Source organism: Pan troglodytes, chromosome 8 (genome assembly GCF_028858775.2).
Source record: "Pan troglodytes isolate AG18354 chromosome 8, NHGRI_mPanTro3-v2.0_pri, whole genome shotgun sequence".
In the NCBI taxonomy this organism is placed as follows: Eukaryota; Metazoa; Chordata; class Mammalia; order Primates; family Hominidae; genus Pan; species Pan troglodytes.
Window position 1 is genome coordinate 51,440,818 of NC_072406.2, and position 71,003 is coordinate 51,511,820.

General features: G+C 44.3%; 2 protein-coding genes, 1 non-coding gene and 2 pseudogenes across 7 annotated transcripts; 4 read left to right on the plus strand and 1 right to left on the minus strand.

Annotated features, from left to right (window-relative positions):
- The first annotated feature begins 6,817 nt into the window (after positions 1-6,817).
- LOC134807038 (uncharacterized) lies at positions 6,818-30,166 on the plus strand. Its single transcript, XM_063780500.1, has 10 exons — positions 6,818-7,149; positions 7,318-7,582; positions 11,947-12,056; positions 13,125-13,256; positions 16,555-16,770; positions 17,648-17,713; positions 19,880-19,938; positions 21,002-21,521; positions 27,056-27,291; positions 30,102-30,166. Exons 1-5 carry the CDS (start codon positions 6,818-6,820, stop codon positions 16,760-16,762), a joined length of 1,047 nt encoding a protein of 348 aa, XP_063636570.1. The 3' UTR covers positions 16,763-16,770; positions 17,648-17,713; positions 19,880-19,938; positions 21,002-21,521; positions 27,056-27,291; positions 30,102-30,166.
- On the plus strand, positions 27,918-28,021 carry LOC129136282 (U6 spliceosomal RNA). Its single transcript, XR_008537786.1, has one exon. It is a non-coding gene; the product is annotated as a U6 spliceosomal RNA (small nuclear RNA).
- A 2,286-nt stretch (positions 30,167-32,452) lies between the features above and the next one.
- Positions 32,453-55,043, plus strand: LOC129136280 (putative uncharacterized protein FLJ44672). Of its 5 annotated transcripts, none has more exons than XM_063781694.1 (8): positions 32,453-32,582; positions 39,601-39,684; positions 41,391-41,507; positions 41,845-42,052; positions 42,899-42,963; positions 49,469-49,659; positions 51,714-51,771; positions 51,865-55,043. In XM_063781694.1, exons 7-8 carry the CDS (start codon positions 51,769-51,771, stop codon positions 52,804-52,806), a joined length of 945 nt encoding a protein of 314 aa, XP_063637764.1. In that variant the 5' UTR covers positions 32,453-32,582; positions 39,601-39,684; positions 41,391-41,507; positions 41,845-42,052; positions 42,899-42,963; positions 49,469-49,659; positions 51,714-51,768; the 3' UTR covers positions 52,807-55,043. The 5 variants fall into 5 exon arrangements, 4 of the variants coding, with proteins under 4 accessions (XP_063637764.1, XP_063637765.1, XP_063637767.1 ...); XM_063781695.1 differs by having other exon boundaries at positions 41,845-42,041; positions 49,469-49,663; XR_010146859.1 differs by lacking the exons at positions 49,469-49,659; positions 51,714-51,771; positions 51,865-55,043 and adding an exon at positions 48,596-48,676.
- On the plus strand, positions 54,012-55,043 carry LOC129136279 (putative uncharacterized protein FLJ44672; annotated as a pseudogene).
- A 1,768-nt stretch (positions 55,044-56,811) lies between these two features.
- On the minus strand, positions 56,812-59,300 carry LOC112207720 (protein capicua homolog; annotated as a pseudogene).
- Positions 59,301-71,003: the final 11,703 nt, after the last annotated feature.

A 71,003-nucleotide genomic window follows, 5' to 3' on the forward strand; every position in this document is an offset into this window, starting at 1 on the left:
TCATGGGATCCATGGAAAACAAATTAGTTCAAGTCCAAGAATTTCAAACTTTTCTTAACAAATCTATTCCAAATGGCCACTTTCCCATGCACTTTCCTTAAGCAGGCCACATCAACATCTTTTATGGCATCACTCAGGGTTCTCTAAGATTAGCTGCATAATTTAATACCAAAAAAATGAATCAAGAACATTTTCAAGTGTTTTTCCCTGAAAAATAAATAAAACTAAAACTATCGTCTATGAATCATCTATGTATAATTCATCTATTGAGACCTCTTTTGGCATCCGAGATTCCAGAAATCAAAGGTACTCATTTTCTAATACTGAGTGTATACAGTATACAAGAGTATTAGTATACTGAGTTTTCAGTTTTACAATCTGAGGAAAAAAAGTCAAACAATGTTGATTATACAGCTTCATATACACTAACCTTTTCTAACTTAATGTTTACACGCCATTTATTAAGGTAAATTAAGAAGTTATTTAATTAAGCATATAACATTTTGAAGAGAGGGTTAAAATTTTCTGTCAAGAGCTTACCTCTACCTACACTTGCTCAAGAGGTAGCATTACAGCCAAAACTCTGAAGACATTGGAATGGCCTGAGATACTCCACTTAGCTCAAACACAAAAACGATCTATTTCCCTTATTTATTGGCTCAAAAGACAAATATCATCTTAAATGTTTCATTGTGTTCCACAAGAAAATGAAAGAGGAAGTAACCAATAGTAGAACAGTTATGCCTGAAGAATACTTCCTTCTCATGAAGACCCAGGACTACTTTACTAAGAAGAAAGTTGATCCCAAAACTCTAATTTGGCTTTCTATTCTGAACCTCTCCACTCCTCATATCCCTGTCTCCTTATTGAGACCTCAAATCCCTTGCCCCTCTCATTTTCTATTGGCAACCCCCTTCCCAAAACCTTTATTTCTTTCCCTTTCCAACTCAATTCCCATTCTGGATTAACCCATCTTTCTATTCCTATACCATAAAATTCATGACCTTCAACCTCAAAAAGAATTTCTCTGCTAATATTCCTTTTATGTGCTCCTTAGTCTCATGCCTCTCCCATTTCCTAATAGGCTCTTCCCAAGCCCGTGCCTGTCACAATGCTCAGTGAAGTACCTCACATCACCACTTAAAAATGAGACCATTCCCAGTCTGTCTGAATCAGCACTGTACCTTCCATGGTACAGTGTGTGTGAAATTTATCTTTTTCCTAAAGCTAATTTCTCAATCTATTCTAGGGAACTGATTAATTTCCATTTTAGATTCATCTTGACAACCGTTTACACTATTTCCCCTATATCTTCAAGACTACCGGGCTTGGTAAGGAGCCAGCCAACTATTAAAAAGATTACATTCTCATTTTCTAACTATATTCAGGCTTCTTGAATGACTCTGACCCTGTCCGTAATATGGCATGTTCTTTCCTAACTGGGCACAAGAGTTTAGATTATCTTCAGCTAGTTTTCAGTATATAAAGGAATACACTTTCCAATCAGGAAAGAGGACTTCTACAGGATTCTACTAAGGATCAATCTGGTTCTCAAATGTTACAGGTCTTCTTTTTGGCACAGAAAAGATATTTAACAGTGGTGCACAGGCCTGTCTTAAAAATCCTACTAGAGATATTCTCACCTCCATTACCCCTTTGTTTTCAAGATAAAGAGAGTTTCCGGGAAGATATTCACAACAGAAGAGGATATTTTTGAAGTGTTACTTTAAAGGAAGGTAAAATGGGTTTAGGCAACTTATTTTGAAGCTAAGCCAATGTAAGAATTCTAAAATAAATTGAGGGCATGTCACATCTTTAACAGATGCTCACCTGGGGAGAAAATGTCTGCAATATCTAAAATGTAGGGGATTATTAGATTTTTCAAACTCTTATAAATCAGCAAGAAAATGACAGAAAATATTAAGATTACCAAAAGACTTTAATGAAATCTGAACAGTTATTGAGTACAAAAGACATGTTCAACCTCACTAGAAATCAAATAAAATAAACTCAAATACCTTTATATCTTTATGTACACACAACAGCAATGAGTGCCTAAGTCTACTAAGACATGCACAAGAATGTTCCCGTTAGTAAAAAACTGAAAACCCAAAGGCTTATCTACAATAAATAATAAAGGATATACTGATACATTCACACAATGGAGTATTATACGACGACGAAAAAAACAACTACACCCAACATGAGTAAATAATACAGACAGAATCTTCACTGAAAGAAAACAGATACAAAAAAGTATACGTATATAACGTTCAAGAACAGGCAAATTTATGGAGAAGGCAGTCAGTAAGGTGTTTATCTTTGGGGGTTGTAATACTGAATGCGAGTGAGCACATGGAAGAAACTAGGGTTCTGGAAATGAACTGTGTATTAATTTGGATAGTGCTTAGTTTTACCTTTCGTATCTAAATTCATAAATACTTAAGTGAAGGTATTCATAATAGATACCCAAATTAAGAAAGTTCAAAGTTCATTTTCTTGCTTAGGTTTAAAATTTCCAATATTTATCACAAAATAAATAAGCAGGTAGGATCAAGTTTTTAGAGTAGAATTTTGCAGGTAATTTTAAATCTCAAGCCCTATGAAGGTTACTAAAAAAAAAAAATTCCTAAAATAGAAACATTAAAAAGGAGAAATAAGATATTTACTTCACAAAATTACTCCTTTGGGGTCTTGCAGTATGATATATATGAGTTACTGCTCAGAATATATAGACTGTCCTCCTATCCTGTGCACTGGGATGATCACTACCACTTCTTCAAATCCAGCTAAAAGCATCACGGCCTCAATGAAGCCTACTCCAGCCAGAACTGTTCATGTGCCTCCTCTCTGCTCATGTCCTATATATTACCTAAGCAGAGCTCACCAACAATATTTTTCATCAACAGCTTAGAGCAGCGCTGCCAAATAAAAATACCATGTTGGTCATGTAAGTAATTTAAAATTTTCTTAGTAGCCACTTTTAAAATAGGAAAAAGGTGAAATCAGTCAATTTTATTTAACCCGATACATCCAAAATATTATCACTGCAGTATACAATCAATATAAAAAATTACAGAGATTTTCTTTTCCATGCTCAGTCTTAGAAATCTGTGGCATATTTTATATTTGCAGAACATCACAATTCAGACTACCCACATTTCAAAGATTAATAGCCACATGTGGCTACAGGCTGCTGTACTATTTAATAAAAAGTGCAAATCTGGAGTCTAGCCCCTTGCTTTATAAAGTGTGATCTACCATCCAGCAGCATCAGCATCACCTGGGATCTTGTTAGAAATGTAGAAATGCAGCCCATCTCAGAACTACTAGAAGAAATAAATTTAACAGGATACCCAGGATTGGAATGCATAGCAAAGACTAAGAAGCAGTAAATTAAATCACATATAGCTTGGGAGTCTTACCGAATTGCTATTGCCATTCAACTATGATATGGTATTATCCCACTCACTAATATAGAACACTGTATTTAAATAACAATAGTTTTTCTATGAATCATGTTTTCTCTACACTGTCCAATGCAATTTTCTACAATGATGAAAATCTTCATATATGTGCTGCACAAAATGGCAGCCACTTGCCACATGTGGCTGTTGAGCACTTGAAATGTATCTGGAGCAAATGAGAAATTGCATTTTAATTTAATTAATTTTAATTGATTTAAACATGTGGCAAATGACTATCATACTACATAGCACAACTCCAGGGGAATTGGTTACTATGTCACAGTGTCATCTCTAGGAGAATCCTTAGGACAAATTTGGAAAGTTCTAGTCAAGATAATTCTTTCGATTAACTGTACTTCTTCTGTTTTTTTAATTTTATGAAGTCATATTTACCATCTTACACTGGCTAAGGGCAAATTTGCATCTTACCTCTAAGGAAGCATAATAAAAGTTACAACACGTGCTTTGTGTGTATTAATATTATTCCAGCTTATCATCAATTAAAAATACCAATATCTAGACCTGTACAGGCTTTTTAATTCTCTGAGAAGGACCTGGATACTCTGGAGAATACAAATCTGTGAGGAATAATGAGTTGATTAATGTCAACTTTCCCAATCCAGATTCGCCTAAAAGAAATAAGGGAAAATATCTGTTAAACTCACCCACTTTACCCAACCTTAAATATTCAACAGATGCTGTAATTGAACTTGCTTTATGCAAGTATTTCTTGGTGAGACAATGAAATGACATTAGAAAATATGCTACAAAGAATAAGTATCTTGTCCTCAGTTTCTTAGCTATCAAATTAAACTCACGTTTCCAAGGATTCTTTTCAGCCTTCTAATTATACCACTTATATTCATTAAAAGTAATGTATCTAATAATTACATTTTTAACAGTAATGTATTCCCAAAGAAAAAAGTCAGTCATTATTTAAAAATCCAAGTTGGATTATATATCACTGCTTCAGTGAAATAAAGTTTTTCTTTATTAATAGACAATAATGAATGAATAATAAACAAGAAATCATGCAGCTATAAAAAGCAAAAATCTGCTAATACAAAGAATAATTAATCACAATGAACATCTCTGTATAAAATTCGAAATCACAAAAAATACTTTCTAATTTTGCCGCCCATCAGCCTAAATATAAGGGTGATTCTCCACAAACCAGAATCCAAAAAAATCTTAGGTAATTACTTTTTCTACCACTTCTACTCAAGGTAGGAGGTAGACACGAAGGAAGCTAGGGCATGATTTCTACTCTGACCACATACTCTTTTTTGACTCTCCGTGTTTAGTCCAATATACATAGTCCAGTGTATAGTAATTATTACAAGTATACCAAAATATAAATGGCTTCAAGGTATATATAACCTAAGATTAAAACAAATTATAAATCAGATTATGATAACATGGCACAGAGTTAAAGTATTTATTGTTAATAACTCACTTAGCATAATAGGCATGTTTAGCCTAAGTAACTGGTGTCACAATATTTTTATGCCTAGGAGGAATTCTTTTTATATAGCTCTCAAAAGAGATAAGATTCTCTCCACGTGGTTTGGGCTTACCCCTTTGACTGAGAGCATGCCACTTTTTACTAGAGGTTGATGTATGACTCAACTTAGAGTTGAGGATGAAAAGTGGGGATCATAGCACCTGCCTATACCCTGGTACAGATCATATGATGTTGATTTATTTATTTGTGGAGTCAGGGTCTCGCTGTGTTGCCCAGGCTGGAGTGCAGTGGTACGATCATGGCTCACTGCAGCCTTGAACTCCTGGGTGTGGTGGTGCGCACCTGTAGTCCCAGCAACTCTGGCAGGCTGAGGCAGGAGAATCACTTGAACTCAGGAGGTGGAGGTTGCAGTGAGCCGAGATTATGCCACTACACTCCAGCCTGGAGACAAAGTAAGACTCCATCTCAGGAAAAAAAAATTTTAATTTAAAAAGTTCTAGTATCTAAAATAAGCAAAATCGCCAGGCGCGGTGGGTCACACTTGTAATCCCAGCACTTTGGGGTGCAGAAGTGGGTGGACCATCCGAAGTCAGAGGTTGAGACCAGCCTGCAGTGAGCCGAGATTGCACCACTGCACTCCAGCCTGGGAGACAGAGTGAGACTCCATTTCAAAAAAAGAATTAGCCAAGCGTGGTAGCATGCACCTGTAGTCCTAGCTACCAGGGAGGCTGACGGGGAAGGATTCCTTGAGCCCGAAGGTCAAGGCTGCAGTGAGCCTTGTTTGCACCACCTCACTCCAACCTGGGCAAGACCCCATCTCAAAAAAGAAAAAAAAAACCACAAAAACAAAAAACAAAACAGAACAGAACAGCATCACTTCCTTATCATTAGTTTGAAGGAAGTGAATTGCCTGTAAAATTTTCCATTTTCAAAAAAAGTATTAAAATATAGTGTAAAGCCAGGCACGATGGCTGTAATCTCAGCACTTTGGGAGGCTGAAATGGATTGCCCCTGGAGGTCGAGGCTGCAGCTGAGCGATCCTCCCGCCTAAGCCCGGCAAGTAGCGGAGACTACAAGTGCGTGCCACCATGCCCAGCTAATTTTTTGTATTTTTGTAGAGACAGGGTTCCACCATGTTGCCCAAACTAGTCTGGAATTCCTGAGCTCAAGCGATCCACCTGCTTCCGCCACCGCCTCTGCCTCCCAAAATGCTGGGATTACGGGCGTGAGCCACCGGGCCTGGCCCAATTACTTTCTTCAGTCTGAGCATGAGTGCTGGAAGAAAAGCTCTCACTTACATATAATTTTTTAAAGACAGAGTCTCCCTCTGTTACACGGGCTGGAGTGCAATGGCGCAATCTCAGCTCACTGTAACCTCAACCTCCAGTGCTTGATCGCTTATATAATCTCAGCTCACTGTAATCTCAACCTCCTGGGCTCGATCGCATATATATACACACATATATTTGTTTGTTTAGACGGAGTCTTGGTCTGTTGCCCAGGCTGGAGTGCAGTGGCGCGATCTCCGCTCACTGCAACCTCCGCATCCCGGGTTCAAACAATTCTCTGCCTCAGCCTCCCGAGTAGCTGGGATTACAGGCACCTGCCACCACGCCCGACTAATTTTTGTATTTTTAGTAGAGACGGGGTTTCAGTGAAACCATGCTGGCCAGGCTGGTCTTGAACTCCTGTCCTCGCGATCCCGCCTCGACCTCCCAAAGTGCTGGGATTACAGGCGTGGGCCACCTCGCCCAGCCGACCGCTTATATTTTTAAAAAGATGTTTTCTTCGTTTCCTAGCCCCTTCTACCCCGCTACAAAGTTTCAAAGACTTAATGCTATTACAAAGGGCCGTCAGAGGTCAAGCTCAGGGGTGGAGCTCCCTCATGCCGGGCAGCCTCAGAGGGGCCGACCCTACCCAGGATGAGCGGCGCCAGATAGCCGGGGACGCTCCCGGGGATCCCCGGGCCCTGGCTGGGAGAGGCGTTGTGGGGCGCACGTACACAGGCTCAGGTGAGGCGAGTGGGCGGCTGGGGCTGCAGCTGGTGCTGGCCACTGAGGAGCTTCTGCGCGACAGTGCGATCGGTTGCACCTTCTGCGACAGGTGCCAGCCGGTTGGCGCGCAGCGCCTGCTAGCGCAGAGTCTGGCCCTTGCTGCTCCTGGCCCCGAAGACCGGGAAGTCGTAAAGCTCCTCATCGCAGCTTATGTGCGGCGGCGGCCGGGCCGAAGCCTAGCGACACAGAACTGCTAGCTCAGCAGCCGGTTACATCCCGCCCGGCAACCCGTAGGCAGCGTCCGCTCATGCGCGCTCCTGGAAGACCCAGCAGCCCCGCCGTGAGTTCCGATTGGCTCCGCGTGAGTGGCGGTCCCCTGTGACGTCACAAGGGCGCGACGTCACAAGGGCGCGTCTTCCGCGACGTCACAAGGGCGCGTCTTCCGCGACGTCACAAGGGCGCGTCTTCCGCGACGTCACAAGGGCGCGTCTTCCGCGACGTCACAAGGGCGCGTCTTCCGCGACGTCACAAGGGCGCGTCTTCGCCGACACCATAGAGGTGGGCCTTTGGCGAGTCAGAGGCGCGGGTGTTCGGCCACGTCACTGGGGCGCTATGGTTCCTGGAGCTGGGCAGTCTTCTCGTCAGAGTGGGGACTGGTAAGAGCGACCTCCCCGCCAGGTCCTGTGTGTTGCCGGCTGAAGAAGGGTAGCTGAAAAATTCAGACCCAGCACAGTGTTTATGTTGGTTAAAAATAGAAAACTATGTCTGGCGCGGCCGAGGCAGGAGGACCCTTCAGGCCAAGAGCAGCCTAGCAACATGGCGCAACCCCATCTCTGTAGTCCTACCTCAGCCCCCCAGCTACTTGAACCCAAGGGTTCAAGGCTCCAGTGAGCTATGATCCCACCACAGCATTCCAGCCTGCGAGATTGAGGTAAGCCGTGTGTAAAAAAATTAAAAAAACTATCCAAGTGTGCAACAGGGAGGGACTGCTAAATAAAACATGAGGCTGGCTGGGCCCTACTGTAATCCCAGCACTTTGGGAGGCCAAGGCGGGAGGATGGATGGCTTGGGCTCAGGAGTTCGAGACCAGCCTGGGCAACATGACGAAACCCTGTCTCTACAAAAGATACAAAAATTAGCTGGGCGCTGTGTGCACCTGGCCTAATTTTTGTATTTTTTTCTAGAGATGGGGTGGGCGGGGGGTCTCGCTATGTTGCCTGGGCCAGTTTTGAACTCCTGAGTTGAAGCGATCTTCTCAGCTTGGCCATCAGAGTTGTCGGGATTACAGGCGTGAGGGACAGCGCCCCACCTGGGTTAGGCTACTTAATAATATAAGAAAGTGCTCCGCCAGGCTCAGTGGCTGACACCTGTAATCCCAACACTTTGGGAGGCCAAGGCGGGTGGATCACCTGAGGTCAGGAGTTGGAGACCAGCCTGGCCATGGTGAAACCCAGTCTCTACAAAAAATACAAAAGTTAGCCGGCCGTGGTGGTGCATGCCTGTAGTCCCAGCTACTTGGGAGGCTGATAAAGGAGAATTACTTGAACCCGGGAGGCGGAGGTTGCATTGGGCCGAGATCGCACTACTGCACCCCAGCCTGGGCGACACAGCGAGACTCCAAAGTTTGACACCAGCCTGGGCAATGTAGTGACACCCTGTCTCTACAAAACAAACAAAAACCCAGGCATAACTGTGTCCACCTGTGGCCCTAGCTAGTTAGGAGGCTGAGGCAGGAGGATCACTTGAAGCCAGGAGCTCAAGGCTGCAGTGAGCTATGATAATCCCACTGCTTCCCATCCTGAGCAATAGAATGAAAGCATGTCTCTAGATAGCTAGCTAGCTAGCTAGATAATTGATATGTAGTTTTGTATCAAATTTTTTCCCTAGATTTGAGCATGTTTTTCTAAAGTAGCATTCAACACATCAGCATTTTACAGTGTTATTATTTGTTAATATGATTATGTTTTTCTGAAATACAGTGTCCTTTACAAAAGCAGTTTTGTCTTTCAAAGCACATAGATAAGGCCCTCAAGTGAATTTGTCTGATGTTGGCGACCTTGGTACCATTTTGTCCACTTGATTGGAAAAGCCAGTCAATAATTTCAGGTCACTGTTGGTCTTAGAAGAAGAGCCCAAAGGCAACAAGCAAAGGCGCTGGTGTCCAGTCGCCTTCTAGAAGCATTTTCACTTTCCCTTAAGGTTTCCCTTGATGAACATAGAAGTACTGTATGTAGAATTGACCCAGTGCTGCCCTGGCAACTTTGTATATTAGGCCAAATTTACATTTCTTACCTTTATGAGAGGCACCCTGGTAGGCTAGTGGAGTTACCCACAAAGTCTGATCTCAGCTGCACTGTCCAGAGATGCAACACAGTCCAATCAAATAACATGCTCTGAGCCCGTTTCTTTAGCTGTGAAAGAAGAATAACATACCCATCTAAAAAAGCAGCTTATTGTGTTTGATTGGTCTTTTATTTTCTATGAAACTGTGTTTAACACAGTAATTATTTTCATTTGTGTACTACATTTGTGTTGTGTTTTTGGTTTTAGTTTTGTTTTTGAAATGGAGTCTTTTTTTTAGTGGTTTTTTGTTTTGTTTTGTTTTGTTTTTGAGATGGAGTCTTTCTATTGTCACCCAGGCTAGAGTGCAGTGGCGTGATCTCCGCTCACTGCAACCTCCACCTCCCAGGTTCAAGTGATTCTCCTGCCTCAGCCTCCTGAGAAGCTGGGATTACAGGTGCCCACCACCATGCCCAGCTAATTTTTAAAATATATTTTTAGTAGAGATGGGGTTACAACATGTTGCCCAGGCTGGTCTCAAACTACTGACGTCAAGTGATCCACCCGCCTTGGCTTCCCAAAGTGCTGGGATTATAGGCATGAGCCACCGCGCCTGGCTTGTTTTAAAATAAGGGTTTTTTGGCTAGGCATGATGGCTCACACCTGTAATCCCAGCACTTTGGGAGGCCAAGGTCAGTGGATCACCTGAGGTCAGGAGTTCGAGACCAGCCTGACCAATATGGAGAAACCCTGTCTCAACTGAAAATACAAAATTAGCCAGGCGTGGTAGTGCATGCCTGTAATCCCAGCTACTCAGGAGGCTGAGGAAGGAGAATTGCTTGAACCCAGAGGGCAGAGGTTGCAGTGAGCTGAGATCGCACCATTGCACTCCAGCCTGGTCAACGAGCAAAACTCTGTCTCAAAATAAAACAAAGATTTCTTAAAATGATATTTTCAGTATTTTATAGATGTGTAAGCAGCAATCTTAATAGGATGTTACCCGACACTTTGCGAGACTGGCAGCTGATTTCATCTAGATGTCTCTAATTCTTTTTTCTTTTTCTTTTTCTGTTTTTTTTTTTTTTTTTTTTTTTTTTTTTGACAGAGCCTTGCTCCGTCCCCCATGCTGGAGTGCAGTGGCATGATCTCGGCTCACTGCAACCTCCACCTCCCGGGTTCAAGCAATTCTCCTGCCTCAGGCTCCTGAGTAGCTGGGATTACAGGCGCGCGCCACCATGCCCAGCTAATTTTTTGTATTTTTGGTAGAGACAGTGTTTCACCATGTTGGCCAGGCTGGTCTCGAACTCCTGACCTTAGGTGATCTGCCTGCCTCGGCTTCCCAAAGTGTTAGGATTACAGGCGTCAGCCACTGTGCCTGGCCCAGATGTCTCTATTTCTAACATGAGATGTATTGCAGGATCATAGCAGAGTGAGTTGCTGATGTGTATCCAGAAGGAAATGAGCATGGAACTCTCACGACAGCTATCCTGAGAAGTGTGTGTGTGCTGTGCTTGAATATCTCACTGCTCATTTATACACAGGCTTTCTGGTGACTGAGTTAACAGTATCTGTTTCATAGATAATGTAGCCCTCTTTCTTTCTTTCTCTCTCTCTCTTTTTTTTTTTTTTTTTTTTGAGACAGGGTCTTGCTCTGCTACCCAGGCTGGAGTGCAATGGTGCAGTCTCAGCTCACCGCAACTTCAGTCTCCTGGGTTCAAGCGATTCTCCTGCCTCAGCCTCCCAAGTAGCTGGGATTACAGGCATGCGCCACCATGCCTGGCTAATTTTTTCTTTTTTTTTTTTTTTGAGACGGAGTTTTGCTGTTGTTGCCCAGGCTGGAGTGCAATGGCACAATCTCGGCTCACCACAATCTTTGCCTTTCAGGTTCAAGGGATTCTCCTGCCTCAGCCTCCCGAGTAGCTGGGATTACAGACATGTGCCACCACACCCAGCTAATGTTGTAGTTTTAGTAGAGATGGGGTTTCTCTATGTTGGTTAGGCTGGTCTCAAACTCCTGACCTCAGGTGATCTACCCGCCTCGGCCTCTCAAAGTGCTGGGATCACAGGCATGAGCCATCACTCCTGGCCTAATTTTTGTATTTTTAGTAGAGAGAGGGTTTCACTCTGTTGGCCAGGCTGGTCTCGAATTCCTGACTTCAAGTTATCTGCCTGCCTCAGCCTCCCAAACTGTTGGAATTACAGGCGTGAACCACCATGCCTGGCCAGCTCTATTTCTTTAAGCCTACATGTTTTGCACTTGTTAAAAGTATTTGAACATACAATTACTCAGCTTCCCTTGTTTACATGTGAATTTTGTATAATCTTAAATATTTTTTCCAATCTAAACTTTATTTTATCCCGTTTCTTCTATATTTGTATAACTTTAGGCGGCTATCTTCATTGAAAGTTTTTTCTCAAAAGCCTTAAGATAGAACATAGTTCTTGGCAGCAATTTGAAAGTTATTTGAGGAGAAGGGGAGACTTACAATGATGATTCAAATGAAGGAAACTAAATAATGAAGCAAGGCAGAGGAAAAAGCAGTATTCACTTGAGTACATCCCAACAGAATAACATTTCAAATGTAACTAGAAAAAAGTATGCTGAAGTTCACAATACAGAAATAATTATTAATAAGATAGCTTTAAAGCCCTGCTCAGCTTTTGAATGTTGGGAATTGACCCAGAGGTGGCTGTAACCTAAGATGGTTCCTTCAGTAATGACCATTTTTTCTTTTTCAAGATGATGATTATTCCCCACCTTCTAAGAGACAAAGACCAACGAGCCACCACAGCCACCAGTCCCAGAACCCGCCAATGCTGGGGAACGGAAAATGAGGGAGTTCAACTCTGGTAAGTTCTCAGTGAAATCCATGACCTTTTCCTTTATCTTCTGGACTCTCAGTGTGACTGATGAAAGTTACCACATGCTCTGCAGGGGGAAATGGTTTAGCATGTGTTACTACATCTTAATCACATCTTTGTAAAGCCAGGAGCATTTTACAAGTCACGTTACAGACGTTGTTTAAACATAGTCTGTATTTACCAAAGTATAGGACATTGTATCATCTCATATTAATTAGTTAGTTGGCTCAAAATTAGTGCTAATGACTTAGTAATTCATTGATTTCTGTTAGCTTTAAAACCTTTGTTTCAGAACTATTTCACCTCTTGGTTTTCATTTTTGCTGTGTGTCACTGCCTGCCGGCTGATAATTTATTAACTCCCAGTGAATCATGTGTCCTGTGAAGGGACTGAATATTAGTGGCAATTTATGTTGATGATTTGTATTTTGAATAAATAGTTTGAATACATAGAACATTAAGTTTGTATACATTTTGAAAATAGTATTTTAATATTCTACTGTGTCATAGTTACAATGATTGGATATATATTGAATTTATATGTACTTTAAGTTGTTATATGTTTATGGTCTTTAGCATTCTAACGTGCAATTGTATATCTGTTAAGTCTTTTTTTTTTTTTCAAGATTAGACTGATTTATTGAGGCATCTGTTTGATGCCACATTAAGTGGCCCAGGCTTTGTGTAGGGGTTGAGGTTAAAGCAGGAAGAAGGGTGGTGAGAGGCGGGGTACCAGGATAAGGTTGGAATACCTGGGGGTGCTCTGAGGCTCCCCAAGTTTCCCTGGTCTTGGCCGGCTGTGCTGCTGGCCTGGGCATCTGATGGGCCTGCAAGGGTGGTCCAGGGGCTAGGGCAGGGACTTTGGAGTCACGCCGTTGGCTTTGAATCCAGACTCCTACACTTGGTAGCTGTGAACTCTCCATGCCTCAGGGACCTGCAGAACTGAGCTCTGTCTGAGCCAGGTTCCATCCAGGCACTGCAGATCCATCCAGAGGGGCACTGCCTCAGGCTGCTCGCTATTCACTGCCTTCTCAAGCAGACCCTTGTCTCCTTCTAGGCCCTCACAATCCAGTGGAGGAGACGAAACTCATCTGCCTCTGTCCCTCTGGGCACGCCTCATGCCAGGTGCATCTGTGGACAGGGGCCATGCTCCTGGGCTTCCAAAGTTGGAGAAAGCTGCCAGGCTCAGGTGGGTACATCACAGCAGCTGCTGCCCTCTGAACACAGTGACAAAAGAACACTCTGGGCCTGGAGCCCTGGTCTGGGGCATTGGGCAAGGCTGTTGCACTTCTCTGATCCCATTTCCCCATCTGGAAAGTGCGCTGATTGTATCTCCCTGTGGGCACTGAGGGCTCAGTGTTAGTTTGAGAGCCAGCATCTGGGATTTGGGCTGTAATTCCCCGTCAGCCCCATAGCTGCAGGGAACCAGGGACTTTGTTGGGATTACCCTAGGCATCAGTTTAGCTTCCTGCCCCTGGCTTGGGCTCAGCACCTGAAGTAGTCTAGGGGGTAGGTGGTCCTGGTGGGGGCTGGGGCTTTTACCCAGACTGAGGTCACACCCAGAGCCAGAAGTCTTGGTGCCTGCTCTGGGCAAAGGTGCCAGCCTGTGGGACAAGAGCGAAACTCCGTCTCCAAAACAAAAACAAAAAACCTTGTATCATTTCCAGGGGCTCACACCTCCCTAAGGGCCTGGTAATTGGCTGGCTCTGGCCTCCATCTGGCCCTGAGGGTGTAGGTAACACCCCACCTTACCTGGTTTCTTCCTGCCAGGGCCAATCTTCAGACCTCAGGACTTTGCAGCCTATCCCACCTCCCCTCTGGCCAGCCTTGAGCCCTTGTGGGTCCAGCACTTTTTCCAGGCTGTCTCCTGGTTGTCCTTCTGCCTCGAGGCCTGGCTCATGCTGCTCCCCCTCCCACTCTCCAAGACCCACAAGGACCACTCCACACCCAGCTCAGCCCCATCCCCTCAGATAGTCCTTTCTCTTTCCTCAGGTGGCCAGGTGCATATCTTGGTGTGAGGACCTTCACTGTATCTGGGAATGCCTACTGGTTACCTCGGTAACAGAGAACAAGGCATTTACCTGATATGAGTGTCTTGGTTCACTGTCTATATGGCTAGGGAGGGAGTCAATAATAGGCTTTTCACTTGCTGCAAGGGCCAGTTCTCCTGGCCCCATGGCTCTAGGGATGGAGGACACTGCAGGAGATGCACCGCTCACTTCCCAGCTGAGGACTGTGGGTCATCTCAGGGCGATTTCACAGTCCCCACATGCCCCACCCCCTCAGCTCTGCAAATACCAAGCAGTGCAGCCTGCCTAGGGGATGATGGGCTCGAGAGTGCCCAGGTAGTGCCCAGAGTGCCCTTGGCAGGCCCCTCACCTAGCTGCTTCCACAGCTCTGTAGCAAGAGTTCTAACCTTTTTTGACCGTGAAGCCTGCTGAGAATAAGAGCTGTGGACTGTTTTCCCAGAAAGGCATGTGCATGCTCTCCACACAAAACCTTTCATCGTGGCCAAGCACAGTGGCTCATGTAATCCCAGAACTTTGGGAGGCGGAGCCAGTCGGATCACCTGAGGTCAGGAGTTCAAGACCAGCCTGCCCAACATGGCGAAACCCTGTCTCTACTAAAAATACAAAAAATTAGCCAGGCGTGGTGGCAGCCACCTGTAATCCCAGCTACTCTGGAGGCTGAGGCAGGAGAATCACTTGAACCTGGGAGGCGCAGGTTGTAGTGTGGTGAGATCACGCCACTGCACTCCAGCCCGGGCGACAGGAGCGAAACTCTGTCTCAAAAAACAAAACAAAACAAAACCTTGCATCCTTTCAGGGGGCTCACACCTCCCTAAGGGCCCAGTAATTAAACCCTTTGGGCCTGAGGGTGAGAAACTTTGTCTCAGTTCTTCCCCGAGTGATCAGCCCAGGGGTACGGAAGGAGAAGCCAGAAAGCAGGACCCATGAGAAGGGCCCCCTCCTGGAGTTTGAGGCCCACTCCCTCCTGCCCCTGCCTCTCCTCTGTCCAGGACTCCTCCCTGCTCTGCCCCACTCCTGGGGCCATAACCATGGGGAGCTGTGGTTTTCTACAGGCCCCTGGGCACAAAGTGGGCAGGCTCACCTGGAGGCGATCAGAGTAACGTGGCAGGAAGTGAGGGGGAACGCCGCCCTGGAACTGCGCCTCTCTGCCCCCTGACATCACTGGCGTGCACTCCTCCCTCCCCTCACTCAGGCAGTGGCATGAGTTCCATGGGAGCGCTGTCCTGCTCCCTCTGCTGCCTCTTTTTTTTCTTGGGGCTGCCATAACACTTTCCCTTCCCCAGCCCTGCCAACCTGGTGGGACATTGGGCTTCCCTATCACAGGGTCCTGGGGACAGGCCCATCCTTTATCATACCCACAGAGAGACCCTTTTTTTCTTCAGGACCTGGGGAGCAGCCAGGTTCCATGAGTTAAATGCAGATCTGAACCAAGCTGGGATTGGGGTACACACTCTCCTCTACTGAAAAGTAGCTAGGGATTCCAACTAGGTGAGAAGGAGAGTGGGGCAGAGCCAGACCAGACAAGGACTGATCACCTGGAAAAAGCCTACCATCAAAGGTCTTGGCAAATGCTGGGTGCAGTGGCTCACTCCTGTAATCCCAGCACTTTGCGGGGCTGAGACAGGTGGACTACTTGAGGCAAGGAGTTCGAGTCCAGCCTGGGCAACATGGCAAAACCCCATCTCTACTAGAAATAGAAAAATTAGCTAGGCATGCTACACTTCTGTAATCCCAGCTACCCAGGAGACTGAGGCAGGAGAATCACTTGAACTGGGGAGGCAGAGGTCGAAGTGAGCCGAGATTGTGCCCCTGCACTCCAGTCTGGGAGACACAGTGAAACTGGCCTCAAAAAAAAAAAAAAAGAATATGGCCTTGGCAAAGAGGGGCCAGCCCAGCAGTGCCTTCCCTTGGGTTTCTCCTGGGTAGGCCTCTGCCATGAGGAGGTGCTTCCTTCTGCCTGTCCATGGCCCACAGCAATGGAATGTCTGCTTCTGGGGGTTGGGTGGGAGACTGCTGGCAGAACTGGAAACCTTCAGATGGGGTTTTTTTGTTTTGTTTTGTTTTCGAGATGGAGCGTTGCTCTGTCACCCAGGCTGGAGTGCAGTGGTGGAATCTCAGTTCACTGCAACCTCCGCCCCCCTGGGTTCAAACAATTCTCCTGTCTCAGCCTCCTGAGTAGCTGAGATTACAGGCATGTGCCACCATGCCTGGCTAGTTTTTGTATCTTTTGTATAGATGGCATTTCACCATGTTGGCTGGGCTGGTCTCGAACTCCTGACCTCAAGTGATCCACCCACCTCGGCCTCCCAAAGTGCTGGGATTACAGGCATGAGCCACTGAGCCCAGCCCCTTCAGGGGGGTTTTGAGGCTTCACTACAATACTAGTTTCCTGTGGCTGCTGCAACAAATTACCACACACTTAGTGACTTAAAACAACCAAAATGTATTCCTTTACAGGTCTGAAGGCCAGAATTCTACAGTAAGTCCTACTGAGTCAAGGTGGGAGCAGGGTCAGTGGCTTCCGAGGCTCTGCGGGAGAATCCGTTTCCTGGCCGTAGAGGTGGCCTGCACTCCTCAGCTTGTGCTGCCCGTCTCGAATGACTGGAGTTTCCTGCTTCTGTCACTACACCTCCCACCCTCTCCATCACCTGCTCTGCTCTTATAAGGATCCGAGTGAGTACATCAACCCCAAAAGCCAAAGACCCTTAACTTCATTATATCTGCAAAGCCCCTTTTGCCATATAAGGTCATGTTCACCAGTTCCCGGGATTAGGATATGGGCATCTTGGGGGCATCAGCCTGCTACAGCTAGGCTGCAAAACTGTTACACCCTCCTGGTGTTTCAATGATTGGGAGAAAAAGGGTTGGCATTTTTTGCTTAGGGGTCCTTCTTAAACTTGTATCTGTAAGGTCGGGGGTCCCTCTTAACCTTGTGTTTTTGTTTTTTTGAGGTGGAGTCTTGCTCTGTCATCCAGGCTGGCAGTGGTGTGATCTTGGTTCACTGCAATGTCTGCCTCCTGGGTTCAGGTGATTCTCCTGCCTCAGCCTCCTGAGTAGCTGGGACTACAGGCGCCCGCCACCATGCCCTGCTGTTTTGTATTTTTGGTAGGGACGGGGTGGGGGTGGGGCTAGGGAGGGGGGTTTTGGCTATGTTGCCCTGAGCTCAAAGCGATCCGCCTGCCTCTGCTGCCAAAGTGCTGGGATTACAGGCCTGCACCACTGCACCCGGCTGCTGTAAAGTCTTATTTCACACAGCTGAGACATGTTTTAGGAAGTTTGCTAAAAGACCCCTGGAGACCGCCTCATTGTGACCTCCCTGTTATTGTGTTTAATTTGATTGAACTTTTCTGCCCTCCTGCTTTTCAGCTTCTCTAATAGTCTCCCATTAAACCAATTCTTAAGAACCACCAAAAAGGGGAAATTTTTTCTTGAAAGCAGTAAAATGATATGGACTGTTAGAATGTAAAATATATGAAATAAGTCATTATATGTTAGTGCTGCTCTGACATAGGGACGTATTATTGAGAAGCAACTTTTGCTTGATTTTCAGAGAAATGGAATCATCGTATCGCTGATCTGCATAAACAAATTGAAGAATTGTCTGAAAGAAAATATGGTATGTCTAAACTGGAAAAGTCCTGTAATCTTATGTTCATGGGCGTTTACACAATGGAGTTACTGTTCATCATGGGGGTACGTACTGTGGACAAGCCCAGGGCTGCCGGCGAGTCATGCTATCCTTACACGTTTCTCCTTGTAAGGTGCTTTGTAGTGTCTACACACTTTGTTTCTAGATTGCTGCAAAGCTGAGGAAAAGTTGTATTTCTTTAGTTATTAGTTAGCATTTCTTTTAAACTTTCAGTATGGAGATTGGAAATTTATTTACATATTTATTGCAAAGCCCTGGATCTTAGGGATTTCATTGAATTATTTATTTATTTTTTTTGAGACGGAGCCTCACTCTGTCGCTCAGGCTGGAGTGCAGTGGCACGATCTCGGCTCACTGCAACCTCCGCCTCCCGGGTTCAAGCAGTTCTCTGCCTCAGCCTTCCGAGCAGCTAGGATTACAGGTACCAGCCACCACGCCTGGCTGATTTTTGTATTTTTAGTAGAGACGGGGTTTCATGATCTTGGCTAGGCTGGTCTTGAACTGCTGACCTCCTGATCCACTCACCTCAGCCTCCCAAAGTGCTGGGATTACAGGTGTGAGCCGCCATGCCTGGCCAAATATTATTTTTTTTAATGAATTGTTTCTCTTAGTCTGCTTTGTTAAATTTGGAATTCATCTGGGCGCAGTGGCTCACACCTGTAATCCCAGCACTTTGGGAGGCCAAGGCAGGCAGATATCTAGGTCGGGAGTTTGAGACCAGCCTGACCAACATGGAGAAACCCCGTCTCTACTAAAAATACAAAATTAGACGGGTGTGGTGGTGCATGTCTGTAATCCCAGCTATTTGGGAGGCCAAGGCAGGAGAATTGCTTGAACCCAGGAGGCAGAGGTTGCGGTGAGCCGAGGTTGCACCATTGCACTCTAGCCTGGGCAAAAAGAGCAAAACTCCATCTCAAAATAAATAAATAAATAAAATGTTCAGTACTCACCAAGGTGCCCCTATTGTCTCTACTTTTATCTTGATGCATCACTGAATTGATGTTATATTTCAAATTTATCATTGCCCTGATACTATTCTATCCTGAAGCCACCTTCATCACTATATAGTGATGAAAGAAATTAGCGATTTGTTATTATCCTCTCTCTGTTGGTATACATCAAATGCTCACCTAAAAAGAGCAACAACCAGTGGAAAACACATGATGTTTTTATTTGGGTGACTATTTACTTGTAACCTACTAGCAAACTATAAAATTGTATGATATGCAGAATTTTAACTGAATTGCTTTAAGTGAACATTTAAACATGATAAACAATATTGATGGTATTTATGTTAATATACTTAAAATGAACATTTTTCTTCATCATGAGTAATGTAACCTACTCCTCAATGAAAACCTAGCACTAAATTTGCTAATGAATTCAATAACATTTCCATAATATCTTTAGTTACATGCTTAAGGTTCTCTTAGTGTTTCTCCCACTTTTTAATAGCTTATGCCTTTTTCGCCTTTGGTTTTTTTTGGTTCATTTTAAAGCAAAAATCTCACAACATGTGATATCTGGGAACACTGTAACCTAGTGGTAAGACCATAGGCCCTGGGGACACAGGCTGGCCACGTCTCTTCTCCTGTCTGAGCTTTAGTATCCTCTTTTGTGGTCATGAGAACTGAAGATCTGTCCCAAAGATTTGATAAGATAGTAAAGTGCTTCACATAATACCAGACATATAAATACACAGTAAATGCTTCCTCCTTATATTTTTATTTATTGATTGATTGAGACAGAATCTTGCTCCCTTGCCCAGGCTGGAATGCAGTGGCGTGATCATGGTTTCTGCAACCTCCACCTCCTGGGTTCAGGCAATTCTCCTGCCTCAGCCTCCCGAGTAGCTGGGATTACAGGTGCCTGCCACCATGCCCACCTAATTATTGTACTTTTAGTACAGACGGGGTTTTACCATGTTGGCCAGGCTGGTCTCGAACACCTGACCTCATGATCTGCCTGCCTCGGCCTCCCAAACTGCTGAGATTACAGGTGTGAGCCACTGTGCCCAGCCTGTCATTTCTCTTCACACCCGCAGTTCATGATGAAATATTAAATATGTACTAGTGGATATTACTTTGCTGAATATTGCCTAGTGAATATTAAGTATTTATTCTCACCTTTCAGACATGAACTTATGAATTCAACAGGTGAAGATTTACAACTTGATAAATCAACTTTGTGAGGTACGTCTTCAGTCTTAAGTCAGATTAGAAGATTATGTGAGGTAATTAACACTTAACATTGATTTAATGGTAGCGTCCACGTGAAATAGTATGCCTCTAAGTATTAATTATGTCCTAGGACAGGAGAATTCATGTTGTCAAAATTCTCATACTCTCTAAAACAATAAACTCATTTTCTTTTTATTAGTAAATATTGCATTTATGGGTAGACAAAACTGAAAGAACAATATTTGTTCTACTTTTGAGATGCAAGATTCATCTGGCATAATGCATTGAACAGGTTATTATTGAAGTCTACACCAGTCAACTGAATAAGCATTCATCAAATGTCCGTGATATGCAGGACATAAGTTTTCTTTTAGAGTATGGAACCATGCATATTATCTTTTAATTAGATGATTTAGTTAGATATGTTTTTAAAGAACTAGAAATATAATTGATTTTCTTGTTTTGGCTCTGGAGTGGAGTGGGGACGAAACAGAATGGATTCACACTGTTTAGATTTACTAAAATGGAAGGATTGCAGCAAGATCATATCCCTAGTCTCCCCATAGCTGTTTTTTTTTTTTGGAGGTTGAAGTTTTGTTCTGTCGTCCCCGCTGGAGTGCAGTGGTATGATCTCAGCTCATGGCAAGCTCACCTCCTGGGTTCAAGCAATTCTCCCTGCCTCAGCCTCCTAAGTAGCTGGGATTACAGGCCTCTGCCACCACGCCTGCCTAATTTTTGTATTTGTAGTAGAGTTGGGGTTTCACCATGTTGGCCAGGCTGGCCTTGAACTCCTGACTTCAGGAGATTCACCCGCCTCAGCCTCCCAAAGTGCTGGGATTATGGGTGTGTCACTGCACTTGGATTTAATGGAATATTTCACTACAGACTTTGGTAAACAGAATATTAGCATTTTTGGTGTTCTTTTTATTTTACTCATACTATTTTTCTTTGGACTCAATCACAATAACAGAATTAAAGATCAAAGTGTAAAAGTTAAAGACCAGTACAGATTCAATAATTATTCTTTTCTACATACTGTGTTTAAATGATATCCCTTTTTTTTTTGTTCTTATAGCTTGAGCTGTAAAAGCCAAAGGTCTGGTGATGATCCCATACCCTTTTTTCCAGTCTCATGTTGAAGGTTTTTATGTAGAAGGCCTTCCCAAAGGAATTTTTTTTTTTTTTTTGAGATGGAGTTTTCACTTATCGCCCAGGCTGGGGTGCAATGGCACAACCTTGCTGGTCACTGCAACCTCTGCCTCCTGGGTTCAAGAAATTCTCTTGCCTTAGCCTCCCAAGTCGCTGGGATTACAGGTGCCCACCACCACACCAGGCTAATTTTTGTATTTTTAGTGGAGATGGGGTTTCACCATGTTGGCCGGGCCAGTCTCGAACTCCTGACGTCAAGTGATCTTCCCGCCTCGACTCCTGACATCAAGTGATCTTCCCGCCTCGGCCTCCCAGAGTGCTGAGATTACAGACGTGAACCCATGCCTGGCCAGGAATTTTGTTTTTTAGGAAGGCTTTCTACTAATGGAATTCCTGGCCTTGAGAGGATGTTACTTTAGAAGGAAAGGATTTTTTGTTATTAAAAGGTAAGATTCCTGGATTCTTACTGGACTGTTATCTCTGTTATGAGTAATCCATCTTTAGTCATTCACCACTAGGGTTGTATTTAATTAAGTCTGAGTTATTTTATGGTGGTTTTGTTTTGTTTTGTTTTGTTTTTACCGAATTTTTTTCTCATTGCCGTGGCTTGAGGGCAATGGCGTGATCTCAGGTCACCACATTCTCTGCCTTCCAGGTTCAAGCAATTCTCCTGCCTCAGCCTCCTGAGTAGCTGGATTTACAGGCATGCGCCACCATGCCTGGCTAATTTTTTGTGTTTTTAGTAGAGATGGTGTTTCACCATGTTGACCAGGCTGGTCTAGAACTCCTGACCGTGGGTGATCCACCCGCCTCAGCCTCCCAAAGTGCTGGGATTACAGGCATGAGCCACTGCGCCCAGCCTGGGCCTGCTTCTTTCTCTTTTTCTTTTTTTTTCATTAGCAGCTTAAAATTGGTGCCTTATTCAGACACAAGCAAAAGGACATTAGCCCAGCTTTGGAAATAGGTGTGAGCCCATATATGATTTTCCTAGTTTCTCCTCCCCCTTTGCTTTTTGCTCTCTTAGTATATTAATTGTTTTCACTCTCTGAATCTTTTTTCCCCATTTCTTTGGCAGACATTTTTACTTGTCTTGGAAGAGTAGGTGAAGAGCTGTTTTAGGAGCTGGGGTCAGCGTGAGCTGGAATCAGTTCAAATTAGCAAAGCACTGGCACTCAGTGGCAGGAATACAAGTGACTGCAAAGTGTTAAACACATCTGGAAAGGGATACTGACATCATCCTCAGAATCTGTGGGGAGTTCACATAGCCAGTTAAGACCCATTCCTCTTTGACCCTATAAAGATTCTTTAATAGTACCCTTAGTGGTTTTCTAGCCAGCTTGCCTGCTCATTTATCTTTGAGAACGACATGCCTTGTGGAGCTCCACAGGCCCCAGAGGGGTGTGGATTCTGCATTTGAAAGTGCTGAAGCTGAGAGACTGGGTCTTGGTGGACCCCAAGAGGTCTGTTTCTCCTCTACTCATTGTTCCTTTTTTTCCCAGCAGCTGGCATTGCTGTTTAAATGGGTTGCTCTTTGCTGTTTTGTTTCATAGTGGTGTGTGAGGATTTGGGTTTTCTTAATACTTTCCAAGCTGGTGACTTGAGTGGTGTTTAGGGAGGAACTGTTTTAGGGCTGTTCTGGAGCTATTGAGGTCAGGTGTCTAGATACTCCCAGCTTGTCTGTTGAGGAGAATGCTGTTCTCATTGTGCTGCCTTTGGTGGTGCTGTGTGTGGCTCTTTAGATGTGGGTGGAGGTGAGCTGGGGGAGTTAATGAGATCTTTTTTAGGTGCTTTTGATAAAGTAGCCTGCACTACAGGATTCACTGTGACTTTTTTCCTTAACCTATGCATTTCTCTCTGCTAGCTTTTGTTTTCTTTCTCATGCCTTTGATTTTCCCAGCTCCTCTTAGTTGAATTAACCTAAGTGCTCTGCTATGGTTTAAATGTGTCCCCCAAAGTTTATGTGCTGGAAACTCAATCCTCAATGCAACAGTTGGGATGTGGGGCCTAATAAAATAGCCTTCATGAATGAGTTAATGTTGTTATTGTGGTAATAGATTAGTAATCACAGAGTGGGCTTATTATAAAACAGAGTTCAGCCCCTTTTGCCCTCTTGCTTTCTTGCACTCTCTTTTCCTTCTGCCTTCTGTAGTGGGATGATGCAGCAAAAAGACCCTTACCAGATGCAGGCCCCTCAACCTTGGACTTCCTAACATCCAGAACTGTTAAGAAATAAAATTTATTCCTTTCCTTTCCTTTTCTTCCTCCTTTCCCTTCTCCTCCCTTTTCTTCCCTTCCCCTTCCTCCCTCTCTCTCTCCCTCCCTCCCTCCTTCCCTCCCTTCCTCCTTCTCTTTCTCTCTTTCCCTTCCTTCCTTTCCTTCTTTCCCTTCCTTCCCTTCCTTCCCTCCTTCCCTTTTTCCCTCCTTCCCTCCTTCCTTCCTTTTTTCTTTCCTTCCTTTTTTCCTTTTTATAAATTATGCAATCTGTGGTATTCTTTTATAGAAGCATGAAATGGACAAAGACTCCGTTTTCAAGAGCAAGCACTTTTGTAGTTTCTGAGCGAATTATGACTGCAAAGGAAGTTCTATAGGTAGCCTCAGATCCACTACCTAGGAAGCATGCTACCAAGCAGACCTAGGATCTAGGATTTGATCAAGTGCTGGGCAACAACATGATACCTCTGCAATTTAGCACCTCCCTATATACCTCCAGTTGGCTCAGCCCATCAGGGCTAAAACTACCCCTCATATCCTAGTGTCTCTTGTAGGCAGAAGCCTTGCCTAAACCCTAAGCTGCTTGGCTCACATTCTGTCTTGTGCTTTTTTTGTAGGGGGTTCAAATATACACAAAAGAAATATGTTGAACCTCCATGCACCCAACCCGCAGATTAAGCAGTTACCTCCATTTTTCCAGATTGGTTTCGTCTGCTTCAATCTCCCTAAAAATTTATGTTTGTACAGGAAAGACTGAATAAATAGCTAATTCTCCACCCTACCTCTCATCTCAAGTCACTTTTCAGAGTAGTAAGTTAGTGACCTAGTAACCTTCCCTCTAATGACCAGTAGTTTTTTTTCTGAATACCATTATGAACTCATAGATTATTGTTTGCATTTGATGTATTTTAGGCCATTACAGTCTTTATTGTTTTGGATGCTTACATTGTCTCATCTAGGTTAATAATTATCTCTTCAAGTTGACTTTCATGTCTTTTTGATGGGATCCTGTTGGACTTTGATGGCTTCCTTGCTTTCTGGCAAAAAAGATGTTCCAGGATCAATATACTGCACCATACATGGAGTCAGCCATTTCTCTAGGGAACCTTGATTCCTTTTAGTAGAGAACACAGTTTGAGGTCTTGGACTGAATGACTTTTGTGAACCTCCTCTCCTGAGACTACAGCCTGCATCCCTGCATATAGCCCGTTTGGAGCTCTTGCTGGGCACCAACAGATCTCCTAAAACTGCTATGTAGTTCTGCCTCACCTTACAAAGATTCATCTCTTGAGAGTTTTGTGCTCTACCCCCAGATGTGGTCTTTCTGGTTCTGAAGCTTTTGCTTCAGTCACCCTGAATTTTGCCAGCCCTATGCATGCTATACCTTGGATTGCCAACTTGCCCTCACTGAAGCCAGTTTCTCTGGTTAGAATAGTTGCCCCAACCCATGCCTAATACTCTAGTAAACAAGGTTCTACCTGGGCTTAGGTTAACTTTTGCTCCTTTGGGCCCTGTGTTCTACCAGCATTCCATTTATCTGAAACTCTCCCTCACCTTAAGAACTTATCTGTTCTTTAATGATTTACTGCTGCTTCCTGGGCTCGAAAGAACCCAGTTCAGGAGTTTCTGTTTTAGTTTGAGATCTTATAGGCCTGTCTCATCAGGTTGGTGTCAGCCCAGCTAGGATTAGGCAGAATTGGGTGGGGGCTGTAGTGCATTTTTGGCACAGCATGTACCTATCTGACTAATTCTCTGTCTTTTCTTTCCTGTTGTAATTCATGGGTCTTAGCATCTTCTGAATGGTGTTTAGTAGGTCATCCTGTTGATTTCCTGCTAGGGAGTAGCATACTCTGGCTCTGTACCATTGGCCAAGGGACTTAAGGATAGATGAAGGGCTGCAGTTTTGTTAAATGGAACAATATGAAGAGATGGCATTATAAAAAAAAAAAAAAAAAAGGCTTGGCAGCAGGGCCCATTTGAATGGTTGGTCCTTGGCTCCTTTGTTGATATAGGCAGATCCTTGATGGGAATTTGGAATGATCCCAAATATTGTAGATCACTGGTATATCAAGTCATCCTCAAGGTTGTCTGTGTAACGGTCTTGAATGATATTTTCTCAGTCTTTGGAGATTCTCTGTATAGGGTTTAATCATTTAGTTATTTCAGTTGAGCCTGTTTAGTTTCTTTGCAAGGAGATAAGAAATGTGAAAGAGATGCAGACATTAGGGAAAAAAAGTCAGGAGCCTTCTTTCCCCACCCTCTACTTGGGTTCTGGAATTAGACTCATAGGTGAGTAGTGAGGAGCTGGGCCCAAGCACATTAATCCTAGATCTAGCTCTGCTTTGCACTCGCTCCAGTTCTTGTATCAAATTCACTTCAAGCCACCCAGAGTAGTATGTAGAGGAGTCATTCAGGACCGTGCTTATACTTCATTGTATCAAATGGGAGATCCAGTAATTTATAGCCTATTGTTTCTGGAGCCTGGAGATGGCTCTGCATAAGATTTGCTGAAGCAAATTTTATTACATTAGAAGAGAACCTAGCTGGCTGCATCCTACACTGGAAGCTTTTAGATGCTAATAAGGAGGTCATGTAAAGGTCACAGAATGACTCTGGAATCCATTCCCCGCCAAGAAAGAATAATGACATTCTATGTTGGCCTCTTTTCATTTCCCTTTGATTTTGAGTAATAAATTCTCTCCTCACTTCCCAGTTGAACTGTTTGGGAGTCTCTATTCCCTAGAAAGACTCTGGTCACATACCCATCAGATTAAATTAGGTGAAACTCTTTGGCCTTTATGAATGTTGAAGGATTTCAAAGGGCTAATGGAAATTCTTCTGGAAGTAACTGCAACCTCCGCCTTCTGGGTTCAAGCCATTTTCCTGCCTCAGCCTCCCGAGTAGCTGGGATTACAGGTGTCCACCACCATGCCCAACTAATTTTTGTATTTTTAGTAGAGACGGGGTTTCACCATGTTGGCCAGGCTGATCTAGAACTTTTGACCTCAGGTGATCCGCCCACCTCAGCCTCCCAAAGTGCTGGGATTACAGGCGTGATCCACCGCGCCCAGTTAAACTTCAGTTTTTCATGTTCCATGCATAGGTCAGGGTCTTAGGGAGTGATTCATTCTAGCAGAACTCCCTGGATTTTAAGGCAGATGTTCCATTTATTAATTGACAAAGGAGGCATATTTCTCCCCTGGTAACCCAAAGATTTAGGTCATTTTCCCAGAGACTCCATTTCCACTGTGAGGGTTCTTGGAAAACTAAGCAGAGGATGAGGAAAAGTCTGTGAACAAGCTTGCTGGTCTCTCCCTGTCCTACAAAAGAGCATACCTATTCTGTAACCAGAAGGCCCTTTCGATTAGTCAAGGCTGGACAGACTGAGATTGGGTGTGTGTGTGTGTGTGTGTGTGTGTGTGTGTGTGTGTGTGTGTTTGTGTGTGTCTTGAGACAGGGTCTCACTCTGTCACCCAGGCTGGAGTGCAGTGGTGAGATCAGAGCTCACTGCAGCTTTCACTTCCTGGGCTCAAGTGATCCTCATATTTCAGCCTCCAGAGGAGCTGGGACTATACGAATGTTTTACCGCACCCAGTTCATTTTCTAATTTTTGTAGAGATGAGGTTTCACTGTGTTGCTCAGGCTGGTCTTGAACTCCTGGCCTCACGGAATCCTCCTGCCTTAGTCTCCCAGTGGGCTGGGATTATAGGTATGAGCCACCTCACCTGACCTGCGACGATTTTTCAACAATGTAATTTCTCTTTTACAGAGCCACCTAAGCTGAAGATTCCCTTGAGAACAAGTACTGTCCTGCGGTTTCATGGCCTTTCTTCCATTTGTGGTTCTTGTGAAGTGGAATTTAAATGACATCTTATCAAGATGGATAAACCCTAGTTTCCCAGTGCTGGAATATAGAAAATGGATGGACAAGTAAATCCCACTCAGCACCCATAGTCCAGGCATGGGGATCTCAACACACCTGAGCCCCAGACATCACCTTTCATTGTGAGTAGCTCTGAGATGACACTTCTGCTGTTCCCAATTCCAGCATTAATTGGATTAGTTATTTTATGAAGAATTTTCATATGCCACAATCCTGACCATATCTTCAAGTGAACAGAAAAATTCTATTAAAAAGTCAACCTTCTGTCTCACTCTGTTGCCCAGACTGGAGTGCAGTGGTGCAATTATGGCTCACTGCAGCCTCAACCTCCTGGGCACAAGCAATCCTCCTGCCTCAGCCTCACAAGTAGCTGGGACTACAGGTGCTTGTCACCACACCTCACTAATTTTCCCATTTGTGTTATATGTGGATTCCACAGGACTGACTTCGAAAACTTGAGTATGTGTGGATTTTGGTACACACAGAAATGGGAGAGCTGGAACTAATCCCCCCATATACCAAGGGACAAATTGTATCTGTTTTTACAATTATACAGTAGGAGACATTATGTTCCATGACAATGGTAATTTTTAATGACAGTTTTTAATTGAGTGAAATTACCATAAAAATAATAATAGTAGCAGCTAATATTTACTGAGCTGTTACTAGGTGCCTATAGATAGCATAGATTTTTAAATTCTCTATAATTCTTCCTTATTTCACTTAACCACTCTATTTTAAATTACTCATGCTTGCCTCAGTAGCACACATACTTAAGTTGGAACAGTAGAGAGATTGGTACGGCCTCTGTGAAAGAATGACATGCAAATTTGTGAAGCATTCCATATTTTTTTAAAAAAAGAGAAAAAAATTACTCCCAGATTTTCACTGTGTTTGTGCATATGACCTTTTGTTTAGGTTGAATTGTATCCAAAGATGAAATTTCCAGAAGTGAGATTACTGTGAGTCACAGGGCATGAACATTCTTATTACCCTTGATGAAAATTGCAAAGCTTTCAGGCATGGTGGCTGTCAGCCTGTAATTCCAGCACTTTGGGAGGCTGAGGTGGGAGGATTGCTTGAGGCCAGGAGTTGGAGGAGGCAGTCACTGTCTGTATGATTTAAAAAAAATTTCCAAGCTTTATGCTGGAAGGCTTATATACATTTTAAACACCACTAATACTACAATAAAATGGCCATTTCACTGCACCTTCGCCCACACAGGTATTATAATTTAACAAGTTATTTTCTGTGTGATAAATGAAAGACCTCATATTATTACTTTGTCACCCATTCTTTTTTCTTTTTTGAGATGCAGTCTCGCTCTGTCGACCAGGCTGGAGTGCAGTGGTGTGATCTCGGCTCACTGCAACCTGTGCCTCCCAGGTTCAAGTGATTCTCCTGCCTCAGCCTCCTGAGTAGCTGGGATTACAGGCACATGCCACCATGCCCGGCTAATTTTTGTATTTTCAGTAGAAATGTGGTTTCACCATGTTGATCAGGCTGGTCTCGAACTCCTGACCTCGTGATCTACCCGCCTTGGCCTCCCAAAGTGCTTGATTACAGCTGTGAGCCATGTGCCCAGCCTATTTGTCACATATTTTATCTTTCCTTATGTTAGCTTATTAGCTTTATTTCTTTATTGTCCTTTTTTTTTTTTTTTGAGATGAAGTCTCGCTCTGTCTCCTAGGCTTCAGTGTAGTGGCACAGTCTCAACTCACTGCAGCCTTGACCTCCTAGGCTCAGGTGATCCTTCCACCTCAGTAGTTGGGACTATAGGCACATGCCACTATGCCTGGCCAATTATTTTTATTTTTTTATTTTTACTAGAGAGGAGGTCTTGCTTTGTTTCTTAGGCTGGTCTGGAACTCCTGGCCTCAAGCAATCCCCCCACCACCCCCTCCCAAAGTACTGGTATTATAAGCATGAGCCACCATGCCTGGGGTATCTGTGTCTTTTCCATTTATTTATAGAGTTACTTTGTCTTTTACTAATTCAATGATCTGTTTAATCTTTTATTAAATTATAAAAATAATAAATACTTTTAAATAAGTGAAAAATGTCCTTCACTCTTTAGACCCATAATCTTATCTCAGGAAATAATTGCAATTGAGAAAATGGGCCATATCCTTCAAGATGCGTACATGGTGATTGAACATCACTTCATATTTTCATACTTCGTGGACATTTGTGCCAATACCTATTGATCTATCTTAATCCTTTTCATGGTTGCATAATATTTTATTATATGGATGTATCACAATTTACCAGTACCAGTCAACTGCTGGAGGCATTTAGGCTCCTTCTAATATTTGCTTTGAGCTCTTTATATAATTAAAAATTAACCCCCTCAGCCAGGTGTGGCAGCTCACACCTGTAATCCCAGCATTTTGGAAGGCTGAGGTGAGAGAACTGCCTGAGTGTAGGAGATCACCACCAACCTGGTCAACATAGTGACACTTTGTCTCTACTAAAAATTAAAAAAAAAATGAGCTACACGTTGCAGTGCACACCTTTAGTCCCAGCTACTGGGGAGGCTAAGACTGGAGGATCACTTGAGTCTAGAAGGTTGAGGCTGCAGTAAGCTATGATCACACCATTGCACTTTAGCTTTGCTAAGAGCAAGACTGCATTTCTTAAACAAAATAAAAATTAGATGGGAATATTGCTCAAGCCCTGGAGGTTGAGGCTGCAGTTAACTGTGATTGCACCACTGCAGTCCAGCCTAGGCGATAGAGCAAGACCCTTTCTCTAAAAATAAAATAAAAATTAACCTTCTATCATATTTCTCAGTAACACCTTCCCTCCTACATTTCTCCTAGAAGCCCTTAAATTTTGTTTTTCACATATCGTTTAAAACTTTTAAGTGCTGATGTCTGTCTGTGTCATCCCTCTTTTTTTTTTTTTTTTAATGTCTTTTTGTCACTTCTAGCTGGACCTACCATGAAAGACTTCTGAATCCAGGAAGAGAAACTGACTGGGCAACATGTTATTCAGGTACAAAAAGACTTGGACTGTAACTCAAAAATGATCAAATAATAGTGCATGCATCAAGTGCAATGGGAAGCTCTTCTGGAGAGGGAGAGAAGCTTCCAGTTAAGGTGACATTGAAGCCAAGTCCTGTAAGATAAGGAAGAATTGTATGAGAGTGGGGAGGGAAGGGGGAGGTGGAGGGATGGGGATTGGGCCGGGATGGGATGGAGTGAGCTGCCCAGGCAGGGAAACCAGCACTATACAGACCTGAACAATGAAGATGGCACATTTTGTTCAGGGAGTGGTGAATTAAGTGTGGCAGAAATGCTTTGTAGAGACAGTAATTTACTTGTATGGAATTTTGCCCAAGAGACCTCATTACAGTTTCTAATTTTTTGATGTTATCATGCATCACTGCCCTTGTCAGATAGTATCATGATCACAATAACATCAAGCATAATATTTCATTGATTCTCACAAAAACAGGTGGGTGCCACAGTTATCCCCATTATATGCACAAAATGATGACGACTTGGGGTTAATGAGCGATTTGCCCAAGCTCACCTGAATATTAAGACTGAGTCAAATGTTAGTCTGGTCTGACTTTAATGCTTGCCTTGTTCATGAGCACCATGCATTGCCTCTCCTGTGCAGTTAAGCAGGTAGACAGGTGAGAGAAGAGCCTGTGTGATATTGGGGGAAATTCACCCCTGATATTTCATGTAGGTTCTTTTCTATTTTCCCTGAGTGTCGGCCGGTCTGAGAAATAAAGGGAAAGAGTACAAAAGAGAGAAATTTTAAAGCTGAGTGTCCAGGGGAGACATCACATGTCAGCAGGTTCTGTGATGCCCCCCAAGCCGCAAAACCAACAAGTTTTTATTAGTGATTTTCAAAAGGGGAGGGAGTGTACGAATAGGGTGTGGGTCACAGAGATCACATGCTTCACAAGGTAATAAAATATCACAAGGCAAATGGAGGCAGGGCAAGTTCACAGGACCACAGGACCGGGGCGAAATTAAAATTGCTAATGAAGTTTTGGGCACGCATTGTCATTGGTAACATCTTATCAGGAGAAAGGGTTTGAGAGCAGAAAACCCATCTGACCAAAATTTATTAGGCAGGAATTTCCTTGTCCTGATAAGCCTGGGAGCGCCACGCAAGCCCAGGGCTTATTTCATCCCTTATCTACGACTGTAAAAGACAGCCGTCCCCAAAGCGGCCATTTCAGAGGCCTCCCCTTAGGGATGCGTTCTCTTTCTCAGGGATGTTCTTTGCTGAGAAAAAGAATTCAGCAATATTTCTCCTATTTGCTTTTGAAAGAAGAGAAATATGGCTCTGTTCCACTCGGCCCACAGGCAGCCAAAGTTTAAGGTTATCTCCCTTGTTCCCTGAAATTGCTGTTATCCTGTTCTTTATTCAAGGTGCCCAGGTTTCATATTGTTTAAACAACTTGTGCAGTTAACGCAATTATCACAGGGTCCTGCGGGGACATTCATCCTCAGCTTACGAAGATGACCGGATTAAGAGATTAAAGTAAAGACAGGCATAGGAAATCACAAGGGTATTGATTGGGGAAGTGATAAGTGTCCATGAAATCTTCACAATTTATGTTCAGAGATTGCAGTAAAGACAGGCCTAAGAAATTATAGAAGTATTAATTTGGGGAACTAATAAATGTCCATGAAATCTTCACAATTTATGTTCTTCTGCCGTGGCTTCAGCCGGTCCCTCCGTTTGGGGTCCCTGACTTCCCGCAACACGTTTCTCTCTACTCACAGACTTCTGACCAAATGTATGTGCAGAGTTTCTACACCAGTTCTCCAACTCTCTGGATACCAACTGCGTATCCCACAATTCCATTCTGACACTACCTAGAGTTAGCACAGAACCCACAGGTTAGGGGCTCAGTCCCACAAGACCACCCTCACTTCAGATGCCAGTTGCAAGTCCTAGGTTGTCACCTGTATTTTGACCAACCAGTTAGAAATCAGGGTTTCCCATGACCCTCTTCTTGAGTTTAATTATTTACTAGAACAACTCACGGAACTTAGAAAAACAGGCTTTTTCTTTTCTTTTTAAGAGATAGGGCCTCGCTCTGTTGTCCAGGCTGGTGTGCAGTGGTGCAATCATAGCTCATTGAAGCCTCAACCACCAGGGCTCAAGTGATTCTCCTGCTTCAGCCTCTCAAGTAGCTGGAATTACAGGGTTCCCACCACCACATTTGGCTAATTTCTTTTATTTTTTGTATAGATGGGGTCTTCTTATGTTGCCCAGGCTGGTCTCAAATTCCTAGGCTCAAGTGATTCCGCCCACCTCTGCCTCCCAAAGTGCTGGGATTACGGGCATGAGCCAGCGCATCTGGCCACCTTATTTTCTATTACTGGCTCAATGTAATGGCTCCATCTCAGGAACAGCCAATGAAAGAGATGCACAGGACAAGGTAAGTGGGGAGGGGCACAGAGCTTCCATGCCCTCTGTTGGGCACACTACCCTCCCAGGACCTCCTTGTGTTTAGCAACACAGAAGCTCTCCAAACCCTGCTGTTTGGGTTTTTATGGAGGCATGATTGATAAAATCATTGGCCATTGGTAGTTAAGTCAATCTCCAGTTCCTTTTGCCTCCTGGAGTTCAGCAGGTGAGGCTGAAAGTTCCAAGCCTCAAAAAATGTGCTGGGGCCAGGTGCGGTGGCTCACTCCTGTAATCCTAGCAGTTTGGAAGGCTGAGGCACATGGACCACTTGAGGTCAGGAGTTTGAGACCAGCCTGACCAACATGGTGAAACCCCGTTTCTACTAAAAATAACAACAATTAGCTAGGCGTTGTGGCACATCCCTATAATTCCAGCTACTCGGGAGGCCGAGGCAGGAGAATTGCTTGAACCTGGGAGGTGGAGGTTGTAGTGAGCTGAGATTGTGCCATTGCACTCCAGCCTGGGCTACAAGACCCAAACTCCGTTTTAAAAGAAAAATGTGGTTGCTTTCTCTGGCAGCTAGCCCTCCTCCTGAAGCAGTCTAGGAGCTTGCAGCCACCCTGTTAGCTCAACAGCATCCCACATGCATTCTTACCATGCTGCAGGTCTGAAAGACCTTAGAGGACCTTGTGTCAGGAACCTGGGACTAAGACTAAATATCAAAACAGAAAATGCTCCTATTACCTCTGTCACAAAGGGCTTTATAAGAGCTTTGGAAGCTCTATGCCAGGAACCAGGGGCAGAGACCAAATGTATATTTCTTTTCTTATATTGGAGACAGAGTCTCACTCTGCCACTGAGGCTGGAGTGCAGTGATGTGATCATAGCTCACTGCAGCCTTGACCTCCTAGGCTAAAGCAATCCTCCCACCTTAGCCTCTCCAGTAGCTGGAACTACAGGCATGCATCACCATGTCCAGCTGATTTTAATTTTAATTTTGTAAAGGCAGGGTCTTCCTATTTTCCCCAGGCTGATCTCTAACTCTTGGCCTCAAGCAGTCCTTCCTCTTTGGCCTCCAAAATGTTGGGATTACAGATGGGAGCCCCCATACCCACCAATCACAAGGATCTTTATAAGAGAAGGAGGTAGGAGAGTCAGAATTAGAGAAAGTGATGTGGTAATGGAAGAAGAGGTCAGAGAGGGAGATTTGAAGATGCTGCACTTCTGGCCTTGAATATGGAGTCACGAGGTAAGTCAAGGAATGGGGGTGGCTTCTAGAAGCTGGAAAAGGCAAAGGAGCACATTCTGTCTAGAGCCTCCCCCAGAAGGAATGCAACCCCTCTGACACCTTGACTTCAGCCTTAATAGACCTAGTTGGGCTTCTGGCCCCCAGAACTGTAAGATGGTAGATTTGTGGTATTTGATGCCACTAAATATAGGGTACTTTGTTGTAGCAACAACAAAAAATGAACATGAAGCTGGGACCTCATGTTACAGTTGCTCACGCCTGTAATCCCAGAACTTTAGGAGGCTGAGGTGGGAGGATCGCTTAAGCCCAGGAGCTTAAGACCAGCCTGGGCAACATAATGAGACCTCATGTCTAAAAAAAATTTTTTTTAAAGGCCAGGCGCAGTGGCTCACGCCTGTAATCCCAGCACTTTGGGAGGCCGAGGAGGGTGGATCACGAGGTCAGAAGTTCAAGACCAGCCTAGCCAAGATGGTGAAACCCCATCTCTACTAAAAATACAAACATTAGCCAGGTGTGGTGGTGGGTGCCTGTAATCCCAGCTACTCGGGAGGCAGAGAATCACTTGAACCCAAAAGGCAGACATTGCAGTGAGCCAAGATCGCACCCCTACACTTCAGCCTGGGCGACCGAGACTCCGTCTCAAAAAAAAAAAAAAAAAAAAGCCATGTGTTGTGGCATGCAGCTGTAGTCTCAGTTCCTAGGGTGGCTGAGGCGGGAGGATTGTTTAAGCCTGGGAGGTTGAAGTTGCTGTGAGCTGTGATTGCACCAGTGTACTCCAGCCTGGGCAATAAAGCAAGACCTTGTTTCAAAAAGAAAGAAAGAAATGAGCATGGTGGGAATGGGGACAGATGGCAGTGTTAAGTAGAGTGGTCAGGGTTGGCCTCATAAGTGAATATTGAGCAAAAGTTTGAAGCAGGTGATGGAGCTGGCCAAGGTGCTGAGGGAAGAGCATTGTAGGCTGAGTCAACAGGATAAAGGCATTAGGAGGAAACTCTCTGGTGTGTCTGAGGCTCTGGAAGGAGGCCAGTGGAGCAAAGAGATAGAGGGAGCGAAGTCAGTGAGGAGGCCAGGGAGTTGCTGGGCTGGGATTGGTACAGATCGTGTAAGCCCTGGGACGCTATTGCTGGGGCTTTGGCTTTTACTCTGACTAAAATGGGAACCACCGAGGGCTTCTGAGCAGAGAGGCGATGTGATCTGTCTCCTGATTTAAAAGCACGAACTGGCTGCCAAGTTGAGAAAGACTATGGGAAGATTTGGGTAGAAGCATGGGGGCCAAGCTGTGGCAACATCCCGGTGGGAGATGATAGTGATCCTGACTGGGTTCACGGTGGTGGTGAGAGATGGTCAGAGCCTGGATACATGATGAAGTCAGTCAGTAGGATTTCCTGACAGACTGGATGTGAGCTGTGAGAGAAGGCAGTGGTCAAGGTTGAGTTTGATTCTGATTGAATTATTAAGTAATTTTAAAAAACACTGCCTTTCCCAATCCTACCAAGTAAAGGATGCTAGATTAAAGAAATCTCAAGTCAGGCCAGGTGCACTGGCTCACACCTGTAGTTCCAACAGTTTGAGAGGCAGAGATGGGAGTATGTTTTAAGGCCATGAGTTTGAGAGCAGCCTGGGCAACACAGCAAGACCTCGTCTCTACAAAAATAAAAAAAAAAATTAATAAAATAAATATAGCCAGGCATGATGGTATGTACCTATGGCCCCAGTTACTCATGTGGCTGAGATGGGCAGATCTCTTGATTCTAGGAGTTTGAGGCCAGCTTGGGCAACATAGCAAGACTTCTCTCTCTACAAAAATGAAAAAAATGCCTGACATGGTGGTACTTGCCTGTATTCCCAGGTATGGGGGCAGCTGAGGCAGGAGCATCTCTTGAGCCCAGTTGGTCAAGGTTGCAGTGAGCTATGATTATACCACTGCACTCCATCCTGGGTGACAGAGTGGGACCCTGTCTCAAAATACAAATACAAATGAAATCTCAAGTCAGACCAGTCCCTTCTAGGCTATGTAGGCCTTGTAACCACATAGCTGCATGATCGGGTTTGTGTGGCTGTGGATGAGGAGACCCCTGTCCAATTGTTGGCTATGTAATCAGTTTATTTTTCAATATAGTAATCAAATATATTTCATCATACTTGATGGTCTCAGATATGTGTGGATTTTGGAATTCCCCTTGGAACAGGTTGTAACATCTTATTGGCTCCATAATTCCATAATTTTTTAAATCTGATCAGTTTTTAATAAGATCAGAATTGATATTAGACTACTTAATCGGTTTTGTTAATGAGAAAATGAAATTGTGTTGTTTGTATTTTATCCAAGATGGGTGTCATATTGGCTAAATCTCATCAATACTTGAACAAATGCAAAATTAGAGCTTCTTTATCATGAAACACGATGTAATTCTTGAAGAAGATGCCATTTCTTTTTTTTTTCTTTTTTTTTAAGCTAAGAGTCTTTCTCTTGTCACCCAGGCTGGAGTGCAATGGTGCGATTTTGGCTCACTGCAACCTTCACCTTCTGGGTTCAAGCAATTCTCCTGCCTCAGCGTCCCGAGTAGCTGGGATTACAGGCGCCCGCCACCATACCCAGCTAATTTTTGTATTTTTAGTAGAGATGGGGTTTCACCATTTTGGCCAGGCTCCTCTGGAGCTCCTGACCTCAGGCAATCTGCCTGCCTCAGCCTCCCAAAACTCAAGGAGTACAGATGTGAGCAACCATGCCCGGCCTCCATTTCTTTTTTGTAGTCTTTAATAAATAGCTGCTATCATTGCAGACTTGCTATTTAGGCACTTAGGAATTTTTCACTAGAAGGCATGTAAATAAAGACCATGGGCATTTGTAATGAATTTAGCGTTCATTCTTTGACTACATGACTGTCCCCAGAGCTGTAACTTTATTGAATTTTTTAGAAGCCATTTAGCTAGCAACTGAGCCTAACCAGCCACTCACTGTCATTATTCAGTGCTCTTTTATTATTGTCTATTTCTCCTCCAACTTGGCTACACTCACAAAGTGATAAAAACTTGCATTTGTTTTCTTTCCTTTTCAGAGACAGCATCTTGCTCTGTTGCTCAGGCTACAGTACAGTGACATGATCATGGTTCACTGTAGCCTCAAACTCCTGGGCTCAAGCGGTTCTCTCACTTGAGTCTCCCAAGTAGCTGGGACTACAGACATGTGCCACCATGTCCAGCTAATTTTTTATCATAGAGACGGGATCTTGCCACGTTGCTCCGACTGGGCTCAAAACTCCTGACCTCAAGTGATCCTCCTGCCTCAGCCTCCCAAAGTGCTGGGATTACAGGCAGGCATGACCACCTGTGCCCAGCCCCCTATTATTATTATTTTAAATAATAGCTTTATTAAAATATTCGCATACCATTCACTTTATTTATTGAAATCTGCAATTCAGTAGGTTTTAGAATATTCACAGAGCTGTGCATCGATCACCACAGTCACTTTTAGAACCTTTCATTACCCTATAGAGAAATCCATACCCCTTAGCCACTACCTCCTACTCTCCCCACCTACCTTCGCCCCCAGCCTTAGGCAACCATTGATTAATTTTTTTGTCACTATAGATTTGCCTAATCTGGACAAGTAGAATTGTACAATATGTGATCTTTTGTGGCTTTTTTTCCCTCTTAGCACAGTGTTTTCAAAGTTCCTTTATGTCATAGTGTGTATCAATATTTCATTCCTTCTATGGCAGTATTCCATGGTAGAGACACACTGCATTTTGTTTATCTGTTCATCAGTTGGTGGATATTTGGATTGTTTCCATGTATTCCATGTGTTGGTCATTATGAATAATGCTGCTATGAAGATTGTTGTACAAGTTTTTGTGTGGACATATATTTTTATTTTTCTGGGATATATGCCTAGGAGTGAAATTGTTGCATTATAGGATGACTGTACATTTAGCCTTTTGAGAAACTGCCAGACTGTTTTCTAACGTGGCTACACCAGTTGGATACAATGGCTCACACCTGTAATCCCAGCTACTCAGGAGGCTCAGCTAGGAGGATGGCTTGAGCCCATGAATTCAAGACCAGTCTGGGCAAGATAGTGAAACCCTGTCTTGATTTTTTAAAAATCCAATTAAAATGACAAGAAAAGAAATACCCAAACAAAATGGTTACACGATTTTATGTTCCCACCAGTAATGTATGTGGGTTCCAATTCCTCCACATCTTCACTGACATTTTTTTTTTTCTAGATAGGGGCTTGCTCTGTCTCTCAGGCCACAGTGCAATGATGCCATCACAGTTCACTGCAGCCTTGACCTCCCAGGCACAAGTGATTCTCTCATCTCAGCCTCCTGAGTAGCTGAAAATTACAGGTGTACACCACCATGCCTGGCTAATTTTTATATTTTTCTGTAGTGATGGGATTTTACCATGTTGCCCAGGCTGGTCTCATACTCCTGGCCTCAAGTGATCTGCCCACCTCAGCCTCCCTAAGTTCTGGAATTACAGGCTGCCACCATGCCCGGCCTTCACCAACATTTGCCATTATCTGTTTTTTTTTTCTTCCTTTATTCCTTAAAGCAGTATAAGAACAAGTGTCTTCAATTATAGGAAACAGTATAATCCCAGGGCATTGGGAGGCTAAGACAGGAAGATGTCTTGATGCCAGGAGTTTTTTTTGTTGTTGTTGTTCTTGTTTTTGTTATTGTTGTTGTTTTTGACAGAGTCTCGCTCTGTCACCCAGGGTGGAGTGCAGTGATGGGGTCCACTGCATCCTCCACCTCCCAGGTTCAAGTGATTCTCCTGCATCAGCCTCCCGAGTAGGTGAGACTACAGGTACACGCCACTCCTGCCCAGCTAATTTTTGTATTTTTGATAGAGTCAGAGTTTCACCATGTTGGCCAGGCTGGTCTCGAACTCCAGACTTCAGGTGATTTGCCTGCCTTAGCTTCCCAAAGTGCTGGGATTACAAGCATGAGCCACCATGCCCAGCCTGATGCCAGGAGTTTTAGACTAGCCTGGGCAACCTAGCAAGACCTTGTCTCTACAGAATATTTAAAAATTAGCCAAATGTGGTGGTGCCTGTGTATAGTCTCTCTCCCTCTCTCTCTTTTTTTTTCTTTCTAACTTTTTGTGACATGGTCTGGCTCTGTCACCCAGGCTGAAGTGCAGTGGTGTGATCATGGGTCACTGCAGCCTGAAACTCCTGGGATCAAGTGATCAATCCTCCCACCTCATCCTACCAAGTAGTAGGGACCACAGTTGTATGCCATCCAGGTCTTGCTATGTTGCCCAGGCTGGTCTTGAGCTCCTGGCCTCAAGCAATCCTCTCACCTTGGCCCCCCACAGTGCAAGGATTACAGGTATGAGCCACCATGCCTGGCCCCTACCCTGCCTATTGAGAACCAAAAGAAGGATCCAAATTCTCCTTAGCTCAACTCGAGCCATTTCCTGATTGCTTCATCAGCAAGGAGCTGGTTATTGGGCTGTCCAGGCCTCCCAAGCAGCACAGAAATGAGGTGAAGGAGTTTTCCTGCTGCTCCACTCTGTAAGGAGTTGGAGGGTGATGTTTACTCGTTTGCAGAGAGAGATGCCTTGTAGGCACCTCAGGATGGAGAGGACCCTGATTCCAATGTCCTTTTTTTCTTTAGAAACAGGACCTTGCCCTGTCACTCAGGATGGAGTTCAGTGGTCCTATCATGGCTCATTATAGCCTCAAACTCCCAGGCTCAAGCAATCCTACCATGTCAGCCTTCCCAGTAGCTGGGACTACAGGTAAGCATCGTGACACTCAGTGAATTTTGTTTTTATTTTGTTGTAGAGATGGGACCTCAGTATGTTGCCACGGCTGACCTTGAACTCCTGCACTCAAGGGATTTTCCTGCCCTGGCCTCCCGAAGTATTGGTATTACAGGCATGAGCCATTGTGCCCACCGTCTCTGGTTCTTAACCTTCTGCCTCCCTCTTCCAGTTTTAAAGAATGCTTGTAATTACATGGGCTCTCCTAGATACTCCAGGATAGTCTTGTTTTAAGGTCAGCTGATGAGCAACATTAATTTTATCTGCACTCTTAATTCCCCCTTCCTATGTAATTGTGCTGTGTAACATAGGACATGAGCAATTGCTGGCGGTAGGGGTTATTACTTTGGCCACCACAGTAACTGTTTTATGCCAGGTACTCAGCTAAGCACTGGTGAATTAAGCATGAATAACACACACTCCCTAATCTCCATCCATTCATGGGAGGAGCACCTCACCTGCCATGCTCCTGAGAATCTCGGGAGTCAAAGAAGTCTTCTATGAGGAGGTGATGCCAAAGCGGACAAGTGACAGAGGAGTCGAAGCTAGCTAGGAAGAGAGTAGAGGTTTAAGGGGAAGCATATTATAAGCAGAGGATATTACCCACTTCAGAGACTCCCAGAGGAGAAAGAGTGTGCGTTGAAGGGGCAGATGAGGCTCAGTTGGACTTCATAGCAGATGAAATGGAGAGGGGCAAGCAGTAAGGCTGCCTTGCAAGGCAGGGCAGAGCAGGGGCTGTTAAGGAGTTTGGACTTAATCCCTGAGGCAAGGAGAAGTGATGTAAATGGGGGAGTAACATGATGAGATTCATGGATTAGAGACATGGCTCAGGCTGCTGTAGAGAAGGCACCAGGGAGAGCAGATGGCTCAATGGGTGTGCAGGAGACCTCTCACTGAGTTTAGGGAGAGGTTTTTAAAACAGAAGAAGTTTGAGTAATTTAAATGATGATGGGAAGGAGCTAAAAGTAGGGGATAGGTTAAAGATACAGGGAAGTGGGAGGAAGAACTGACAAGTGAGGTTCCAGAGAGGGCAGGAGAAGAGGAGATTCCCATAGGGGGATTAACACTTTCTTTTCTTTTTTCTTTCTAAGACAGGGTCTCACTCTGTCGCCCAGGCTGGAGTGCAGTGGCACAATCTTGGCTCACTGTAGTGTAGACTTCCCAGGCTCAAGGGATTTCTCCCACCCCAGACTCCCAAGTAGCTGGAACTACGGGTGTGCACCACCACCACACCTGGCTGTTTCTTTTTTTGGTAGACACAGGGTCTCACTATTTAGCACTGATTGGTCTCCAACTCCTGGCCTCAAGCAATCCTCCTGCCTAGGCTTCCCAAATTGCTGGGATTACAGGCATGAGCCACAATGCCTGGCCTCTGCTAGTTCCGTATTCTCTAGAGTTGTCTTTACTTTGTGTTAGTGTGTCCCTCATTGTGCTGATCCTCTGTAAAAATTAATACCTTTTTTTTTTTTCGAGATGGAGTTTCACTCTTGTTGCCCAGGCTGGAGTGCAATGGCGCTGTCTCGGCTCAGCACAACCTCCACCTGCTGGGTTCAAGCGATTCTCCTGCCTCAGCCTCCCGAGTAGTTGGGATTACAGGCATGTGCCACCATGCCCAGCTAATTTTGTATTTTTAGTAGAGATGGGGTTTCTCCATGCTGGTCAGGCTGGTCTCGAACTCCTGACCTCAGGTGATCTGTCTGCCTTGGCCTCCCAAAGTGCTGGGATTACAGGCATGAGCCATTGTGCCTGGCCAAAATTAATACTTTTTATATTAAATTTACATATATATACGTTTTTTCTTTTTGATACCAGGTCTCACACTGTCACCCAGGCTGGAGTACAGTGGCACAACCTCTGCTCACTGCAGCCTCCACCTGCCAGGCTCAAGCAATTCTCCTGCCTCAGCCTCCCGAGTAGCTGGGATTACAGGTAAGTGCCACCACACCCAGCTGATTTTTGTGTTTTTTGTAGAGACGAGGTTTCGCCATGTTTCCCAGACTGTTCTTAAACTCCTGAGCTCAAAGCAGTCCACCCACCTTGGCCTCCCAAAGTGCTGGGATTACAGGTGTGAGCCATCTTGCTCATTCTAGTTTAAACTTTTGAGTGGTTTGTGTCTCCTGATTGGACTCCTACAAATACAGAATTGATGCTAGGAAGGGTACCAGGAGATAGACGCACACAGATGGGATTTGGGAATAGGTTTGGTTATCCAAGGAGCAGTGCTGAGCTCCTTGCTAATGGGATATGGGATGCTGGTGATTTCCAGGAAGTGACCTCACAATGACTCAAGCTACCACATACTGTTGATTGTGAAATGCCAGTTGAAGCATATGTCCTGCGAGCTTAGGGGTGCTACAAGTTGACCACTGCAGCAGTAAAGATGACTCTGAAGAATGGCGTGGGATGGATCCTTTCGAATGCACTTGAGCAGTGGTTTCCAACCACAGGGCCACAGAGCTGGAGGTGAGTAGCAGGTGAGTGAAGGGAAACTTCATCTGTATTTCTAGCCCCTCCCATCACTTGCATGACCACCTGAGCTCCATGTCCTGTCAGATCAGCAGCAGCATTAGATTCTCATAGGAGCACAAACTCTGTTGTGAAGTGTGCATGCGAGGGATCTAGGTTGTGTACTCCTTATGAGAATCTAATGCCTGATATTCTGTTACTGTCTCCCATCACCCCAGATGGACAGTCTAGTTGCAGGAAAACAAGCTCAGAGATCCCACTGAGTCTACGTTATAGTGAGTTGTAGAATCATTTCATTATATGTTACTATGTAGTAATAATAGAAATAAAGTGCACAATATATGTAATGCACTTGAATCATCCTGAAATTATTCCCTCACTCCCAGTCTGTGGAAAAATTGTCTTCCACACATTCACTCTGTTTTTTGGTAGAGGCAGGGTCTTAATATATTGCCCAGGCTGATCTCAAACTCCTGGCCTCAAGTAATATACCTCTCTCAGCCTCCCAAAGTGCTGAGATTACAGGCATAAGCCACCACCCTCAACCAAGACTTTCTTAAACCAAATAAAAATTAAGTGAGATTACTTGAGCCCAGGTGGTCAAGGCTGCAGTGAGCCTGATTGCACCACGACTCCAGCCTAGGTGACAGAATGAGACTGTCTCAAAAAATAAAATAAAATAAAATAAAATACAAATTAACCCTTTATGACATTCCCAGTAACTTTCCCTCCTAAGTGTTCCCCACAAGTCTTTGAATTCTGTTTAATTTTCACATAACATTTAAGACATTTAAGAACTTATGTCTGTCTGTGTCATCCCTTTATGTCAAAAGATGTCTTTTTGTCACTTCCAGCTGGATCTACCATGAAAGACTTCTGAATCCAGGAAGAGAGACTGACTGGGCAACATGTTATTCAGGTACAAAAAGATTTGGACTATAACTTAAAAATGATCAAATAGTGCATGCATCAAGTGCAATGGGAAGCTCTTCTGGAGAGTGAGAGAAGCTTCCAGTTAAGGTGACATTGAAGCCAAGTCCTGAAAGATGAGGAAGAGTTGTATGAGAGTGGGGAGGGAAGGGCGAGGTGGAGGGATGGGGAATGGGCTGGGATGGGATAGCGCAAACTGCCCAGGAAGGGAAACCAGCACTGTACAGACCTGAACAACGAAGATGGCATATTTTGTTCAGGGAATGGTGAATTAAATGTGGCAGGAATGCTTTGTAGACACAGTAATTTGCTTGTATGGAATTTTGCCTGAGAGACCTCATTGCAGTTTCTGATTTTTTGATGTCATCATCCATCACTGTCCTTGTCAAATAGTTTGGAATAGGTATAATGATCACAATAACCCCAAGCGTAATATTTCGTTAATTCTCACAGAATCACAGGTAGGTGTCACAGTTATCCCCATTTTATGAATGGAGTGATGAAGCCTTAGGAATAATGAAAGATTTGCCCAAGCTCACCTGGATATTAAGACTGAGTCAAATGTTGGGTTTGGTCTGACTTTAATGTTTGCTTTGTTCATGAGCACCACATATTGCCTCTCCTATGCAGTTAAGCAGGTAGGTGACAGAAAAGCCCATGTTTGTCTCTACTCACACACTTCCGACTGAATGTATGTATGGAGTTTCTACACCAAATTCTTCAGTGCTCTGGATATTAACTGGCTATCCCATGACTTTATTCTGACACTACCTGGAGTTAGCACAGACCCCACAAGTTAAGGGCTCAGTCCCATGAGGCCATCCTCACTTCAGATGCCAATGGCAAGTCCTAAGTTGTCACCATACTTTTGACCAACCTGTTACCAATCGGGGGTTCCCATAACTGTCTTCTTGGGTTTAATAATTTGCTAGAACAGTTTACGGAACTCAGAAAAACAGTTTATTTTCTTTTTTTCTGAGAGAGAGGGTCTTATTTTGTTGCCCAGGCTGGTGTGCAATGGTGCAGTCATAGGTCATTGCAGCCTTGATTGTCTGGGCTCCAGTGGTTCTCCCACCTCAGCCTCCCTAGTAGCTGAGACTACATGCCTGCACCACCACATCTGGCTAGTTTCTTTTATTTTTTGTATAGATGGGGTCTTGTTGTGTTGGCCAGGCTGGCCACAAATTCCTGGTCTCAAGTGATCCTCCCACCTCAGCCTCTGAAAGTGCTGGGATTACAGATGTGAGCCACCACATCTGGCCAGTTCATTTCTTATTACTGGTTCATTGTGAAGGATACATCTCAGAAACAGTCAATGAAAGAGACGTGCATGCTGGATGCAGTGGCTCATGCCTGTAATCTCAGCACTTTGGGAGGCCAAGGTGGGAGGATCGCTTAAACTCAAGAGTTTGAGACCAGCCTGGGCAACATGGTGAAAACCTGTCTCTATAAAAAATTAAAAAATAATAATAATAACCGGTGTGGTGGTGTGCACCTAGAGTTCCAACTACTAGGGAAGCTGAGATGAGAGGATACCTTGAGCTGGGGACTGGGGAGGCTTAGGTTACAGTAAGCTGAGATTGCGCCACTGTACTCTAGCTTGGACAAAAGAGCCTGATCCTGTCTCAAAAAAAAGAAAGATACCCAGGGCAAGTTAAGTTCGGAGGGGCACAGAGCTCCCATGCCCTCTGTTGAACATGCGACCCTCCCAGCATCTCCTGTGTCCAGCAACCCTGAAAGCTCTGCAAACCCCATTCAGGGTGTTTATGGAGGCTTTATTATGCAAGCATGATTTATAAAATCTTTGGCTGTTGGTGATTAAGTCAGTCTCCAGCCCCTCTTCCTCCTGGAGTTCAGTGCATGAGGCTGAAAGTTCCAAGCCTCTTACCATGTGGTTGCATGGTAATCAGCCCTCCTCTTGAAGAAATTTAGGAGCTTGCAGTCACCCAGTCATCTCAACAACATCCCCAAATGCATTCTTACCATGTTGGAGATCCCAAAGTTCTTAGAGGCTCTTGTGTTAGAAACCTGGGACCAAGACCAAATATTAAAACAAAAGATGTTCCTGTCACATCTATCACTGAGGTCTTTGTAAGAACTTTAGAAGCTCTGTGCCACGAACCAGGGACAGAGATTAAATATATATTTCTTTTCTTTTTTTTGAGACAGAATCTCCTGTGTCATCCAGGCTGGAGTGCAGTGATGTGATCATAGCTCACTATAGCTTTGGCCTCCTGAGATCAAGCAATCCTCCCATGTCAACCTCCCAAGTAGCTAGGACTACACATGCATGTCACCCATGCCCAGCTCATTTTTGTAGAGTCAGAGTTTCGCCATGGTGGCCAGGTTGGCCATGTTGGCCAGATGGGGTCTTCTTTTGTTGCCCAGGCTGGCCACAAATTCCTGGGCTCAAGTGATCCTCCCACCTTGTCCTTGTAGAGATAAGATTTAGTTATGTTGTCCAGGCTGATCTCAAACTCCTGGGCTAAATCGATTGTCTCACCTCAGCCTCTCAAGTAGCCAGGACTACAGGCGCATACCACCATGTCGGGCTAGTATTTATTTTTATTTTTTTCTAGAGGTGGGGGTCTCACTGTGTTTTTCATGCTAGTTTCAAACTTCGGGCCTCAAGTGATCCTCCTGCCTTGACCTCCCAAAGTGTTGGGATTCTGGGTGGGAGCCACCATGCCCAGCAATCACAAGGGTCTTTATAAAAGAAAGAGAGTAGGAGATTCAGAATTGGAGCAGGAGATGTGGTGATGAAAGCAGAGGTAAGAGAGGGAGATTTGAAGATGCTTCACCTCTGGTTTTGAAGATGGAGTCAGGGGCCATGATCCAAGGAATGGGGGTGGCTTCTAGAAGCTGGAAAAGCCAAGGGAACATATTAGGGTCTCCAGAAGGAATGCAGCCCTGCTGACACCTTGACTTTAGCCTTAATAGACCTAGTTTGGGTTTCTGGCCCCTAGAACTGTAAGATGGTAGATTTGTGGTGTTTTAAGCCACTAAATATAGGAAACTGCAAACTATGTTGCAGCAGCAAGAAGAAATGAACATGAAGCCAGGCATGATGGCTCATGCAGGTAATCCCAGCACTTTAGGAATTTAGGCAGGAGGATCACTTGAGGCCAGGAGTTCAAGACCAGTCTGGGCAACATAGTAAGACCTTGTCTCTACAAAAAATGAAAAAATTGGCCAGGCGTGGTGGCTCACGCCTGTAATTCCAGCACTTTGGGAGGCTGAAGCGGGCAGATTACCTGAGGTCAGGAGTTCGAGACCAGCCTGGCCAACATTGTGAAACCCTGGCTCTACTAAAAATACAAAAATTAGCTGGGCGTGGTGGCACGCACCTGTAATCCCAGCTACTTGGAAGGCTGAGGCAGGAGAATCACTTGAATCTGGGAGGTGGAGGTTGCAGTGAGCCGGGATCGCACCGTTACACTACAGCCTGGGCAAGAAGAGTGAAACTTTGTCTCAAAATAAAATAAAATAAAATAAAATACTAAAAAATTTAGCCAGGCATGGTGGCATGAACCTGGAGTCCCAGGTACTCGGGAGGCTGAGGTGGGAGGATCGCTTGAGCCTGGAAATTTGAGGTTGCAGTGAGCTGTGATTTCGCCACTGCACTGCAGCCTTGGTGACAGTGAGATCTTGAAAAAAAGAAAGAAGAAAGTAAAGAAAGAAGAAATGAGCATGGTGGGCATGGGGACAGATGGCAATGTTAAATAGAATGGTCAGGGGTGGCCTAAGTGAAAATTGAGTACAGACTTGAAGGAGGGGAAGGAGGTGGCCAAGGTGCTGAGGGAAGAGGATTGTAGGCAGAAACAATAGAATAAACTGTCTGAGGTGTGTCTCCGGCTCTGGAAGGAGGCCCATGGAGCAGATGGAGAGAGGGAGAGAATTAGGGGAGGGAGCCAGGTTGCTGGGTGGGGATCAGTACAGATCACATAAGCCCTGGGAGGTTATTGGTGGGGCTTTGGCTTTTACTCTGACTCAGATGGGAACTGCGGGAGGGTTCTGAGCAGAGAGGCGACATGATCTGTCTCCCGATTTAAAAGTATTCTCTGGCTGCTGAGTTGAGAAAGACTGTGGGAAGATGTGATAGAAGCATGGGGGCCAAGCTTTGGCAACATCCAGGCGGGAGATGATGGTGGTCCTGACCAGGGTCGTGGTGGTGGTGAGAGATGGTCAGAGGGGAGAAGTAGGGGAGGAGGCCAGGGAGTTGCTGGGTGGGGATCTTTAGTAGATGTCGAAGACAATCAACAGGATTTCCTGACAGACTGGATATGGGGTATGAGAGAAGGCAGGGGTCAAGGTTGAGTTTGATTGTTACTGAAATTATTAAGTAATTTAAAAAAACACTACTGCCTTTCCCAATCCTACCAAGTATGGGATGCTAGATTAAAGAAATCTCTTCAGGCTCATTGCAATGGCTCATGCCTGTAGTCCCAGCTGTTTGGTAAGCAGAGGTGCGAGTATCTTTTAAGGGCAGGTGTTCAAGACCAGCCTGGACAACACAGCAAGATCTGCTCTTTACAAAAATATTTTTCAAAATTAAATAAATGTAGCTAGGCATGGTGATGTGTACTTGTAGTTTCAGCTACTCAGGAGGCTGAAGTGGGCAGATCTCTTGAGGTCAGGAGTTTGAGGCTAGCTTGGGCAACATAGCAAGACCCCTCACTCTACAAAAAAATTAAAAAAATAACCAGGCATGGTGACACTCAACTGTACTACCAGCTACTGGGGAGCTGAGGCAGGAAGATGGCTTGAGCCCAGGAGGTTGAGGCTGCAGCGAGCTGTAAGTGCACAGCTGCACTCCAGTCTGTGTGACAGAGCAGGACCTGTCTCACAATACAAATAAAAATACAAGTAAAATAATATCTCAAGTCAGAGCCTTTTGGCTCTGCAGCCCTTGCAACCCCTCAGCCGTGCAGTGGGGTTTGCGTCGCTGGGAATGAGGAGGCCCCTGCCCGGTGGTGTTGCCTGACTAATCAGTGTTTTAAAACATATATTAATCGGGGTGGGCGCAGTGGCTCACACCTGTAATCCCAGCACTTAGGGAGACCCAGGCGGGTGGATCACCTGAGGTCAAGAGTTCAAGACCAGCCTTGCCAACATGGCGAAACTCCTTCTCTACTAAGAAAATACAATAATTAGCTGGACATGGTAGTGGGCGCCTGTAATCCCAGCTACTTGGGAGGCTGAGGTAGGAGAATCGCTTGAACCTGCGGGGCGGAGGTTGCAATGAGCTGAGATTGAGCCACTTCACTCCAGCCTGGGCAAAAGAACAAGACTTTGTCTCAAAGAAAAAGAAAAAGTATTATATCAACATGTAATGGTTTTATTATTAATATGTAATGAATACTAAATATTTTTAAAATCTTATATCAACATGTAATGGCTTTAATATGTGATGAATAATATTTAAAAAATTGTGTCTTATTTTCTAGTTTTAATATAATTATCTACAGAAAGAAATAGTCTTAGAGATCTTCAATAAAGTTAAAAAAGGTAAAGGGATGTTAGACCCCAAAAGATGGAGAATTTCTAGTTTAGAAATATTCAGAGTAAGCCACATACAACTTGCTACTTGAACTATTTTTTTTCTTTGTTTTTTATTTTAGGAGATGGGGTCTCACCCTGTCACCCAGGCTTGAGTACAGTAGTGCTATCACAGCTCTGTGCAGCCTTGAACTCCTGGGCTAAGGATCCTCCTACCTGAGCCCCCTGAGTAGCTAGGACTGTAGGTATACATGACGATACTTGGCTAATTTTTAAATTGTTTTGTAGACATGGGGTCTCACTTTGTTGGCCAGGCTGGTGTCAAACTAATGGCCTCAAGTGACCCTTCCACCCCTGCCTCCCATCCTAGAGGTATGTGCCACCACATGGAGCACTTGTTCAATTTTCTAAAGAAAAAATTTCTAAAGTAAGGCTGTGGGATGATGGCAGGAAGATAAAAGAAAAACAGAAGAATAAGTTAAAATGACTTATTCACACATATTCTTTTGACAGCAAGAAGAACTTTTAGTATATACATTCCTTACAAACAAACAAAAGGCAGATAAACAATGTTGTGTAGGAACTTCAACACACACTGTACAATATTCCCACTTTGCTGACATAAGTTATGGAAATTTTGTGGTTTACTTGAGTGTCGCTACCAGTATTTTGCTTCTCTGATGATTTTTATCAACTTCCTCATCTGTTAACTTCTCTCTAAGGTATGTCATGTCACGACATACTGCCGCTGCACGAACATGGCCAGTGTCTTCCTATTAAACATGTAGAATGCTTTCCTAATTTCTCTTTTTACTCTCTGTCTTTGTGTTTTGCATTTTCCTTACTTTTATTGTCAGAAACTCCAGAAAGTCAATCGTACTAATTTATCACGATTTGCTTTATTAATTTATACTTTGCTTATATGGAATTTTGCCCAACAGACCTCATTACAGTTTCTAACCTGTTTTATTTTGTTTTTTTTTTTTCTGAGACAGGGTCTCCCTCTGTTGTCCAAGGCTGGAGTGTAGTAGTGCTATCGCAGCTGACTGCAGCCTCAACCTTCCAGGCTGAAGCAATCCTCCCATCTCAACCTCCCACGTGGCTGAGACTACAGGTGCTTGCCACTATGCCCAACTAATATTTGGAATTTTCGTACACGTGGATTCCAGAGGGGTGACAGCGAAACGTGAGTAAGCATGGATTTTGGTATATGCAGAGATGGGGGGCTGGAACTAATTCTGTATACTGAGGGACGGCGACTGTATATGTTTTTACAATTACGCTGTAGGATACATACTGTTGCATAGCCTTGAAAATAATAATTTTTAATTGAGTGGAATAATAATATTGATAAAAGTAGCAGCTGGCCAGGTGTGGCTCACACTGGTAATCGCAACACTTTGGGAGGCTGAGGCAGGAGGATGGCTTGAGGCCAAGAGTTTGCGATAGGCCTTGGAAACAAAGGGGGAGTCACCATCCCTACAGAAAAATACATGAATTAGCCTAGTGTGGTGGCATGTTCCTGTAGTCCCAGCTACTTGGGAGGCTGAGGTGGGAGGATCACTTGAGCCCAGGGAGGCTGAGACTGCAGTGAGTCATGATCAGGCCTCTGCACTCCAGCCTGGGTGACAGAGTGAGACCCTGTCTCAAAACAACAAAAAAGTAGCAGCTAACATCAACTGACCTTTTATACCAGGTACCTATTGATATCATAGTTTAATTTCTTATAACTGCTTCTTATTTCACTTACCAACTCTGTCTTCAGTTATTCCCAGATTTTTACTGTGTTTGTACAGATGACCTTTTGTTTAGATTGAATTGTCTCCCCAGAAGTAAGATTACTGTGAGACATGGTGAATGGACATTCTCATTACCCTTGATGTAAATTGACAGGGTTTTGGGTGCCTCCCAGCTATAATCTTAGCACTTTGGGAGGCTAAGACAGGAGGATTGCTTGAGGCCAAGAGTTGGAGGAGGCTGTATGGCAGTATGGTGAGACCCTGTCTCCATTATTTTAAAAAATTGACAAGCTTTACCCGGGAAGGCTTATACACAATTTAAACACCCCTCATAGTATAAGAGAGTGCCCATTTCACTGCACCTTTGCCAGCACAGGGTATTATAATTTAGTAAGTCATTTTTTGTTTGATTATTTTAAATAGATAAAAGACCTCATATTACTTTACTTGTCTCATTTCAACATCTTTCCTTAGCTTATTAGCTCTATTTCTTTTCTGTCTGTAAATGGTTGTTGTTGTTTTGTTCTTTGAGACAGGGTCTTGCTCTGTCACCAGGCTGGACTGTAGTGGCATAATCATGCCTCGCTGCAGCCTTGACCTCCCAGGCTCAAACTTCAGCATTCTGAGTAGCTGGGACTACAAGTGTGCAGCACCACTCCCAGCTAACTTTTTTCTTTTTTTTGGATAGAGACAGGGTCTCACTGTGTTGTCCAGACCGGTCTCTAGCTCCTGGCCTTAAGCAATCCTCCTGCATTAGCTTCTCAAATTGCTGGAATTTCAGGCATGAGCCACCATGCCTGGCCTGGGCTAGTCCTGTATTCTCTAGAGTTCTCTTTACTTTGTGCTAGCCAATGTCTCATTATGCTGTTCACCTGTTCTAATGAATAATTCTCCGTATTAAATTTTACCACTTTAAACTTTTGAGTGGTTTATGCTTCCTGATTGGACTCTGACTAATATGTTACGAAGGGTCCCAGGAGATAAACCCACACAGATGGGATTTGGGCATAGGTTTGGTTTCCCAGGGGGCAGTGCTGAGCTCTTTGCCAGTGGGAAATGGGATGCTGGTGATTTCCAGGAAGTGACCTCACAGTGACTCAAGCTACCACTTACTGTTGATTGTGACGAAATGCCAGCTGAGGCACATGCCTTGGGAGCTAAGTGGTTGCTGCCCTTGACCACTATGAAGACTGGTGTGGGAAGGGTTGCTTTGGATGCACTTGAGCAGGGGTCCCCAACCCTGAGCCATGGAGCCGTAAGGAGCCACACAGCAGGAGGTGAGTGGTGTTGAGTGAGGGAGTGAGGAAAGCTTCGTCTGTATTTACAGGCACTCCCCTTTGCTCACATTCCCGCCTGAGCTCCACCTTCTCAGATCAGCAGCAGCATTAGATTCTCATAGAACGCACCCTGTTGTGAACCGTGCATGTGAGGGATCTAGGTTGCGCTGTCCTTATGAGAATCTAATACCTATTGATCTGTCACTTTCTCCCATCACGCTCAGGTGGGACCATCCAGTTGCAGGAAAACAAGCTTAACACGCCCACTGATTCTACATTATGGTGAGTTCTATAATTATTTTATTATATATTACAGTGTAATAATGGAAATAAAGTGCCTAATAAATGTAAACGTGCTTAAATCTTTTGGCCCAGCTCCTACCTCCTGGCAGCCTCTCCAGGCCCAGAACTTTCTCCAGTCAGCCTCTACAGACCAAGCTCATGACTCACAATGGCCTATTTAGGCCCATACCCTACCTCACGGCAGTCTCCGCTGATGAGCCTACTGCCTCACAACAGCCTCCACAGGCACAGCTCCGTCGTTACAATGGCCTCTTTAGACCCAGCTCTTGCCTCCCAGCCTTCTCTCCAGGCCCTGAACTTTCTCAAGTCGACCTCACCAGGCCCAGCTCATGCTTCTTTGCAGCCTCTCCAGGCCCAGCTCCTGCATCTTGGTGGCCCCTCCAGGCACAGCCTCTGCCTCCCGTCGGCCTCTACAGTCCCAACATCTGCCTCAGAGCAGATTCTTCAGGCCCAGCATCTGCCTCACTGTGGACCCCCCAAGCCAAGCTCCCAACCTTTCAGCAGCTTCTACACACCCAGCTCTTGCCACCCAGTGGCCTCTTTAGGCCAAGCTCATGCTTCACAAGGGCCTTTCCAGGCCCAACTTTTGTCTCATGGCAACCTTCCCTGGCCAGATTCCTGCCTGTCTCCCAGCAGCCTAGACAGGCCCAGGTCTTGCCTCACACTGGCCTCTCTACATCCAGCTCATGCCTCACGGTGGCCTCTCCAGGCTCAACTCCTGTCCCAGGACGTCATCTCCGGGCCCAAAACTTACTCAAGGCAGACTCTCTAGTCCCAACTGCTGCCTCCTGGTGGATTATGAAGGCCCAAAATCTCCTCAAGTTGACCTCTACAGGCCCAGCTCCTGCCTCCTGTGAGCGTCTACAGGCCCCACCTCTGCCTTATAGGGGCTTCTCCAGGCCCACCTCTTCCTCTTGGCTGGGTCTACAGGCACAACTGCTGCCTCACAACAGCCTTTTTTGGCCCAGTTCCTGCCCAGCTCCCAGCGGCCCTGGTAGACCCACAACTTCCTGAAGCCAAGTTCCCCAGGCCCAGGTCAGGCCTCACGGTGGCCTCTCCAGGATGAGCTCCTGCCCTCCGACGGCATCTGCAGGCCCCAAATGGTCTCCAGTCGGTAGGCTCCTCCACGCCAAGCTTGGGCCTCCCGGCGACCTCTGCAGGCCCAAGTTGTCCTGAAGTCGGCCTCTCCTGGCCCTGCCTCCCAGCAAGTAAGCAAGCTGTTTTGGCTCTACTCCTGCCCAGCTCCCAACCGCCTTTCTAGGCCCTGAACTTTCTCCAGCCAAGCTCTTCGGGCCTACTTCATGCCTCCCGGTGGCCTGTACAGGCCCAGCACTGGTTGGAGAACAGCCTCTGCAGGCCCCGCTCTTGCCTCCCAGGGGCCTCTCCAGGCCCAGCCCTTGCCCCCACGGCGGCCTCCCGGGGCCAAGTCCCTGCGTGCCTCCCAGCAGCCCATGTGCGGCCCAGCTCCTCCTCACAGTGGCCTGTTGATGCCCAACTCATGCCTCTGGCACCCTGCCCAGAGGCATGAGCCCCTGCCTCACACTGGCTCCTCCCACGCTGAGAGAGGTCAGCGTGAGCCCTTGCCTCACACCGGCCCCTACCAGGCTGACAGAGGTCAGCGGGAGCCCCTAGCCTCACACTGGCCCCTCCCAGGCTGACAGAGGTCAGCGTGAGCCCCTTGCCTCACACCGGTGCCTCCCACGCTGACAGAGGTCAGCCTGAGCCCCTTGCCTCACACCGGCCCCTCCCACGCTGACAGAGGTCCGCCTGAGCCCCTAGCCTCACACCGGCCCCTCCCAGGCTGACAGAGGTCCGCGGGAGCCCCTAGCCTCACACCAGCCCCTCTGACGCTGACAGAGGTCCGCGGGAGCCCCTTGCCTCACACCGGCCCCTCCCACGCTGAGAGAGGTCAGCGTGAGCCCCTGCCTCAACAGGCCACCGTGAGGGAGGAGCAGGGTCGCACGCGGGCTGCTGGGAGGCAGGCAGGGACTTGGGCCTGGGAGGTCACAGTGGGTTGAGAGCTGGGCCTGGAGACATCCCTGGGAGGCAACAGCGGGGCCTGCAGACGCTCTTCTCCAGCCGGAGCTGGGACTGTTCAGGCTACTGGCGGCGGGATGTGGGCCTGAGAGCTTGGTTGCAGAAACTTCGGGGTCTACAAAGGCCGGCGGGAGCTAAGCCAAAAGAGCTTGTTTGCTGGAAGGCAGGAGCTGGGCCGGGAGATGTAGCCAGGAGGAACAGCTGGGCCTGAAGAGGCCGCCATGTGGGAGGCAGAGGCCTGGCCTCCTCAAGTCGGCCTCTCCAGACCCAGTTGCAGCCTCCCGGCATCCTCTCCGGGCCCAGCTCTTCCTCCCGGCTGCGTCTCCAGGCCCGCCTCTGGCCTCCCAACAACGTCTTTGGACTCAGCTCCTGCCCAGCTCCCAGCGGCCCTGGTAGACCCAAAACTTCCCGAAGCCAAGCTCCCCAGGCCCAGCTCAGGCCTCACGGTGGCCTCTCCAGGCTCAGCTCCTGCCCTCTGATGGCATCTGCAGGCCCCAAACGGCCTGCGGTCGGTGGGCTCCTCTAGGCCCAGCTTGGGCCTCCCGGCGGCCTCTGCAGGCCCAAATCGTCCCAAAGTCAGCCTCTCCAGGCCCAGCTCTGGCCTCCCAGTGGCGTTTGCAGGCCCAAGTCGTCCTCAAGTCGGCCTGGAATTGGGCCTGGAAGAGCAGCAAGTCGGCCTCCCCGGGCCCAGCTGCATCCTCTCGGCGGCCTCTCCAGGTGCAAAACTTCCTCGAGTCAGCCTCTCCAGGCCCAGGCTCCTCCTGCCTCCCAGTAGCCTCTTTCAGCCCAGCCCAGCCCAGCTCATGGCTCTCGGCGGCCTTCCCAGGCCCCGCTTTTGACTTTTGGCGGCCTCTTCAGGCCCAGAACTTGACCTCCAGTGGACCTTTGCAGGCCCGGCCTCCTGCCTTTCGAAGGCCTGTACGGGCCCGGCCTCGGCCTCGGCCTCACAGCGGACTCTCCACGCCCAGCTAGCTCTCACCTCACTGCGGCCTCCCCAGTCCAAAGCTCCTGCCTTTCGGCTGCTTCGGCAGGTCCAGCTCCTGCCTGCCAGTGGCCTCTTTAGGCCCAGCTCATTCGTCACAACGGCCTTCCCAGGCCCCGTTTTTCCCTTCTGGCAGCCTCTTGGTCTCTAATTTGTTTATCTTTTGTGTATAAATCCCAAAATATGGAATTTTTGAATATTTCCACCATTATATAAATATTTTGGTAGGTAATTTATTTGGAGTTAGTTTTTGCACCATGCCCGAATTTTTTATTTTATTTTCCTTATTATTTGGTGTTAAACAGATTTAATGACGGTCATGGCAACTTTTTGGCACAATGAAAAATATCGCCCATGATCAATGTGTTCTGTTCTGGGGAAGAGGGCAAAGGCAGGGTGAATCACTTTCTTAAAAAGTATAGCTCAAGTTGGGAGTGCAGAGGGAATGGGGAGAAAACCCTCCCGCTGCCTGTGTCGAAGTGCAGGAGCCCCCACCCCCATACTCACCTGAGTGCAGCCCCTCTGGGGAAAGAAGGGGTGCATGAACTCCCCCTAGTCCACAGGCGCCTCCCTGTGGCCCAAGGCCCTCTTCACACTCCATCTTGTAGCCCAAGCAGGAGCTATTTTCCGAAAAGTGAAAAGCTCTGAAGGTCCCACAATTCATGGTATGTACAGGGACTCGGAGGAGGGAAACTGCCCAGCTTTCCCCCGGCACAGCTGCAGGGGTAGGGGGTATAGATAAGAGGAGCAGGCCTTGACCAGGCGTGGTGGCTCACGCCTGTAATCCCAGCACTTTGGGAGGTGGAGGCAGGCAGATCACGATGTCAGGAGATCGAAATCAGCCTGGCCAAGATGATGAAGCCCTGTCTGTACTAAAAATACAAAAATTAGCAGGATGTGGTAGCGTGCACCTGTAATCCTAGCTACCCGGAAGGCTGAGGCAGGAGAATGGCGTGAACCCGGTGGGAAGAGGTTGCAGTGAGCCAAGATCGCACCACTGCACTCCAGCCTGGGCGACAGAGCAAGACTCGGTCTCAAAAAAAAAAAAGAGGCAGGCGTTATTCCATCCCAAACTCTTTACCTGGGAGAAGATAACCATCCTGCCCTCCATTGCTACCCCCACATACTGTCCATGTTCTCAGGGGGTACTGTGAGTCCTAGGATCTTCTTTGGGGTCGCCCACGTGCCTGTGGTAGTTATGGAGACCCCCCAGGTGTTGAGGCAGGGCTGGGGTGTCCCCTTCCAAACAGGCTGTCAAGGCCCCAACTCTGGGGCAGAGGCAGTGGCAGGGCAGCCAGGGTTGCGCCAGAGCCTGAGCAGGGTGAGGTGGGGTCAGGCAGGGCTGGGAGTCAGGGCAGGGGCAGCAGCAGTGGACCCGCTATGCACACATCATCTTCTCCAAGGTTTGTGTGCAGAATATCCTGCCCATGCTGCCCCAGCAGCTTCAGTTGGCACCTGCCCCAGTCCAGCCTCTGGGAACCATGCAGCGGCTCCCAGCGGCCCTGCAGCCACCACCAGCATCCGTTTCACCTGCAGTTGAAGATCCGTGAGGTGCCCAGATCATCATGCAGTCATCAGTCCCACGGAGCAGCCAGCGAGGCTGAGGCTCCTTCCACTGGACCGCCCCCCCAACTGGCACCACTGCTGCCCCTGCCCCTACTCTCAGCCTCACGTGACTCTCGGGCAGAGGCAGTGGTGGGGCAGCCACGGCAGCGTCAAGAGTCTGAGCCAGGTGAGGTCTGGTCAGGACCCCCACAGGGCTGGGAGTTAGGGCAGGGGCAGAACAAACCTTGGAGGGGAAGATGTGTGCATAGTGGGCCTGGAGGGTGGCTGTGGCCTAGTGGACAGGAAGAAGCAGTGGGCCTGGAAGAGCTGCATGATCAGGGCCGGCACTGGTCCAGGGCGCGTGCAGTGAAGAGGACAGTGCCTTCTCGGTCTCCGGTTCCCTGAGCCTGTCCTCGGCTTCTCCACCTGTACAGGCAAAGGGGAAGCTGTCCCCATCACACATGGCACACTTGGGGATGTTGGGCTTTGGGCTGCAGCTGGAGCATCTTCTCATCTTGCATTTGGGCATGGTGGGGTCCTCCAGTGTGGGATCCATGTCCGTGGGGTTCCCTCTGCCCCGACCCCGAAAGCCCAGTCAGTTTCTCCAGGCTTTGGCCCCCGGGTGGCTCAGCCCAGCTCCTGCCTAGGAAAGCCTTAGTGTTGGGAGGGACCCTGATGACTGAGGAGCCTGGTAGCTCCAGGTCGCCCACACTTTCAGGTCTCTTGCACCAGAAGGTGGCAGGATCCATTGGGAGGAAACAGGTCGCCTTGGAAGGCGTCCCTGGGCCCCCATCCCCAGGGATAGGGGCCGTAGGGGGCCCGCTCTGCTGCCTTGACCAGACTCCTGGGCTTTAAAGGCTCCTGGGCCCAGTAAGAAGGAGGTGGGTGCCAAGGTTGAGGAGGAAGCATCCGAGTATGTGTAGGAGGACAGGGTGGGACCATAGACTTTGCCAAAAGCTGCAGGTGGATCGGGGGACCCTGGGGGCTCAGGATCCAGCAAGGGGCAGCAGGAGTAAAGGAGGAAGGAATGACAGGTGCAAATACCTTCCCACCAAAGCCCTTGTTGCTCTCTGGCTCCTCCCCAGAGTTGTCCCCACTCTGTCGGTCACTCACTCCTTGAACTTGAGATCGGTGTCAGTGGTGCTAAAGCCATCATCAGCAATGACATCATCACCCCCCTCCTCCTCATGGATGACCGTGTGCGCCTCATCACTCGCTATGTCCTCACTGGCCATGTGCTGGGAATGAGCAGCTCAGATGGGCAGCAGCAGGGCTGCCCACTGGTCACCTCCCTCACCAGGGGCTGCAAAGTCGCCTGGAGCTCCATACTGAGTAGAAGGCTTTGGGCCAGAGTATGATGCAGTGCCAGACACTACCTGTGTCAGTTCCTGTAGTGCCTGATGGTCTATTTCCCTGCCATCCAGGCTGTGTACCCCCCTGTGGGAGAAGGCTTGGGCCAGGCTGAGCCAGGTTCCCTGACTGTGTGCAGCCGTTCTGCCCCACAGAAGCTGCTCCTTGGTATCCGAGCTCTGGAGTGTTTGGGCTGCAACTGACAGGAGTTCAGAGGACACCCCAGGGGCAGTGGCAGTGCCCGTCTCTGATATGCTCCGCTCCCACGAGCCCTTGTTACACTCCTGCTAGCCCCTGGCTTGTGGGCTTGGCCTCTGAGCTGGACTTCTTTCGGTCCTTGTTGCAAGTGGGCCACCTTCACCTGGAAGGCCGGGTCGTGGTATTTCTGTGTCTCATTGGGCCCCAGGGTGTACCACCGCTCGCTCAGCATCTGGCTGACGGTCCGGTTATCCTGGTTGGGGTGACCCTGGTGCGTCCTGCCAGGGCCTGGTGCCGCTTGCTGAAGATCGTGACTACCACTCATGGGCCACTGGATGTGGTCCTTGTCCCATTTGTTGGGGCTGCGTCCATCCTTCTCAGAAGATGAGTCCTGTTCCTTGCGCAGGGCACTGAGGGACTGGGCCTGACATCATCTGAGTGGTAGAGGCAACTGGGTGTCAGGAGACATGATGGAGAGGAAAGCATCATCATGGTCATTCTCTGTCTCACTGTACAGCAGGGACTCCCCTGAGGGGCCCAGGGCTCCTCCTCCATGGTGGGAGGTGAGCTTTTACCAGGTTCCACCACCCCCAAAATGTGTGGGGTTGCGGGCCCTGGGCTTTCAGGGCAGGTGGCTCCAGGGAGCCGCCCAGGGTCAACACTCCCCGTCCCACCTGGTGGACGCTCATGAGCAACAGCTGCCAACTTGGCAGGTTGTTTTCTCTGGTTGGAGGCCACTGAGTGACTGGCAGGTTGCTGGGCCTCGTGTGGCTGCAGGGAGGGGTCAGGAATGGGATGGAGTACCAGGGGAACACGGCCACAGAGTGACCTTCCACATTCCTCCACACGAACATGCTGAGGCCACGGGAGGCCTCACTGAACGCAGGCCTGGGGGCCGAGTACTTGGTCCGGGCAGGGGGTTCCTGGCAGGGGCTCACACCTCCTCGCCCCCTCCTCAGCCAAGGTGGCTTGGGTCCAGAGAAGATGGAGTTGGAGAGGAGCAGAAGGCCAGGCCTCAAGTTTTGTTTTTTTGTTTTGTTTTGTTTTTTGTTTTTGAAATGTAGTTTGACTCTTTTCACCCAGGCTGGAGTGCAGTGGCACGATCTCAGTGGCCTTCATACCTGGCTAATTTTTTGTATTTTTACTGGAGGTGGGGTTTTGCCATGTTGGCCAGGCTGGTCTTGACCTCCCGTCCTCAGGTGATCCACCCACCTCGGCCTCCCAAAATGGGATTACATGCATGAGCCACCGCTCTCAACTTCATTCATTTTTACTTGAAAAACTCCGTTAAGCATTTTTTTAAGGTAGACCTAGTGGTCCTGAATGCCCTCAGCTTTGTTTGTCGAGGAAACACATTAGTTCTTCTTTCTTTCTGAAGGACAGCTTTGTCAGACATAGTATTAGTTGCTGGCAGTTTTTTTCTTTCAGCACTTTGAATGTATTATTCGATTCTGTCCTGACCTGCAAAGTTTCTTTAACTTTTGACTATTTGATTATATTGTGACTTGGTGAGTATCTATTTGGTTTGAACCTCTTTAGGAATCTTTAAGCTTCATGGATTTAGATGTCTAAATATTTCCCATGATTTAGGCAGTTTTCAGCCATTCTTTAAATAAGCTTTCTTTTCCTTTATCTACTTTTCTTCTCAAACTCCCATAACCTGACAATGGTTTGCCTAATGGTGTCTTGTTGGCTTTCTTTTCTCTGTCTTTTTTTTTCTTTTTTCTTTTTTTGAGACAGAGTCGTGCTCTGTCACCCAGGCTGGAGTGCAATGTGTGGTCTTGGCTCACATTGCACTCCAACCTCCGCCTCCTGGGTTCAAGCGATTCTCCTGCCTCAGCCTCCCAAGTAGCTGGGACTACAGGTGTGTGCCACCACACCTGGCTAATTTTTGTATTTTTAGTAGAGATGGGGTTTTGTCATGTTGGCCAGGCTGGTCTTGAACTCCTGACCTCTTAATCTGCCTGTCTTGGCCTCCCAAAGTGTTGGGATTACAGGCTTGAGCCACCACGCCCAGCCTTCTTTTCTCTTTTTCATTTTTTTCTTTGTCCTCTGACTGGATAATTTCAGAAGATCTATATTCAAGTTTACAGATTCTCTCTCCTGTTGAAGTTTACTATTGTGTTATATCACCCAGTCTGGTCTTGAACTCCTGGGCTCAAGCGATCCTCCCACCTTGGCCTCCCAAAGTGCTGAGTTTACAAGCATGAGCCACTGCATCCAGTCAGTCCCAGCACTTTGGGAAGCTGAGGTGGGAGGATCACTTGAGCTCAGGAGTTTGAGACCAGCCTGGGCAACATACTGAGAACTTGTCTCTATATTTAAAAAAAAAAAAAGTCTTTGGAGGCCAAAGCGGGAGGATCACCTGAGGTCAGGAGTTCGAGACCAGCGTGGCCAACATGGCAAAACCCCATCTCTACTAAAAATACAAAAATTAGCCAGGTGTGGTGGCACACGCCTGTAGTGGTGGTGCATGCCTGTAGTCCCAGCTACTCAAGAGGCTGAGGCAGGAGAATCACTTGAACTGGGAGATGGAGGTTGCAGTGAGCTGAGATCGCACCAGTGCACTCCAGCCTGGGCAACAGAGTGAGACTCCATCTTATAAAAGGAAAAAAGAAAGAAAAGAAAAATTCCATATCTGAATGTTTACTCCTGAGTTTTTGAGATTGCTATTAAGATTGTGCTCTACTGTGATGATTTGGGTTTGTTTGATAATCAGAAAAAAGCATATTCTTTTGGGTGTTCAGCCACACTGCTTTGGTGTCACAACTGCACATTGGTTTCACAGCTGCAGGACAAGTTTGAGCATCTTAAAATTATTCAACAGGAGGAGATAAGGAAGCTCGAGGAAGAGAAAAAACAACTGGAAGGAGAAATCATAGATTTTTATAAAATGAAAACTGCCTCTGAAGCACTGCAGACTCAGCTGAGCACTGATACAAAGAAAGACAAACATTGTAAGAAGCAATAGTTTCTCTTACTATTCTGAGAGCCTTATCATTCTACATCCCATCTTCCTGTGAGATTGTCTTTGTAGCATTTAACTCTAATTGCAGTTCTCATTTTAAAAATTGGCTTGCTTATTGTATATTTTCCCCAACTAAAGCGTGAACTCCTAGCAGGGCGTGGTGGCTCATGCCTGTAATCTCAGCACTGTGGGAGGCCAAGGTGGGTCGACTACCTGAGGTTAGGAGTTCGAGACCAGCCTGACCAACATGATGAAACGCTGTCTCTACTAAAAATACAAAAATTAGCTAGGCGTGGTGGCTGGGACCTGTAATCCCAGCTACTTGGGAGGCTGAGGAGGAGAATCACTTGAACCCTGGAGGTGGAGGTTGCAGTGAGCAGAGATCTCACCATTACACTCCAGCCTGGGTGACAAGAGCAAAACTCCATCTCAAAAAAAAAAAAAAAAAAAAAAAAGGGTGAACTTGAAGGCAGGTCCTGTGTCCATCTTTTCAGATTCTGTATCCCAGCACTTAGGACATAGACAAACACGAAGATGACAATCAATATTTGCCAAAATGAAAAAACAAAAGAAATATGTAACATCATGTAAAAGAAGCTGGTTAGGTGGAGAAATTTCTTTACCATAGTCTTGCTTGTGGATCCAGTAGTGACTTTTACATTTTATATCTAAATAGAAGCTGGAGGCTTTGTTGGGGACTCATAGGCATAAAATATTATGTTATTTATTATAGAGTTAAATGCTACAAAGACAAATCTAATTAATAGGCCTATTTTCCTTTTTAAATTCTACTCATAATTTCTTCATAGTTTTTATGATAAAAGGTTGGATTTTGATTAGAACTCCCATGCTTTTGTGTCAGAATTAAAATGGTATTAGAATAAATAATTCAAAAGCTAGAGAAAGAGTACAATGAGAAGCCATGAGTTGCATTTGAATTATAATATTATGTCTTACAGATTTGGGGTATATGCTAAAGTTACCAAAGTTGTAGAAAATAAGGCCGGGCATTGTGGCTCACATCTGTAATTCCAGCACTTTGGGAGGCTGAGGTGGGCGGATCATTTGAGGTCAGGAGTTCGAGACCAGCCTGGCCAACATGGTGAAACTGCGTCTGTACTAATAGTACAAAAATTAGCCAGGCGTGATGGTGTGCACCTGTAGTCCTTGCTACTCAGAAAGCTGAGGCAGGAGAATCGCTTGTACCCAGGAGGCAGAGGTTGCAGTGAGCAGAGATTGTGCCACTGCACTCCAGCCTGGGTGAGAGAGTGCTATGAGTCACCACACCTGGTATGAGCCACCGTGCCTGGCCCACAATGACTTTTACACAAGTTGTTAAATCATCTTACAGATTTTATAATTTGGGGGAAGAAAAGTTTTACTAAATGGTCTTTTAATGGAAACTCTACAAGAACCAGAATCTTTGCTTTGTTCACTTATGTATCCATTCCTAGGCCTAGAAAAATGTCTGACACATAGCGGCAATTATTCATTGAATAAATGGACCCAGCGATAGTACATTACCTATGCTATATGCATACATTAAAGATGTAGATTATTGACTTTCAAAAGATAATTAATGTAACTTCTTACTGCTTCTGAACATGTTTGTGAGTTATATTGCTGAGGGACCTTTATCTTCTCATTCTTTCATCTTAACCCAGTGTTATAAAATTGAAATCACCAATATTATTCCATATCTAAAATTAATATCTACCTTGTAAAAATTATCACTCTGCTGCATTTGAGAATAGACTTTTTAGGTAATAATGATGCAATCCATAGGGTTTTTGGGGGGCACGGAGGGATTCATGCTAACAGAACATTTTATTTTCTATTTTCCCAGAGCTGTAAAACATGAAATTAGGGTAGTATATGGCATATTTTTACTCTTTGTATAATTTTTTCTAAAAAAAAATTAGTGTTTGTTCCCTATATAACTTTTAACTTTATAGGTAAATATTTGTCTCTTTCAGCTCCAGTTTTATGTGAAATAGAGTTTTCAGATTTATGTAGCATGGAAAGTTTTAATACGTCAGAGTTACTGATTTTTGCCAATCATTTTCTCAATTATTTCTTTTTTATCTTTAGTTAATTTTTTTGTAGTGACACATTTTGTTTCTAGTCTCATTTCCTTTTGTTTATATTCTATGTATATTTCGTTTTTGGTTACTATGAGAATTACATATAACATCCTAGAGTTATAACATTTTAATTTGAATTTATTTCAACTTAAGTTCAATCACATACCAAAATTCTACTGCTATATATATAGCTCTACTCTTTTTATGTTGTTGATGTAACAAATTATATCTTTATTCATTGTATACCAGCTAACAGATTTACAATTACATTTTATGCATTTGCCTTTTAAATTATGTAGAAAATAAAAAGCAGAGTTACAAACCAAAATTACAATAGGACTGTTTTTATATTTGTTTATGTATTTACCTTTACCAGAGAGCTTTGTATATTCATACAGCTTGCTTATTTACTTATATAGTTATTGCCTAGAGTTCATTTATTTCAACCTGAAGGACTTAACACTTCTTGAATGGCAAATTCAGGGATAATTGGATTTTTTTCAGTTTAAAAAAAAAATCCAGAAATGTCTTAATTTCTTCCTCATTTTTGAAGGATAAGTTTTCCAGCTATAGATTTCTCAATTGACAGGTTTCTTCATTATTTTAAATATATAATCCACTGCCTACTGGCCTTCAAGGTTTCTGCCGAGAAATCAGCTGCTAATGTTATCTGGATCCCTATCTGTGAGAGTTGCTCTTCTCTCTGAGTTTTCAACATTCTCCCATTATCTTTTGTTTGTTTGTTTTGAGACAAATAATTGTACATATTCATGGGATACAGAGTGATATTTTGATACATGTATACAATGTCCAATGATCAAATAAGGATAATTAGCATATCCATCACCTCAAATATTTGTCATTTATTTGTATTGTGAACAGTCAACATTCTTTCTTCTAGTTTTTTAAATTTATAAACATTTAAATTTTATTACAGAAATTTAAATTTTTTGATTCTGAAAAAGTCATATATGTATGCAACATCTTTTTATCATTTATTTATATATTTATGCATCTTTCCTTTTAGTTTTGACAGAGATTTTCTATTTTATCATTATTTCAAAAGAACTCTTACCTGTATTTATTTATCAATTATATTTCCCTTGTTTTTTCCTAGTATATTAATTTATTTACTTATCTTCTAAAAATCCTCCATATAATCTGTTTATTTTGTTTCCTTTCTATAATTTCTTCAATGATTAGTTCTGTTCTATTTTCCATTAAAATATTTAAATCTTGTATGAATTTTTGTCAGATTAGAAATTTAGGGCATTTCTTAATTTCTCTATATTCTAGTTTTGACTTTTTTTTTTCTGACCTAAGAGGTATTTAGAGCACATTTTAGATTTTTTATTTTGACTAATCATTTAAAATGTATACTAATCTTCAATTTAAATAAAAAACTGGTCTATAGTGACAAAAATTACAAATGAGCCTAACAAATTATCAGCTGTGTTTATATGTATAGGCATGCACAGATTTTAGTAAATATGTACATAGTATATTGGTGAGCTTATTTTTATCATTCTTAACTCATTGTGTAGTCTAAACATTGGGGAAAAAATAAAATACAATAATCAGATGGTGTGAATAAGAAAATTGTTCTACTGTTTGTAAACCAAGCAACTGTTTTAACTGCTCCCCTCTTCCTGATTGACTTCTAAAAGGGATTAATCCATATTGGGTCCTATCATATATGTCACGGTATAACATCTCCAGCTATAAAATGGAAATTTGAGAATAACTTTGCTGCTACTCAGATACATTTTATTTCAAAAACATACACTAAGGTGTTGCTGTTGGATCTTTCCAAAAACATATTCACACAGAACTTTCAATCACACTGAGCCATATTTGAACAATCTTTCAAGGTCAGCTCTGGCATAAGCTAACATTATACCATTTAACTCAGAAATTTCTTTAGTATTTGATTAATGGGTTTATGTTTGATATGTAGTGTAATTTTCTAATGCTAAATCAAGTGGTAATTTTGTTAGTCAAGTTGATTTAGTGGCTTGGGAAGAAAGCTTTTAATGTTCCCCTAATTTTTCTTACCTTTGACATAATCCTTCACATGTCTTATTTTGCTTAGTGATTTTTCTTTTTTTTTTTTTTTTTGAGACAGGGTCTTACTCTACCACCCAGGCATGAGTGCAGTGGTGCGATCACAGCTCATTGCAGCCTTGACCTCCCAGACTCAAGCTATTCTTCCACCTCAGCCTCCCAAGTAGCTGGTACTACAGGCACATGCCACCAAACTTGGCTAATTTTTGTATTTTTTGTAGAGACAGAGTTTTGCCAAATTCTCAGGCTGGTCTGGAATTTCTGGGCTCAAGTAATCCTGCCTTGGCCTCCCAACATGCTGATATTACAGACATAAGCCACAGTACCTGGCCAGTTTTCTTTTTTAAAATATCTATTGGTTATTAATTTGAAGCCTTCCTTTTCATAGCTGTGCTCCTTAATTGGGAGCAAACATGAATGGAACACAACTTAGCCAATTTTCTATATACGATCTTTGCCATCCTAATTTAAAGGAATATTAATTCTTTCTTTTCTTCTTTCATTCCACAAACCTGTATTGACTACATCTAAGTTCTAAATGGTGCACTGGATGTTGAAAAAATTGATGATGAGCAAGAACAAAATTCCTCCTTTCAGGAGACTTACAGTTAAATATGGGAAATATAATTTTTTAAAATATAAAAGTGCAATTGTGTTACATGCTGTACGAAGTACATGTTGACATGTGAGCATATAATAAATGGGCTAGAGGCCAGAGGATTGCCAAAGAGAATGGGCCTCCTGCTGAGACGAAAAGTTGAGCAGGGATTAGTTGGCGAAAGTGGAGGGACGATCCTTTCTAGGCAGGAGGAAGAACATGTACAGAATCTCTGAGGTGTGATGCAACAAAGTGTATATAAAAAACTGAAGAAAGGTCTAATGTGGCTTAAATACAGAAGCTAGTAGGAGAGGAGTTGAAAAGAGACTGGAGAAGTAGAAAGTGTCTGCATTCTGCAGGAACTTATATTGTATAAAAAGAATTTCTCTTTATTCTAAGTGCAATGTGAAACCAATGAAGTGCTTTAAACAGGTGATGTGATTTGATTGAATTTATTACTTCACTTAACAAATATTCATTACATGCCCACTGTTTGTCAGATATTGCTGTAGCCCCTGGTGATACAGTAGGGAATAAAACAGGCAAAAATGCCTGTCCTCTTGCAGCTTATAATGGACTGCAATGTTTAATATGTCAGAGGAGGTCCATGGAGGAGTGACTTCTAAGCAAGAATCTGAAAAAAATGAGGATATCTAAGGAGGGAACAAATGGTTCAAAAGCCCTATAATTGCAAGCAGGCATGATGAAGCAATTGTAGTTGTCGTGACTCTCAACACCGTGGAACTCAAAGGAGATGGAAAGATTCTTTCTCTCTATCATATATTTTCTCTCTTTCTGTCTATATATATAGAATATGAGACATTTCCCTAATTATTATGTGTAATTACAATTACATATATATATGTATGTAATATATAAACATATATATGTAATTGTAATTACACATAATGATTAGGGAAATGTCTCATATTCTTCTACTCAGAAATAAGCAATATAGCAATTACTGTTTTTTACATTTTACAGTTACAGTTTCAGAGAAAGTTTGATATTTATCAAAAATTTTTCAATGTATGAACTTTTTCATTTGACAAACCATAATTGTACATATTCTTGGGATACAGAGTGATATTTCTTTACATGTATAGAATGTGTAGTGATCAAATCAGGGTAATTTCCACTAATTTAAAATGCCACCTTTATGTTATTGTAATTTATATATATACTATATATATATATACACACACACATATATATATACATGTCCACATACAGTGTGTGTGTGCACATGTACACACATGCATATGTGTATATAATGCCCAGTATAAGCAATGTGCACAAATAAAATTAGCTAACAGAGATAGTATAGAGTGAGAGGAGAGGCAGATTAATCTTTGAGGAAAAGCACAATTTTATGGCTGAATGGAGAAAGCTGAGGTGGTTTCTAAGATGGAGAATAAAACGAAAAATATAAGTACATTGTTTGACTGAATTCAAGAAAGAAGGGTAAAAGAGAAGAAAGTAGTGGTCTTATCATTAAATGCCACAGAGAGGTAAAGATAAAAACAACATATTGTTTTGGGTTTAGTAATTTAAGGGTTACCAAATTCCGTTTTGGAGGAGGAACAGATTCCATGTCCACTAGAATGGAATGAACAAGAAATGGAGGAGGAAAATCGGTAGTTTTTCAAAAGTTTTCAAAACTATGAAAAGAAGAAATGAAATGGTACTTGGAAGAGATTGTTGAAATGGGAGAGACTATGGTGGCTTGTTTAGAAGCAGTTGAGATAGATCCAATTGAGATAGAGATATTGATTATATAAACAAAAGAATGACAAATTAATAGTGTAATGGATAACTTGACTTTGGCAAATATTGTGAATTTTTGTGAAAGTACAACTAAAAGGCAATGTCACTCCAATAATCACCAGAGTAATCAATTTGCTTATTGTTGTCCCTTTAAATATAGTTCTCTGGTATCAACTAACATGTTTTTAACTAAGGATGCTTCTTAAAGAAAAGGGAAAAGACCTCTTTCTTTCTTTCAGTCTTCAATGATTCACTGCTTCATCTCGCTCCACCAAAGATAAATGAAATCTACATCTCTTATACATTAACAATGCATGACAATTTATAAATAGCTAAATTTTTGGAGCTAACTTTAAGTACCTGAATGGAATTTAATCAACCCACTAATCTCCTTCTCACTTCTCAGTTATTTATCAAGTTTATGTCAAGGGACAAGGAAAAATTATCCAAACATTGTTTAAAACAATCATCATTAATTAGTAACACTTATCCAGGGGGGTTTTTAACCTTTCCCCCACTCAAGGATTATTCTAATGTCAGAGTAGAATAAAAAATAAGTGCAGCGATTCTGACTCTTCCAAGCTTAACATTTCTCACAAGTCAATTAGCTTTGTACTGGGAGGAGGGTGTGAAGGGCTGCTTGCGGTAGTTGTGTAGCAGCAGCACAATGGCCGCAGACAAGGAAAACAGTTTCTAGGAATTCCTCGTATATAATTTTATATTTTTGACAAGATTAATGATGCATGCTCCCTTCCTCTCTATTTCTTTTTTTGGAATTCTGTTGGTATGTAGTTACTATATTTTATTAAAGGAAATTAGTCTTATCTTTTATTATATTTTATTAAAGAAAATTATTATATTATTCCTTTATATTTTTATTACAGGAATTTATTATTATTATTATTATTAAAGGAAATTAGCCTTATCTCTTATTATATTTTTTATGACCTTCAAAGTAGTGTCTCTGCTTAAAAGTGTACCCTGGCCGGGCGTGGTGGCTCACACCTGTAATTCCAGCACTTTGGGAGGCCGAGGCGGGTGGATCACGAGGTCAGGAGATCGAGACCATCCTGGCTAACACGGTGAAACCCCGTCTGTACTAAAAATACAAAAAATTAGCAGGTCATAGTGGCGGGCGCCTGTAGTCCCAGCTACTCAGGAGGCTGAGGCAGGAGAATGGCGTGAACCCGGGAGACGGAGCTTGCAGTGAGCTGAGATCGCACCGCTGCACTCCAGCCTCGGCGACAGAGCAAGACTCCGTCTTAAAAAAAAAAAAAAAAAAATGTGTACCCTGAAGCACACATCAAGCCACATGTAGAGTTCATAAATTCTGGCCAAATGGTCATACCTCAAACCTAATCAGCACTTAGGCTCTTTACTTGCACTGACAAATATGAACGCTGGGGAATTTGGAAATGATATATAATATATAATATTATATATATAATAGATATATAATATATATAAAATAGATATATAATATTATATATAATAGATATATAATATTATATATATAAAAGATATATAATATATAACTTTCCATGTGATTTTCCTCTTAATTTTTTTTCTAGCTGATCCGTATGAATTCCTCTTAAGAAAAATAAAGCATCCAGGATTCAACGAAAAACTGACTATCACCTTGTTAATCATTCAGAAACATGTTGCAGACTTAAGCCATTTTTGATATAGATACTGAAACAATTACTTGCTAAGAGCAAACTTGAAGATATGGATAAGGCCCTGAGTCATCTTCCTGAGCTGAATGATAGTTAAGCTGAATGTACGTATAAAATATGATTTTCTAACCACTTGCTCGCCAACAAGGAAAACTTTTAAGTAGAGCAGAACCTGAATAGACAAGACATTTCTTTCTTTTGGTAGAAAATGATTTACCATCACTGTCTAGTTAATTGTAGACTAGGTAATTTTAACTTTGTGATTTATTGCCGGAGACATTTTCTTCTGTACTGTAAAGTGTGTGTCAAAAAAAAAATAGCGATTTTGGAGGATTAGGGGACTTTGATAAATTGCCTGCAATTCTGGCAGTATGAACTGCATATTAATTTTCTCTTTCAAGAACATTTTTATTTTTTAATTCCTTACAAAAACTACCTAAACTTTGGAACAGCTCTCAATTGCCTGTATTCTTTTTTTTCTTATTATGGTACTCTTCTAGAGATTTGGCTTGCATCTATGAATAAGCCAGGACATCTTCAGAAATTGTCTGATTAAAAACACCACCAATGGAGTTTCATTAAATTTGTATTGCTCTGACTAGTGAAACACACACATCTATGTTGCTTAGGATATTTTACTGCAGTTTGAGTTGTAATAATAGCTCTGTTTATGATCCGTCAGTCACTTGAATCTTCTCTAAGGCTTTGCATGTTAGAAGTTAATTTGCTTTCTTACAGGGCCACATTCTATCTTGTAACTAAACAACTGAATTTTATGTCTTAGCGTAGATGGTTTATTACTTTCTGGTTTTTCTTTAGTAAGAATCCTATAAAAACACTAGTATTTTTCTCTGAGTTTAAAATTCAACACATGCCTACTGATATGGTTAGGCTTTGTATCCCCACCTGAATCTCATCTTGAATTGTAATCCCCATAGCCCCCATAATCCCCACATGTCAAGGGAGAGACCAGGTGGAGGTAATCCCCTGTGCTGTTCTTGTGATAGTGAGTTCTCACGAGATTTGATGGTTTTATAAGGGATTCTTTCCCCTTTGCTCGGCACTTCTTCATGCTGCCTTGCGAAGAAGCTGCCTTGCTTCCCCTTTGTCTTCCGCCATGATTGTAGATTTCCTGAGGCCTCCCAAGCTGTACTGAACTGTGAGCCAATTAAACTTCTTTCCTTTATAAATTACCCAGTTTTGGGCAGTTCTTTATAGCAGTATGAAAACAGACAAATACACCTACTATGTAAAACTTAAAATACAAAAAAACAAAACATTATCTCACTAACATAGGAACTAATATTTTGGTGTACTTTGTTTAGTGTTTTATATTAAAAATATGTACATATATATTTATATATAATTAAGAACATTTATGTACAATCGTGCATACATCATGTACATACATCTACTTAAGAAAATAGCTATGTAATATACCATTACTCAACTAGATTATAATTTTTTCTCCATTTCTTTATTGTATGTTATTTATCATTTTCTACTTTTTTGTTTTCTCATTTTTATTGCATAATATTTAATTATGCAAAAAATACATTAAATACATAGAAAATATATAATGTAGCTATAAGAATAAAGAACAATGGTAAAACAAATGCTAATACCCACTACCTGACTTAAAGAATATGATACTATTTTTTTCCAATTGAAATCCCCTCAACTACTCAGAATTACTGCTATCCGTTTTATCCTTTCATTATTTTTCTTCTAGTTTTCTCACATGTGAATCTATTTCTAAATACATTTCTTTATTTTGCAAGCTTTTGTACTCCATATAAATGTAACCATATTGTATATATTCTTCTTCAGCTTCTTACTTTTTCACTAAACAATATGTTTTGCTGATACTTACATTCATATGTACAATAATAGTTGATTTATTTTAATGGCTATATATTATTCCATTGTTAGAATACACCAG

Excerpts from the sequence above, each read along its gene's own strand:
- LOC134807038 (XM_063780500.1), top strand. The coding sequence starts at position 6,818 with ATGCCGGGCAGCCTCAGAGGGGCCGACCCTACCCAGGATGAGCGGCGC. Across the intron at positions 7,583-11,946 it reads TCTCGTCAGAGTGGGGACTG|ATGATGATTATTCCCCACCT; the intron begins GTAAGAGCGACC and ends TTCTTTTTCAAG. Across the intron at positions 13,257-16,554 it reads GAGAAAGCTGCCAGGCTCAG|GTCTGAAGGCCAGAATTCTA; the intron begins GTGGGTACATCA and ends ATTCCTTTACAG.